Raw genomic sequence first — 72089 nt, forward strand, 5'->3', positions numbered from 1 at the left:
GGGGGGGGGGGGGGGGGGGGGGGGTTGCCCCAGGTTGCCCCACAAGGGTTCTTATCTAAGAGCTACGGGGTGGGGTACGTAAGGTATATTAGGCCCTGGGAGGCAAAGGAGATTTGATCACAAGGGCTGTTGGGGACGTGGTATCGGGAATGTAAATTTCTTTGCTTTTTTGCTGGTGACTCTGCGGCTGCTCTCCACGGGAGCTTGCCAGAGGGGCTGGTGTCAGTGCAAGGTCCCTGCTGGCTGCTTGGCCACACACAATGAATCCGGAGGCCGCGGTACCATGGAGCGGCTTAGCGAACCTTTCAGCAGTGGGTGCTATTGATCTTTGTCCCGAATACAGCTACGCATAAACAGAAATGAAACCAAAGTTTGAGTTACTATCTTAGCATATAAGACTTACTACAGTGAGACCCTACACATTTCCAGCTTTATTTCCTAATATTAACTGACAAACTGAAATCTGAGTAGTGGCTACTCCAACCTCATCAAGCCTTCCAGAGTACTGACCATCCTTCTCCAGATCTGCTGGTCCGCGGGAGTCTTCCCTTCCACCAGTTAAGATTCTATAGTTCATTATTTCCATAATTGCTGCCATTATAGGTCACCCTGTTGCTCTGTCTTCATCACATTGTTCTGGAAGAATCCTGAAATCTTCATCCAGGCATATTCCTGCTGCTGGAGAGCACACAAGAAGTCAGACTGGAACCACTTTTAAATTCATCTCCCACTCACCGTCCAGCAAGCCTGCTACATTGCTATGGTCCGCTTGCTGCCTCGTGCTCCACAATCACTGGTTCTTAATTTTTCTACTCATCTCAGGTTTTAGGCCTTTCTCCTTTGCATTTTCAGCAGATAACCTTGCCTCTTACATTACAAAGAAAAAAGTCATCCAATGGTGTACTTCCCAACACCAAACCCATCTAATCCGCTTCCCACCCTGCTCACTCCCTTTCTCCTCCACCCTCCTGCCGCCATGGAAACAAGGCCATTCTTTCATCTGTGTCATGGGTCCCACCCGTCCCTTCCCACTTTGTCAGGAATCTGCAACCGCCACATAAACATTTTCTTCATTCTCCGTGCTCTCTGGATAATGTATTAACCTAGACGTTTAAACTATGAGAAGAGTGATGCCTAGGGTGGCTCAGTTGGTTCTGCCTTTGGCTCAGGTCTTGATCCCGGGATCAAGTCCTGCATTGGGCTCCCTGCTCAGCGGGTAGTCTGCTTCTCCCTCTACCTGCTGCTCTCCGCTTGTGCTCGTGCGCTCTCACAAAATCCTTAAAAAAAATAAATCAATGCTGATAAGACTACATACTAAACAACACACACACCCATGCACTTCTCAGTAATGCTCTCAAACCAATCTTCTGTACTCCTCATTTCTGATCCACTATTTTCTTTTTTAATATTTTTGTTACATTTAATTCTTTTTTTAAAGTAAACCCTACATTCAACAGGGTGCTCGGACTCACTGTTACAGGATAATTTTTCTCCATCAGTGCTCGTGGTGCGCAGTTCTTAGGCTGCTCCGAAGAATGAAGAGGCAGACCAGACAGAGTGGTGGGCAGCAAAGCAAGGTTTCTTGAGCGATAGGAAAGTGATCGTACGAAAGCTCCCGAGGAGGGTGGGCACCCAAGAGGATTGCCACCAGAATTTCTAAGTCTAAGGGTTTTTATGGGCTTGTTGGCAGGCTGTTTTAATTTGATTAACCCTCCCTGCGCCTGTCATCCAACCAGGTTTTTGTCACATGGGGAAGGGTGGAGGGTTCCTTCCAGGTGGTGTAAAATCCCTTTGAGGGTGGTTTCCTCTTGGGGGGGGGTGGAATCTTTGTCCCTGCGTGTGTGTGTGTTCCAGCTGTGCGTCGTCATCACGTCCCCGAGATCAAGAGTTGCATGCTCTACCGACTGGTCCAACCAGGCACCCTGTCTGATCTGTTACTTTCCATTCGCACCTCATTCCACTCCAGTTTGTCTTGTACCTTCTTTAAAATAGCTATCGGGGCACCTGGGCCGTCAGTCAGTTAAGCAGCTGACTCTTGATTTCTGCTCAGGTCGTGTTCTCAGGATCCCGGGATCGAGCCCCATGTCAGGCTCTGTGCTCAGCACAGTTGCTTGACATTCTCTCTCTCAAATCTTCAGATAAAATAAAATAAAATAGCCATCAGTTACTTTCAGCTTTCTAAATTAAGGTTTTTTATTCTTCCTTTTTATTTCTCAGCAGATTTTAACACCTGACTACTCAGTCTGCAAAAATCCCTTAATCTTACATTTCTGATACTATACTTTGCTTTTCCGCTAAGTTCTCAGCTAACCCTCTGGCTCCTAGGCAGGCTTACTTATACCTAAAATGCTTGCAAGCTGTAGTTTTCCTCTACCCTCTTCTTCGCATTTCAACCATTCCTTTTTTATTGTTTTTTAGATTTCAGCATTTTATTTATTTTACTTTTTAAAAAGATTTTATTTATTTGTTTGAGAGAGAGCACAAGCAGGCAAAGCAGCAGATGGAGAAGGAGAAGCAGGCTCCCCACTGAGCAGGGCGCCTGATGTGGGGCTCGAGGACCCTGGGATCATGACCTGAGCCAAAGGCAGATACTTCACTGGCTGAGCCACCCAGGCGCCTCTATTTTAGTTTTTTATTTTAATTGAAGTGTAGTTAAAACATAATGTGTTTCATCCATTCCTTTGGCCTCAGTCATGTTTTTACACTGATAGTACTGTTGGGGGGAGGGGGCGGGGAAAAGACCATTCAAATGAGAACAAGTAAAGCCTATTATTCAGAGCTTCCTGGAGCAAGGGAGTCAGCCACTGTCATTTGTTTTTGGTTGAGGACAAGAGATAGGGGAGTTGGAAAGTTTTATTGTGAAAAAAGTGAAGGCTTTGAGGTATGATCTGAGTGGAAGTTGTTGGTATGGGGAAGTTGGAGTCAGGCTTCCTATGCAATAGGTTTGGGGTGCATATGTGGCTTACTTTCCTTAGTCCTGAATTGGAATCAGAGGAAAGAAGGGGTAAAATTAGGGAACCTGGTAGTTACTGAGCAAACCTTGACCATTTGAGGCCAATTACTACACAGGTTATGGTTTGGCTGCTTGGACTGGTTGCTATAGGGTTTGTAGGACAGAGTTCTGTTTTAATATATGGTCTGGCCATCGTCCATTTGTATGTTCAGTCTCTCCGTTGCAGACTTATTTCATCTCTAGTTCACATCACCCAAGTCTCACTACTGTCTGCCTTGGATCAGCCACCTCACACCTACTTTTGCTTCTCTTTTATCCATTCTTCATATTATAGCTTCATACCACTCAAGACCCTTTAGTGATTTCTCATTAGTGTTAGGATTAAAATAAAATTCTTTTTTTTTTAATTATATTTTTAAGTAATCTCTACACCCAGCACAGGGCTTGAATTTACAACCCCGAGATGAAGAGTGGCAGGCTCCACCGACTGAGCCAGCGTGGTGCCCCAAAATAAAATTCTTAATGTAACCCACAAAACCATGCATGATCAAGCACTTCTCTCTCTCCAATCCTCCTGACATGACTCATTGGCTCTCTGTGAGTTTGTCAAGTCTATCCTTTTTTCACTGCAGAACTTCCACAAATTTCTCTGGACCTAGGATCTAGGATGTTCTAGCCCTTCTCTTCACCTAGTTTATTCCTCCTCGGTCAAGAAGACTTTGATCCAATGTCACTTCACTTGTGTCTGTGCCCCATATATAACATCTCTCATTACACAGGCCCAAGGAATTATAATTACATTATAGTGCAATTGTAGGGGCTCCTGGCTGGCTCAGTTGGTAGAGCCTACGACTAGATCTCAGGGTTGTGAGTTCAAGCCCCACATTGGGTGTGAAGATTACTTAAAATCTTAAAAAAAGAAGGGGGGTGTGCCCGGGTGGCTCAGTGGGTTAAGCATCTGCCTTCGGCTCAGGTCGTGGTCCCAGGGGGGCTCCCTGCTCAGCAAGCAGCCTGCCTCTCCCTCTTCACCCCCTACCCCCGGCTCATGCTCTCTCTCACTATGTCTCTCAAATAAAAATAATCTTGAAAGAAAAAGAAAAAGAGAAAGAGGAAGAAAAAGAAAGAAACAAAGAAAGAAAACAAAAGAGTAAAGGGAGAAAAAAGGGAAGAAACAGGGAGAGAGGAAGGAAGGATGGAAGGAAGGAAGGGTGTTAGAGATTTCAACTTTGTTTATTCATTTTTTCTCTAACAGTAACATTTTTATATATACAAAAATTATATATATATATATAATACACAACACACACACACACATGATTTAAACACGTGTAATGCTTTTATTACCTTGCCACTTGAGGTTGCTAAACTTAGATGTATTTATTTGTAGATCGAAAGATAGTCATTTTTTTTTAAGATTTTATTTTTTTAAGTAATCTGTACACCCAGCATGGGGCTCAGACTTACAAGCCCAAGATCAAAAGTTGCAAGCTACCAACTGAGCCAGCCAGGCGCCCTGGAAGACAGTCATCTTGAATGACTCTTCAGTTTCATTGTACGGACAGCCTTAATTTATTTAACTTGGCTATTGATGGATATTTATTTATTTATGCTATTTTGAATGGTGCAGTGAACATGTGTGCGCTCATCTTTGAACACTTGTGCATTTACTTACAAAACGTTTCTAAATGTAGAATCGCTAGGAATGCAAATTTTTTAACTTTTTGAGATAGTCATGTAATGTATAATTTACCCATTTAAGTTGTATAGTTTGATGGGTTTTACTATATTTAAGTAGTTGTGCAACATCATGATAATTGATTTTAGAGCATTTTCAGCACCCCATAAAGAAGTATTCATACCCATTAGCAGGTGCTCCCCATTTCCCCCCAGCTCTCTGATTCTAGACAACTACTAAACTACTTTCCCTACAGATTTGCCTGTTCTGGACGTTTTATATAAATATTCTTATTATTTTTTTCTTTTATGATTGGCTTATTTTACTTAGCTTAATGTTTTCAAGACCCATCCAAATAGTAGCAGATAGCAGTACTTCATTCTTTTTTAATAACGAAATAAAATTCTATTGTACAGAAAAACAACTTTGTTTATCCAGTCATTATTATTTTCGCTATTTGGTTATTAAGGATAATTCTGCTCTGAACATTCATTTATAATTTTTTTTAATTTACTTATTTATAATCTCTACACCCAACATGGGGCTTGAACTCATGACCCCAAGATCAAGACTAGCACATTCTACTGACTGAGCCAGCCAGCGCCCCTAGTTGATGAAGTTTTGTTTGAACAGATGTTTTCAGTTCTCTTGGATATATACCTAAGAGTGAAACTGCTGGGTTCTATGGTTATTCTGTATTTAACTTATTGAGGAACTGCCAAACTCTTTTCCATAGTGGTTGCAGCATTTTACATTCCTACCAGCAGTATATAAGAGTTCCAATTTCTCCACATCCTCACCAACACTTTTTACTACAGCCATCCTAGAACTTGGTACAGTAGTAGTCCCCCCCACCCCATCCATGATTTTGTTGTCCATGGTTTCTGTTACCTGCAGTGAACTGTGGTTCAGAAGCAGATGATCCTCCTGACCTTTCTTCAGAAGGTCAGTAGTTGCCTAACCCTACATCACAGTGCCTAGTCACTCCCCTCACTTCATCTCATCATGTAGACATTGAATCATCTCACATTCCCACAAAAAAGGGTGAGGATAGTATAATAAGATACTTTGAAAGAAAGACCACGTTCACATAACTTTTGTTATGGTTTATTGTTAAAATTATTCTATTTTGTTATTAGTTATTGTTAATCTTTTACTGTGCCTAATTTATAAGTTAAATTTTATCATAGATATGTATGAATAGGAAAAAACAGTATATATAGGGCTTGGCACTATGTGGTCTCAGGTATTCATTCACTTGGAATACATCCCTTGGGATACGAGGGGACTACTATATCTCATTGTGATTTTGATTGGCATTTCCCTAATGACTAATGAGGTTGAGCATCTTTTCATGTACTTACTGGCCATTTGTCGTCTTTGGAGAAATGTCTTTTCAAATTCTTTGCCCATTTTTCAATTGGCTTATTTGTCTTTTTATTGTTGAGTTGTAAGAATTCTTATATTTTGAACAAGGACTTTATTTGCAATTATTTTCTTCCATTCTTTGGGTTTGTGTCTTTTCACTTTCTGGGTGTTATTCTTGAGCAAAAAAAATTGTTACTTTTGTTGGAGTCTGATTTGTCTATTTTTCCTTTGGTTGCTTGTGCTTTAGGCATGTTTTAAAACCACTGACTAATAATACAATTTATACCTATGTTTTCTTCTAAGAGTTTTGTAGTTTTATCCACTTACATTTATGGCTATGATCCATTTTTTTTTTAATTCTTATTTTTATTTATTTTTTTAAGTAAACTCTACCCCAACGTGGGGCTCGAACTCACTACTCTCAAGATCAAGAGTCACATAGTCTACTAACTGAGCCAGCCTGGAGCCTCTGGCTATAATCCATTTTGAGTTAAATTTTATATATGGTGTGAGGAGGTGGGGGAGGTCCAACCTCCTATTAGTGTCATTATCCAGCTCTAGCACCATTTGTTTGAAAACACTATTCTTTTCCCCCCATTTAATTATGTGGGCACTGTTGTTGAAAATTAATTGACCATAAATGCAAGGCTTTATTTCTGGACTCTTAGTTCTGTCTTATTGATGTATATGTCATTCCTTGTGCTTTCTTGATTACTGTAGAATTATGGCAAGTTTCTTTTAAAAAATTATTTATTTATTTGACAGAAAGTGCTAGAGAGAGAGAGAGCACACGCAAGCACGAGTGGGGGGCAGAGGGAGAGGGAGAAGCAGGCTCCCCACTGAGCCACAGAGCCTGATACAGGGTTGGATCCCAGGACCCTGGGATCACGACCTGAGCCAAAGACAGACACTTTTTTAAAACTTTTTTATTTATTCATTTGAGAGAAAGACAGGAGAGCACAAGCAGAGGGAGAGGCCGAGAGAGAGAGAGAGAGAGAGAGAGAGAGAGAAGCAGACTCCCCACTGAGCTGGGAGCCCAACATGGGGCTTGATCCCAGGACCTGGAGATCGTCACCCAATCCGAAGGCAGGCACCCAACCATCTAAGCCACCCAGGCACCCCCTATAGCAAGCTTTTAAATAAGAATGTGTGAGTCCTCCAACTTTGTAGTTCTTCAAGTGTTGTGGGGTTTTTGTTGTTGTTGTTGTTGTTGTTATTCTGGTTCTCTTGAATCTCTATATGAATTTTAAGATCTGCTTGTCAGTTTCTGTGAAGAGCCAGCTGAGATTTGGAAAGGATTGTGTTGAATCTATAGATCAACATGGGAATTATTGACATCTTGACAATTAAGTTTTCCAACTCAAGAAATGGGATGTATTTCCGTCTAGTCAGATTTACTTTAATTTTTTTCAACAATGTTTTGTAGTTTTTAGAATACGAGTTTTACACTATTTTATTTCTTAAAGTTTATTTTTTTTTATAATCTCCACACCCGTGGGGCTCCAACTCATAACCCCGAGATCAAGAGTCACACACTCTACTGACTGAGCCAGCCAGACACCCCTCACTTATTTTGTTTAATTTATTCCTAAGTATTTTATTCTTTTGATGCCATTGTAAATGGAATTTTCTTAATATCATTTTTGAATTGTTCATTGCTAACATATAGAAATACAATTTGATATTTGTTTATTGATCCTGTATCTTATAAACTTGATGAAATTTTTGACTCATTCTCATAATTTTTAGTAGGTTCCTTAGGATCTGTTATGTGTAAGCTCATGTCATCAACAAATAGATACTTGTACTTATTCCTCTTTTTTTTTTTTTTTTTTTTAGATTTTATTTTTAAATAATCTCTGCACACAACTTGGGGCTTGAACTCAAACCCCAAGATCAAGAGTGGCATGCTGTACTGACGGAGCCAACCAGGCGCCCCTACTTCTTCCTTTCTAATCTGGATGTCTTTTATTTTCTTTCCTTGCCTAATTGCCCTAATTAGACTCCCTAATACAATGTTGTATAGAAGTGGTGAAAACAGTCATCTTTGTCTTTATTTGATTTTAGATGGAAAGCGTTCAGTCTCTCATCATTAAGTATGTTAACTGTGGGTCTTTGTATATGTCCTTTATCAGCTTGAAGAAGTTCCCTTTAATTCCTAGCTTGTTGAAAGTTTTTATTGTGAAAGAGGAGTATTGAGTTTTAACTGGGTTTTTTTCTCTATATCTGTTGAGATTATCATGCATTTTTGTCTTTTATTCTATTGAAATCATGTGTGACATTAAAATATTAAATGGTTGGGGAAAAAAATTAAATATTTGGTAAATTTCATCAGTGGAGCCATCTGGCCTAGGACTTTTTATTTATTTGTTTTATTTAAGTTCAATTTAATTAACATATACTGTATTATTAGTTTCGAAGGTAGAGTCTAGTATTCATCAGTTGCATATAACACCCAGTGCTCATTACTGCAGGTGCCCTCGTTAATACCCATCACCCAATTACCCCATCCCCCACCCACCTCCACTCCAGCAGCCCTCAGTTTGTTTCCCATAGTTAAAAGTCTCTTATGGTTTTCTTCCCTCTCTGTTTTTGTCTTTTTTTTTTTTTTTTTAATTTTTCCTTCCCTTCCCCTATATTCATCTGTTTTGTTTCTTAAATTCCACATATGAGTTAAATCACACCTAGGGCTTTTCTTTGTGGGAAGTTTTTAAAATTGCTAGTGCAATCATTTTTATTTGTTATAGGCCTATTCAGATTTTTTGTTTCTGGGGCACCTGGCTGGCTCAGTCACTAGAGCACGTGACTCTTGATCTTTCATATTCATCTCAAAGTATTTCTTCCTTCCTTCGTGATTTCTTCTTTGATCTGTTGGTTGTTTAGCAGCATGTGGTTTATACCCACATATTTATGAGTTTTTCAAATTTATTTGCTATTGATTTCTAACTTTATCCTGTTGTTGAATCATCTATTTCTCCTTTTAATTCAGTCAGTTTTTGCTTCCATGTATCTTGGGAGCTCTGTTGTTAGGTGCATATTATCTTCATAATTCTTGGATCTTCCTCAGTTGACCCCTTTTATCATTATAAAATGTCTTTGTCTCTAAATAACTATTTTGTCTTAGCGTTTATTTTATCTGACATTAGTGTATCTGCTGCAGCTGTCTCATGGTTGCTGTTTGCATATCTTTTTCTCCTTTTACTTTCAACCTATTTGTGACTTCTGAATATGTAAGTGTGTCTTCTATACAGTTGGATCATGTTTGTTGTTTTGTTTTACTCAAGTCTAACAAGATCTGCCTTTTGAATGGATTGTTCAGTGATTCACTTTTCTTTTTTAAAGTAGGCTCCACACGCAACATGGGGCTTAACTCATGAGCCTGAGATAAGAATTGCATGCTCTACCAACTGAGCCAGCCAGGCTACCCAAATTCCCATTTACTGTTGTTATTGATATAGTTGGATATACAGTTGACACTTGAACAACATGGAGGTTAGTAGCACTGACACCCTGTGTAGTCAAAAATTCATGTATAACTTTTGACTCCCCCAAAACTTAATAAATCTACTGTTGATGGGAAGCCTTACTGATAATATAAACACAGTTGATTAATGTATATTTTGTGTGTTATATGTATTATATACTGTATTCTTGCAATAAAGTAAGCTAGATAAAAATAAATGTTATTAAGAAAATCATAAGGGGCACCTGGGTGGGTCATTCGGTTGAGCATCTGGCTCTTGGTGTTGGCTTAGGTGATGATCTCATGGGTCGCGAGATTGAGAACCATGTCCGGATCCACACTCAGTGCAGAGTCTGCTTATCCCTCTCCCTCTGCTCTTCCCCCCACCCTGCCCTACTCTCTGTCTCCCTGTCTCTCTCATAATGTAAATAAACATCTTAAAAAAAGAAAGAAAATCATAAGGAAGAGAAAATACATTTATAGTACCATATCAAAAAAGAATCCATGTATAAGTGGACCTGTGTAATTCAAGCTCATGTTGTTCAAGGGTCAGCTGTGTATCTGTTATTCTACTTTCTTAGTAGCTGCTCTAGGACTTAACCAATACACGAATTTATCAGAATCTACTTCAGATTATACTATTTTAAGTCCATGAGATACAGGAACACCTATATAGCAGTATTCTCTTTCTCTTTTTAATTTCACTATAGTTATACATTACATCTATATATGTTACACATACAAGTTTGTTAAAATTATTACTTTCTACGACTTTAGGTCCTTCAAGGCTGAGAGAAGGAAGGAGAAGAAATACATATTTATAGAGTGATTATATTAGCCTTCTTATTTATAATTTCCAGTTCTTGTCACTAGTGGATTTTTCTGATGTCTTAGTCTGTTCAGGGTGCTTTAACAAAGTACCATAGACTAGGTGGCTTATAAACAACAGAAATTTATTTCCTCCAGTTCTGGAGGCTGGTTCATAGATATGCATCTTCTCACATGGTGGAAGAGGCTAAGGAGCTCTCTGGATTCTACTTTATAAGGACACTAATCCCAGCCATGAAGGCTCTACCCTCATGGCTTACTCACTTTCCAAAGGCCCCACCTCCAAATACTATCACATTGCCAATTAGGTTTCAATATATGAATTTTGGAGGCACACAAACATTTCATTTACAGCACTTGAATCAGTGTTTCTCCATTTGCTCTATTCCCTCAGACAATTTCCAGAGACTTTAAAAACCTTTTTTTTTTTTTTAAGTAGGCTCCATGCACAGCGTGGAACCCAATGTGGGGCTTGAACTCATGACCCTACATCAGGACCTGAGCTGAGATCAAGAGTCCAATGTTTAACCAGCCGAACCACCCAGGCACCCCTTTAAATACTTTTTTTAAAGGGGCACCTGGCAGGCTCAGTGGGAAGAGCATGTGACTCTTGATCTCAGGGATGTGAGTTCAAGCCCCACATTGGGTGTAGAGATCATAAATAAATAAATAAATAAACTTAAAAAAAATTTTTTTTTCACCAGCTAAGGTTGTTTCACCAGGAGGAAGGGTCACAGAGCTCCTTGTACCATCATTTAATAACCCTCTAGGCTGTGCATTTTTTGTCTTTCAAGTAAGCTCTACACCCACCATGGGGCTTGAACTCATGACCCCCAAGAGATCAGTTGTTTGCTTTACCAACTGAGCCAGCCAGGTGCCTCTGGGCTGTGCATATTTTAAACATGGATAGCTAGTAGTAAATTAATCTGTAGAAAAGCTACTCCACCTTACATTTCCGATAGCAAGTTGTGAGAATGCTTATTCCACACACTTTTGCCAACACTGGGTGTTATCAATGTTTTTAATCTTTACTAATCTGATAAAAAAGAAACCAATCTCATTTTTATGTTTTAAATTTAAGCAGTCTGAGGTGATTTCTAGAAGAGGCATACCTGCATTTTTTTACTGCTGAATTCGTTATAGTTGACACCTCACCATGACTGTCAGGAAAATGAAATGTTAAGGATGTGGAAGCTTCCAAAAATGAACCAAGAGGCTGCCCTCATGTCTTCAGAAGGGGGCCAAATCAAATTGCCTAGGGAAGCCTTGATACCAGTGATTGTCTTCCTATAAAAGATCCATTTTTCTCTTAAAAATTAGTTATATGTTGCCCTACCATATACTTACAACTTATTGCTGAGTACTAATTATTAAATAGTTTCATACCATTAAAAGCTTTCTAGGGACCATTTGATCTTTTAAAATACCCCAAATTAAGATATTGGTTCTGGGGGTGCCTGGCTGGTTCAGTTAGTAGATCATGTGACTTTTTTTTTTTTTTTAAGATTTTATTTATTTATTTGACAGCACAAGCGGGGCAAGTGGCAGGCAGAGGGAGAAGCAGGCTCTCCACCGAGCAAGGAGCCCGATGCGGGGCTCAATCCCAGGACCCTGGAATTATGACTCAAGCCAAAGGCAGATGCTTAACTGGCGGAGCCACCAGGTGCCCCGAGCATGTGACTCTTCATCTTGGGATTGTGAGTTCAAGCCACAGGTTGGGCATGGAGCCTACTTAAAAAAAGATTCTGGTTCTGATACATTTTTGTTGGCCTACTCCAAATAAATTGTCTTAGCTGGTATAAATATCAAGAATCAAAATCTAAAATATTAAAAATAGCTGAGACTGCTAATGTGGGTCACTGAGCAAATAGAGATTATTAGGTGAAAAATAATTTAATGAAAAAATCTCTTTAATAATATAAATTCAGACTTGAAGAAATAGAGGCGTTTCTATATTGAGAGGTAAGAAAATACAAAGTTGCTCTCAGCACAGAAAAACCTTGGTAAATATTCATAACTCATTATCTATTAAAAAAAATTTAAGCATGGGTAAATTGGTCTGCTGGATAGCATTTCTTACTATGTTTCTTTCTCCTTTTTCTTCCCAATGTAGACCTTCTCTAGATAACCTTATACCTGGTCTGCCAGAAGAGGAGTGAAGGAAAGATACCCACCCACACCATAGCGTGATTGCTTAGAAGTTCCTGTACAAAAAGGAATCATTTGAAAGCACCTGGGATGGTTTATTAGTTTTACAGGATTCTCTTCTTCCTGGTTTCTTTTTAGAGGGGAAAATAACAAATTCAAAAGCAATTCTAGTCTGAAGCACAATTATTCGCTTGCATAACAAAAATCTCTCATCTTTCTCTGCACGTTACTATTCTTAGAGAAGTTAAAAAGAAGAATACTTTTTAATGTCTTAGAACTCTCTAATAACAAAAAATACAAGAATTAAAATTTTTCTCTCATAGTTCTATAATTCTCCAAAAATATTAAAATAAGTATTTATATGTTTGAGTGATTTTTTTCCCCCAAAAAATGCTAAATCTCTAATCAAATGCTTTGACCATTTGACTTTACAGACTAGGGATACATTAATTGGTTCATTGATTATTTATATGGAGAGACTAAGAAAGAAGCTATTACCTGCTACCAGTTTTATATTATAGGCTTTAATGTTTATGAAAGTATTTTTTTATTTTGAATAATATCCATAAAGTCATAAAAGAAAGTTTGAAATACTAACTAAAATGTTTGTTTCTGAATCTCTCTCATCATGTAATTATAAGAAGCCACTTTTTTTGCCAATGTTTTATTTCCTTCTCAATTTGTTAAATACACTCTTAATTTGTATTTATTAAAAGACAGTTTGCTCAGTGCCATAAAGATTTTATTTCACTGTAAGTTAATTCCAGTATGAAATTTACAAATTCTTTTCTTGGTTAGAAATTTTGCCTTGTAAACCTTACAGAGTGGAAGAAACTATAAACCATTAACCCTTCTTTGGTAAAATAAAAGGTTGGGATTGGTATACTATAAAGAATTTGAGAGAGAAATTCTGAAATCACAGAGTTTGTCTCCCTTTTATAGTTTATTCATGGTGTCTTTTGGGATGGAAGGTGTTTCTATAAAGCACTGTAGTTAACTTTAAACACAAAGGATGTTTTATGAAATGTGTTACCTCATTTAAATTGGGCACTTTAGGGAAATTCTAAAAAATTTCCTGGATAAATTGTAATTCCTTTACACAAGTGCATTTCAGTAGAAACAGAAGCTGTTATCAGTTATATTTATGTTTACAACATATACTTGTTTATATATCTTTTACCAAAAAAAGAAAAACAATACTTTATACAGTTCAGGTACATCTCATTGAATACAAGCCAACACTTACTCAAGTTCAGACTCACATTCACAAAGTTAAAAACCAGCCATACTATTGTAAGGTAATTAAATGGTTGATTTCTGCTCATACAACTGCAATAAGTTTTCAATAAACATTCAAGTGTCTAGTTGTCCTTATTTTGTATAAGAAGTGTTCAAAGTATTGAGCACAGCATGGTAGAAATGCTTCTGAGACTTGTCTTTCTTCTTTCCCTTTTTTTTTTTTTGCTTTTAATTGAGGCATTTAAGACTATACATCCTTGATACATACCCCACCACTGCAGATTTTTTACTTAATTCAGGATTATCAGAGTAAGGGCAAAGATTCTCTCAAAATCTATAAAAACTCAACAGCCAGTCACATGTGTGCTAAAAGTGGCATACCAGAACAAATCCATGACAATGGAGCCAAATGTATTCACTGATGAGATGGAGGGGGAGACCAGAGGAGTGTCAGATATGTGTGCTTTAAATTTAACTATCCCTATGAATTGGTGTTTATTATTTTTCTATAAAAGTTTCTATTAAAAGTTCTTTGTAATTTCTTTTTTTTTTTTTTTAAAGATTTTATTTATTTATTTGACAGAGACAGCCAGCAAGAGAGGGAACACAAGCAGGGGGAGTGGGAGAGGAAGAAGCAGGCTCCCAGCGGAGGAGCCTGATGTGGGGCTTGATCCCAGAACGCCGGGACCACGCCCTGAGCCGAAGGCAGACACTTAATGACTGAGCCACCCAGGCGCCCCAGTTTTTTGTAATTTTTACCATTTTCAGAACACAAAGAAAAATAGATTTTACATAGTTTAATCAAGATGGTTAAGGGGATCAGAAGTAATGGTGCCACCCCAATCTGGGCCATGAGGTGAGTCAGTGAAGTGGAGCAGATGATGAGTGGTGGACCAAATAAGAGTTGCAAGTGTTTGTCCTCCTCTCTTGGCTCAGTTCTTTTCCAAACTCTGAAATCAGTGCAGTCTTCAGTTCCATTCCTGCACTATTTTAGTCCTTCTCAGGGCCACAACCAGAACATGTGGACACAAATTTATTTAAGGGTGTGCTCAAAACCTCACTAAACAAGATAAGTCATAGTTTAACACCATTTTTGAGAAAAATAAAAATTTACACTAAAAGCATGATGAACAAAAGACAGGATCAACTGAGTCATGTTAGAGCCTGAAGCAAAGGGAAAAAATGAGCAATTCTAATTCAGTAAGAAGAACCTTATTTTAGTATATTGGAGTCTTGAGTTCCAGGCTTTGTTTCTTCCCTTTGTTCTCACTTCCCAAAATGACCTCACTCCCTAAACTCTAGATCTGTATCCCATTTTCCATTCTTGGCTTCCACTCGGCCAGAATGTTCATGGAAAGAACATTGGATTCTAGCCTTGGCATCTTTTTACATCTAAGCCCTCATCCTACTATAAAATCATAATTGGATTCCAAGGAGTCTTGGTAAGTGGTGGTGAGGTTGATTTGAGGCTCTGATCCCTGTCGACTGCTCTGCAGAAAAGTCCTCAACCTCATCTGGAAGTTTGTTATTTGATTGTCCACTGAGAATCCACGAGAACTACCTATGCCATGTCCTGACTACATATTTCAGAGTACCACAAAACTCAGTTTTTGCAAGTTCTCCTAAACCTTACATCAACTGTTTTGTGTCTCTTGCTATGTAGTAAGTGGTTATAGAATATTCTCAAAAGTTTTTAACTTGGGTAAAAGTAAAGAATATTTTGGTGTGTATCCATTTCTCAATTTTTCTATTTTTAATGTAACATTTCCTGGGAGCATGTGCTAATATGTTAGTTTCCACACTATTTTTTTCTTACAGTGAGGTGATAAAATTTTTGTGTTTCATAACTCAAATAGTTATGCTTAACTAAGTATGACTTATAAACTGAGCTGTGTCATGGAAAGTTCATATACAACAAGTAAACCAAAACAAAGATATTTCTAATTCTTCAGCATTGGTAAGATCTTTTAATATTAGCATTGAAAAATATAAAGGTTCTGAACTTGGCAATATTATTTAAAAAAAAATGTTTTCTGTTAAGATGCCCTTCCCTCTAATGAGATTGTGGGTGATTGTTATTGTCCATGCTGTGATTCTTGGAGTTCCGTTTTTAGAGTGTCTGAGCCTCTTTTTAAAAATTATTATTTAGGGGGGCACCTGGGTGGCTCAGTTAGTTAAGCATCCAACTCTTGACTTCAGCTCAGGGTTCTGGATTGAGGCCTGCATCTGCTTGGTGGGGAATCTTGAGACACGTTCTCCTTCACTCTTCCTCTGCCCCACCCCGCTGCCGCCCGCTTGGGTGTGCTCTCTCTAAAAATCTTTCAAAAATTGAAAAAAAGTGCACTTTTATTTATTTTTATTTTTTAAAGATTTTATTTATTTGTTTGACAGAGATAGAGACAGCCAGCGAGAGAGGGAACACAAGCAGGGGGAGTGGGAGAGGAAGAAGCAGGTTCCCAGCAGAGGAGCCTGATGTGGGGCTCGATCCCATAATGCTGGGATCACGCCCTGAGCCAAAGGCAGATGCTTAACCTCTGTGCCACCCAGGTGCCCCAAAAAGTGCACTTTTAAAAAGGGAAGGGAGTGGTGGGAGGGAGGAAAGAAGGGGCTCAGCCTTTTGCAGAGTAGTTTCCCTGTAACCCTGCTGGATTAAGCATTATTTTGCCCATTTTTAAATGGGCAAAATCACACAGCTAGTAAACTGTTCGAGTCGGAATACAAATCCAAGTGCCTTCCAAAATATGCTCTTAAGTATTAGGATACAGAGTTTTAAATCATCAAAGCCATATATTTTATAAGATATGAGATAAAAAATTGTTTCCTGACCTGCGACTGAAAACTGGAGCAAGTTTTCTGGTGTGTAGATTTTTGCCGCCTCTTGGAGGCAGATGACTGTAGTGATCACCACTTCAGCTTGCTTAGCCCGAGCCCTGTGGGTGTGTATGTGTTTCACACTTAATTCAACAAAGTCTGGATTAATTCCTTCTCAGCTTTCCTTCTCTCCTTTCAAGGAAACTTGGAAATCATTCTGTTTGCTTTAACTATTTTTTTAAAGAGAAAAAGAGCACCTGCATAAAATAAAATTCTTTTTATCTTTAAGGAAGAATATTTCAAACTATTCCAAAAATAATTGTGTCAAAGGGGCTTTGCTTTTTCTCTTTAAAAAATTATTTTCAAAAGGAAGAAGACCCACAGAATTTTAGTTCAGTTTTTTTTTTTTTTTTTTAAGCTTTACAAATGAGACAGCTCTTTCTCAACTCCATCTTTGTGGTAGCAGCTGTGGTGGCCGCGGTTCAGTTGTGGACATGCAGCTGTTTGTCTGCCCCCAGGAGTGACACACCCTGGACGTGACTGGCCAGGAGATGGTCATCCAGATTAAAGCTCATGTAGCCTCGCTGGAGGGTATCATTCCAGAAGATCAAGTCAAGCTCCTGGCAGGCCTGCCCCTGGAGGCTGAGGCTACCCTCAGTCAGTGTGGAGTGGAGGCTCTGACCACCCTGGAAGTAGCCGGCCCCATGCTTGGAGGTGAAAGTTCATGGTTCCCTGGCCCACGCTGGGAAAGTAAGAGGACAGACTCCCAAGGTGGCCAAGCCGGAGAAGAAGAAGACAGGCCGAGCACAGTGGTGGATGCAGTACAATGGCACTTTGTCAATCTTGTGCCCACCTTTGCCAAGAAGAAGGGCCCCAATGCCAACTCTTAAGTCCCTTGTAATCCAGGCTTTCCCCAATAAAGCCACTTAGTTCAGTCCCCCCCCCCCCAAAAAAAAAGCTTTACAAATGATAGAAAACAAAATGGGCCGCTTACACCTGCTGCTTCTAAATCTCATTTCTGCCCTCAGGGAAACAGAAATAGGCATTTTCAGATGAATTTATAGATAGTGTGTGTGGTTTTTTTTAAGATTTTTATTTATTCATTTGAGAGAGAGAGAGGGAGAACAAGCGGAGGGGTAGAGGGAAGCCCGACACAGGATTCAAAGCCGGACCTGAAGCTCATGACCTGAGCCAAAGACAAATGCTTAACCGACTGAGCCACCCAGGCGTGCTGTGTGTGTGTTTTAACACTACATTTGCCATGTCAGACACCAGTGCTTTAGTTCATAAAGTCTCATTACTCCAAGAAGTCAAGTTGTACTGTGTCATGAGCATGCTATGAAGGCGTACACGAGTTGTGTCTTTCCACAATGTCAGCTTTATTCAGTCATAAAGCAAGGTTAACAAAATTATAAAGCAGGTTGAGGATTCCAAACTCAATGACATTTCACCATGCGATTAACTTGTCTACTTACACGGCTCACAAAGCAAACACAAGTCACACAACAAGATAACACAGAGGGTAGGAAGTTAACGAACCAAACAGGAAGTCAGTCTGTGGGCCTGCAGTTGAGCTAAGGCCTGGGTCTGGTCTGGGTCAGCTCTCACCACTTACTGCTTATTATCCTCAAGCAGTGAAGGATCTCAGTTCTGTTCAGAGAGAGTCGGACAGAGCCTTTGGTGGCAGCTGCCTTTTTGAAGTGGTCAGACATAGAGGGGTCAATGTCTGAAGAGTCTGACAGTTTGCCGCCAAAAATCTTCCCCTTTTAAAGGAATTTAATTAGTCTTGGGCCCGGCAGATCTCCTTTGATTCTGCTTATCAGTTCTGGGGTGTCATCAACTGCTGCTGGTTTCAGCGATATCTGGTAGCTGCAGTACCCCTGTTTGTGTCAATGCTTGACAAAGGCCCCTGCTTGACATGAGTGACTCCATCTTATTCTCTACAAATTGTTACTGCCCCACTCCCATTTTCTGTTTACTAGAGGAGAAACAGGAACAAAAAGATAACCTGCCAAAGGTTACACAAGGCAGTGCTTGGTTTTGAATTCCTGGGAGCCTGATTCCAAAGCCAGACCTTAACCATCACTCTTTTTCCTCTCTACATGCAGAAGCAAATAAATACACATATGTGTATATGTATATATGTGTGTGTGTGTGTGTATATATATATATATGTAAATAAATGTTTCATACTACATATTAAAACTTTGTCGTGTGCCCTTGCAGGCCTTTACTTCTGTGCATGAAGGGCAGGGAGAGGAAGAGCAACTTGCTAAAACAAGATGGAGCAGCCAGAGACCAAGACTACAAAGCATCACAGAGAGTAACAAGGCATGAAAAATAATCCTTGGCTGAGAAACTAGATCACTGATAAATTAGGAAGAGTTTCAGGTCTTACACAGGAGGACTAAGGGTGAAGGCCAGATTGCTTCTGAACTAGTCTGGTGGGATGTTAAATGATAATTCTTTTTTAAAAAAATTTATTTATTTTATTTGACAGAGAAAGAGAGAGAGAGAGAGAGACCACAAGCTGGGGAAGCAGCGGACAGAGGGAGAAGCAGGCTCCCTGCTCAGCGGGGACACCAAGGCGGGGCTTGATACCTGGATTCTGGGATCCTAAGCTGAGCAAAAGGCAGATGCTTAACTGATTGAGCCACCCAGGCACCCTTTAAACAGCTTAACAATAACGCACAACCCTCAGACCAACTCAGGCGGCCTTTACATGATAATTCTTAAAAGCAAGGAGTTCAGAAGAAGAATCCGATGCATTACAATCAACTCCTTAATTAGCATATAGAAGGTAGGATGGCCCCTTCTGGTTGAATTATGATGTACCCTACAAAGCATGGCCAGCCTTTCAGGATTCAGTTGTCATGCTGATAGGATTTCCTGTCATAAGTAATTTTTTTGTCATGAACTGTGATAGGAAATGATACAAATTTTGTACCTCACGGTATTTAAATTAAAACCATATACTCACCCCACAACAAAAGAACAAAGGAAAAGAGGGGAAGCTGTTGCCACCAGCAATCAAAAAGTTTAGAAAGCACAACTAACATTATCTGGGGAGGAATCTCTAATTCACATCTGTATTTTACTTACCACCACTCACCACTTCCTGGATCTCTTAGGTCGCTGAATTGTAACCAATCATCGTTTCAAAATTCAAATGTTATTATATCATATTAATGGTTTAAAATGCTTCACTAGCAGGAGCACCTAGGTGGTTCAGTTGGTAGAGCTAGGATCCCTGATCCCTGGGCCATGAGCTCAGGCCCCACAGTGTGTGTAGGGATTACTTTAAAAAAAAAAAAAAAAAAAAAAAAAAGCTTCACTGGCTTTTCTTTGCACTATGAAACCATAGTGGCTTTGTAAAGATCAAAATTCTCAATTTTGCCTGCAAAGTATTACAGCAGCATTCTGACCTAGCTCATTGGCTTCCCAAAAGCCATTTTCCATCTTTTCTACCGCAAACCCCTCCCTACTTCCCCTTGAAGAGCCAGCCAAAGGTACATGATCCTTCATTTACCAAGTTCTTTAGAGTCACCAGCCTCCTCACTGGCTCTTCCTTCAGTCTTAAAGACTTGTCCAAGTATCTCAAATTCATTCTTTAAATTTCACCTTAACTATCACTTCCTCAGGAGGGACCTTGGGTGAGCCAGAGTTGGGGCATAGTTCTACAGGGTGGGACAGCCCCACCCACTAACCCACTGAGATGCAAATTGATCCATGAAGGTGACAACTTCCCTTTCATTTCAAAGCTTCCTATCTCCTCACCTATGATCCCACAGTGACCAGGTCCGCCTCAGAACTCTCCCTTCCCTTAGTGTCTGAGAGAAAGGTGTTCTTTTAAAACGAACCTGCAATCTTACTTTGATCCTCAACTTGCTCATAGAAACAAAAATAGTAAAAATATGTAAAAGTTTGCCACCTCGAAAAGATCAGTTGATGACAACAACGGCTTGATTACTGAAGGAAACGCCCCCATCTATGCTCAAGAGCACTTCCGGTCTCCTGGGCCACTCAGGGTACTGAGCATGCGCAGGCGATTACCTACCCACTTCCGGAGGGACGGCCAATCACCGCAGGGGCCACGGGGTGAGCTTCTCCTGAGAACCTGCCCATTCTCGCGACTTGGGTTCTCTGTTCTACGCTGAGTCGGGCTGCGGGGCCACAGTATCTCTGGCCCGGGAGGGGCTGAGCGAGTCATCGCTTCCAGGTAAGCATAGTGCGGTGTCGTGAGGCTCAGCTGAGCAGAGTCTTCCTCAGCATCTGCTGGGCGCCAGACCTCGGGGTCGCAGCCTGTCCAAGACTGGGTCTCCTCAGCTGTGGCGAAGATTTTGCAAAAACAACAGCTTCTTACTCTCAGACCCGTGGAATCAGAATGGGAGTGATGGGCCTGCTTTAATTAAATTTTCAAGGAGATTTTAGTTTGAACGAGAATTGTGGAATTGGTAGGTTATCTCCAAAGGATTACTGTCTGTGTTTGGTGGGAGGGAGGAGGGAGGAGGGGTGGGAAGTTAAGAGAACGGAGTGGTAGCCATCGTTTGAGAACCCACTACTCAACATTGCCTACACCTCCTGGCCAGTTGAAACATCCTTTAACCCTCAACAAAGATCTTACAATTGGGAATTATCATTACGACTTTGCAGATGAACCAGTTTAGGCCAGGCATGTTAAGAGGCATTCAAGGTGATAGTGGTTGAAACTGAGAGCTTGGAATCCACCACAGGTACTTTTAAATACTTGAATACTTTTTGAGCACCTGTTATATGCCCAAGGACAAGAATAAAGCTGGAGACAAATTCCCACCAAGAAGCTTACAGTCTGGCAGAAGAGTTGGACATACTAGCTAAGGAATTGCAAAAATAATTGTAAAATCAAATCAGAACTATGATGTATGATTTGATGGGGGAGTTAGGCAAACAGGCTAGGGCCACATCTTGATGGGTCTTTAAAGCTTTATTTTTCTTAAAGCAGTGGTTCACAAACTGGTCCCTTGATCAGCGACATCACCTCGGAACTTAGAAATACAACACGCCAACTGAATCAGAAACTGGGAATTTGGCCCAGTAGTCTTTTACCAAGATATATAGGTAAATCATGATGCAATCTAAGGTTTGAGAGCTATTTTCTTAAAGTAATAAAGGACTAGTGGAATGTCTTAAGTGGAAGATAGAAGGATTATGTTTGTATTCGGAAAGATCAATATAGCTGCAGAATTAGGGAATTGATTGGAGACACCATTATGTTTTGGAGTAGAAAAGGGGCTCATACTATAGTGGGAAGGGAGAAATGGATAGTTCAACGAGGGTGGTAGCAGTACTTACAAAGCTCGTTCTGTTAACTTACAGTCTGTTAATAGCTTTATTCTGAAAAGTAGAGAAAACTGACCAGTGTGTGCACTTGGAAAAAGGGGGGCACAATGATAACCTGGAGTGAGTACCTATTTTACGTTTCTTGAACAGTACTGAGCCCTTTTTTTGCACATACTTTTTAAAAAGCTTAATATTTTTTTCTTGATTTTTGTTTTCCCATTATGTTTTGCAATTTACTGTTACATTGGGCAAGATTCTTAAAACTTCCTTCAGCCCCAGTTTTCTAATCTCTGACCCTTCTGTGCGGCCTCACCCCGAACCCTATGCACACCCCATCTTGCTTAGCTTACTCAGAAGTACCCGTTTTGGGGTCTCCCGGCTGGCTCAGACGAACCTGCGATTCTTGATCTTGGGGTTGTGAGTTTGAGGCCCACATGGGGTGTAGAAATTACTTAAATAAATAAAACTTTTTTTTAAAGTACCCATTTTGAAAGTATTTAGCAAGAAGTGAAAGTCATTGAAGCCTTAGTCATTAGCTATAATAACACTTAGTGTGGGCAAGTAGGAAGAGTAGCTTGGAAGAGACTGGAATTTATTACAAGTTGAATGTATTTTAACATAAAATTAAAGGTGTATTTTAAAATTCCGAAACTCCTCTCCTGTGCCTCCAAAATTAGTGTAAGAAAATTTCCTTCATTATTATAGTGTCTGGTGGAAGTTAACGCCTTTGCCATTCATGAAGGACTTAGCAACTATATGAGACATACAATAGCAGCTTTTAGGTTTATTATCAGTACTTTTTATATGTAAGTGCCTTTACACACACACACACAGCTCAGAGATACTGTGGGATCAGTTCCAGACCACTGTCATAAAGTAAGTCAAACAAATTTTGTTTCCCAGTGCATATAAAAGTTAGTTTACCCTATACTTTAGTCTGTTAAGTATGCAATAGCCTTATGTCTAAAAACAATCAATGTACACACTTTAATTAAAAAATAATTTATTGCTAAAAATGCTAACCGTCATTTGAGCTTTCAGTGTGCGTTGTAAATCTTTTTTGCTGGTGGAGGATTTTCTTCTATTTGATGGCTGCTGACTGATGAGGGTGGTGGTTGCTGAAGGTTGGGGTGGCTGTGGCAATTTATTAAAATGAGACAATAGAGATTGCCACTTTGATTGACTCTTCCTTTCATGGATGATTTCTCTGTTGCATGTGATGCTGTTTGATAGCATTTTAGCCATAGTAGAAATTCGTTCAAAATTGGGAGTCTGTCCTCAAACCTTGCTGCCGCCTTGTCTGAGTTTATGGCGTATTCTAAGTCCTTGTTGCCATTTCAACAATCTCCACAGCATCTTTACCGGGAGTAGATTCCATCTCAAGAAACCACTTTTTTCTCCTCGTCCATAAGCAGCAACCAGCTCTTCATCTGTTCAAGTTTGACCATGAGATTGCAACAGTTCACTTCCATCTTCAGGCTCCCCTTCTAATTCCAGTTCTCTTGCTATTTCCACCAAAGCTGCAGTTATTTCCTTCACTGAAGTCTTGAACATACACTTTGTTAAACAAAACACAAAACCAAACTCAGTATCTGAAAAGTACAATCCTGTGAAGCACGATAAAACACGGTATGCCTATACGTGTAATATAAGTATGTGATTTCAGCTAGATTTCTAAGAGCTTTTGAGATCTTATGAGATAGTCTTACAGTACTTTTTATTGTGTTTGTGTTAAATGGCAGGCACTGTGACATGTGCCTTAATTTTATTTTCTTGTTTAATAATTACAATATGAGATAGTATTATTTCTCACTTTGTGAAAAGAAAACTGAAGCTCAGAGAAATTAATTTGACCAAGGACATATAACTAGTTAAGTGGCAGAGTTGAATGAAGACCCAGTTCTATCAGGTATTGCTGCCTCTCAGTTTGTGTTACGTTTTTGCTGTTACGGTGCTAGAATCAATAAATCCCTGTCTTTCCTCCTAAAAATGTTTGGAATATGTTATCAAATGTGAAGAACTGTGAATATATCAAAATGGCTTTGAAATAGATGCAGAGGGATGCGTAGGGTGCTGTGGGTGTATGAAGAAGGGATAGTACAGCTTCGTGATTGAGTAGTAAGCCAATTAATGCAGTGTTGTATAAGGGTACTCAAATTATTGTAGACTCATTTTTTACAGCTCTAATCAAGGATAATAGCTCCTAATTTATAGGGTTGTTTGGAGAGTTTGATTGAATCAGAAACTACAGGGGCGCCTGGGTGGCAGAGCAGTTAAGCGTCTGCCTTCGGCCCAGGGCGTGATCCCGGCATTATGGGATCGAGCCCCACATCAGGCTCCTCTGCTGTGAGCCTGCTTCTTCCTCTCCCAGTATCCCTGCTTGTGTTCCCTCTCTCGCTGGCTGTCTCTATTTCTGTCGAATAAATAAATAATCTTTAAAAAAAAAAAGAAAGAAACTACATGAAAGATCCTTAGCTTAGTGCCTGACACATAATAAACCATCCTAGGGAAAATTTGTCTTGGTTGGAGTGTCCCAAAGGAGCAGAACTAAGTCGCAAAGAGTGAAGGGAGGGAAGGGTAACATAAAGAGTGAGTGGTTTGTGCAGGAAGGAGAACATAACATCTCTGTTTTAAGAAAACAAAGACCAACTGCTTTAGGGGAGCATAGCCAGATGAAGATGAAGACCCTAAGGTATGAGAGGCTCTGAATGGTAAGCTAAGGGGAGCACTTTATCTTGATTTTTGGTGAGTTATTAACAGGTTTAACTGAGAGGAAAGATTCAGTAAGTTTAAAAAGTGAAGGTATGAAGGGTAAGTGAAATTACATATCAAGAAGCGTAGGTAAAATGTAGAACTTAGGATAGTCCACCAGGACAAAGGTAGAGGCAGAAGACACTATTGTAGATTGAAAGGTATCTAGGGGGTGCTATAGGTAAATGTAATACGTGGGCCATATTTGGATCTAGATCCAAATAAGTGTGAAATAGAAAGGTGGGGCACCTGGCTGGCTCAGTTGATGGAGCATGTGACTTAATCTCAGGGTCATAGGTTCAAGCCCCATGTTGGATGTGGAAGTAACTTAAAAAATAAAATCTTGAATAAAATAGCTTATTTGGACACGTTGGCTGCCATTTATGTGATCTCCTTATTTTAAAAGGGGTTATAGGGACACCTGGGTGGCTCAATCGGTTAAGCGTCTGCCTTTGGCTCAGGTCATGATCCCAGGGTCCTGGGATTGAGCCCCGTATCAGGTCAGGATCCCCACTCAATGGGGAGTCGGCTTCTCCCTCTCCCTCTGCCTTGCCCCCACTCCTCTGCTCATGTGTTCTCTCTCTCTCTCTAATAAATAAATAAATAGGGGTAATAATCCCCATTTTACAGGTCAAAGAAATGAGATTCAAAAAAGTTACATGGGTTTTCCTAAAGTATACACAAGTAGCTGAACCAGGATTCAAAACTAATAGACTTTTTTTTTTTTAAGATTTTATTTATTTATTTGTCAGAGAGTGGGAGAAAGAAGAGGGAAAGAGGCAGGCAGAGGGAGATATAATCTCCCTGCTGAGCAGGAAGCCCAACACGGACTCAATCCCAGGACCCCGGGATAATGACCTGAGCTGAAGGCAGACGCTTAATCGACTTGGCCACCCAGGCATTCCCAAACATAATAGACTTTTAATGTTAGTCCTTATATTGTGAAACACTGCCTTCCATAGCATATTGCGCTGTTGCTTCTGCAGACCCAAGACACTGAATCAATCCTTGAGTTTGGGAATAATTTAAAAATGGAAGCTTTTTAGAATTACTACATTTTTCCTATTCTGCTTGTAGGAAGAGTAAGTATGTGTGGTAAAAGACCTTGCTAGGTCATCAGGACAAAGCCACTTTGAAATGTCAAAACCATGCCTATATTTCTATTCTCACTGTCTTTGGATTATGAGGGATGGGAGAGGAAGAACACAAGTTGAGAAAGTGTCTTAGTGTGGGAAGAAAGGAGAGAATACTGTACTGATGGTAAAATGGCTCACAAACTTGGAGGAATTTGATTTGCTTAAAATTGGGTGTGTTGGGTGTCTCACAAACAAGCCAGAAAATTTTCTCCCTAACTTTTTTTTTTTAAGATTTTATTTATTTATTTGAGAGACAGCACAAGCTAGAGAGTACAAGCAGGGAGAGCAGCAGAGGGAGAGGGAGAAACAGACTTCCTGCTGAGCAGGGAGCCCAATGTGGGGCTCAGTCTCAGGACCCTGAGATCAAAGGCAGATGCTTAACCAACTGAGCTACCCAGGCACCCCTCTCCCTAACTTTTTATTTCGAACATTTCAAACAAATTGAAAGGATGTGCAGTATACTTAGATAAACCTTTTGCTTGTATGCACCAATTTTTAACTTTTTGCTACACATCTTAAAATTACTAAACCTTCTGAAAATAAGTTGCAGCCATCAAGATGGTGTCCCCATCCCCCCAAAGTATATATATTGCCTAAGAACAAGGATGTTTTCTCCTTAACTATGATAAATTAATATGATAAACACAATTTACTGATAGAATATATGTAGTCCATAACTAAAGTTCTCCCATTTGTCTCAGAAATGTTCTTTTAGTTGTTTATCTTTTAATTTTAAGATCCCAGATTCAATCAGGTATTCCACATTATATTGGTCTGTCATATTTCTGAAACTTTTTTATGTTTGTTTTTCATGACATTTACATTTTGAAGAACACATACCGATTGTCTTATAGAATGCCCCACAATTAAATTAGACTACTTTCTTACGATTGGATTGAGATGGAATATTTTTTTGCAGGGATATCTTACAGGCTTTGTTGTTGAAATGTGTGAGATGAACGAATCTCTGTAACTATGAATTCCTGTTTTTCCAAGAACTTCTACACAATGATTTTAGCATTTGTTGATGAGTCTTGTGTGAATGTTTTAATACATTGGGGATTGTGGTATCGTATTTTTAACTTAACGTCTTTTCTCACCCATAGGAAATATTCCTAGTCTTGGACCTACAGCTGCTTTCTTAAACAGGAAAGTCATCCAGTCTGACTTTACATCATGAATTGGGAAGAACAGCAGCACAGCTAATACGTTCAAGTATGCAATAGACTGCAGCCTGTGGAGTATTCTTGGCAACAGTCTCTAGAGCTAAGGGGCAAAGGGAAACAGGTTTGTCTAGGCTGTCATCAGCATGCCAGTCCAGTGAAACTGTGGGAGGATATCCACTGGTCGCGGGGTCTTGTGTGGTAGAGAGCCAGGCTTTACTAAGGGACATATTAGCTTACCTATCACCTCTGTTCACAGCTCAATGGAGTTTGTTACAGCCCTGGCAGACCTCCAAACGGGGGCTAGCTGTCCCATCTGTCTGGACTACTTGAAAGAGCCAGTGACCATCAACTGTGGACATAACTTCTGTCTCTCCTGCATCAGTATGTTCTGGAAGAATCTAAATGGGACTTTCCCCTGCCCCTTTTGCCGTTACTGCTCTCCAGAGAGGAAATTCACGAACAATCCCCAACTGGGTAATTTGATTGAAATTGCTAAGCTACTACAGATAAGAAGAAGCAAGAGGAAGAGGAAGGAAGAGAAGCTTATATGTGAAAAACATAATCAGGTTTTGACCTTTTTCTGTCAGAAGGACCTAGAAGTTTTATGTCCACAGTGTAGTTTCTCTGCTGATCACCAGAACCACTATATTTGGCCCATAGAGAAGGCTGCTCCCTATCATAGGAAAAGATTGCAGAATTGCACTGAACTATGGAAGGAGAGAGTAGAACAAGTTGAAAAAGTGATAACTATGCAAAGCAGAAAATCACTGGAACTGAAGAAGAAGGTACAGTGTAGGAGAGAAGAAGTAAAGTCTGAATTTGAGCAAATTTTGTTGTTTCTCAAAAATGAGCAAGAGATTGTTCTTCGGCAATTACAGGATGAAGAAATGGATACTTTAACAAAACTAAATGAAAACCTAACAACATTTTCAAATTATCTTTCCACATTAAAACATCTGTCGAAGGAAATAGAGGGCAAATATATGAAGTCAGAGCTGGAATTACTGACAGGTGTTAAAAGTATCTACCATAAATATAAAACCTTAAAGTCCCCTGAACCTTTTTCGTTCCAATTAAAGGAATATGGTTACCATTTTGCTCCACAATATTCTGGCCTAAATAAAATTACCAAGAGATTTCAGGTGGATCTAATTCTAGATCCTGAAACAGCACATCGTAAGCTTATTGTCTCAGAAGATAGAAAAACTGTGCAATATGGAAATAAAAGGCATAACTTACCTCATAACCCAAGGAGGTTTTATCTCTGCCAGGCTGTTCTGGCTTCTAGGGGTTATAATTCTGGCAGGCAGTATTGGGAGGTGGAAGTGAAAGACAAGCCTGAATGGATTGTGGGTATCTGTAGAGACTCTCTTTCCAGAAGGAGAAAGAATCAGTGTCAACCAGTTTTAGCACAGGATGGATTATGGGGTGTTGGACGATGTAGTCAGAGTAATTATATTGCATTGGGTCCTAAAAAAATTAATCTTCTGCCAAAAGTAATACCTAGAAAGATTGGCATTTTTTTAGACTGTGAGTTGTGTGAGGTTTCCTTTTATAATTTGAGTGATAGATCCCTTCTCTATATTTTTAACTATTGTCTTACAGAAACACTTTGGCCTTATTTCTATACTGGAACTGACTCAAAACCTCTTAAAATCTGTACAGTAACAGATTCTGAATGATGAATTATTGTAAAACTCTTATTTTTGTTGTTGTTTCAGGTAGTGGACAAAACTAAGCCAGTGAATCTAGTCTCAACAATTCTGTTGTGCTTTTTGTTGTTGGCTTTTTGTTTTTGTTTTGTTTTAGTTTTAGTTTTTCCTTTAAACAACCAGAATGATTTATCTTAGTTTCAGCAGCTTCTAAAAAATGGTGGTTATAGGGTATTTGGCTGGCTCAGCCAGTACTGCATGCAACTCTTGATCTCAGGTTGTAAGTTTGAGCCCCACGTTGGGGGTAGAGTTTCCTTTAAAAAAAAAATGTGGTTATAATGAGACAGAAGAAAGAAAAATTAAGGAGTTGATCCCATTTATAATTGCATCCAAAACCATAAGATACCTAGGAATAAATCTAACCAAAGAGGCAAAGGATCTGTACTCAGAAAACTATAGAACACTCATGAAAGAAATTGAGGAACACACAAAGAAATGGAAAAATATTCCATACTCATGGGTTGGAGGAACAAATATTGTTAACGTGTCTATGCTACCTAGGGCAATCTACACATTCAATATAATCCCTATCAAAATACCATCAACTTTTTTCACAGGACTGGAACAAACCCCAAAATTTGTATGGAACCAGAGGAGCCCCAGATATCCAAAGGAATGTTGAAAAAGAAAACCAAAACTGGTGGCATCATAATTCCGGACTCAAGCTCTGTTACAAAGCTGTAGTCATCAAGACAGTACGGTACTGGCACAAAAACAGACACATAGATCAGGGACAGAATAGACAACCCAGAAATGGACTCTCAACTCTATGGTCAACTAATCTTCAACAAAGCAGGAAAGAATATCCAATGGAAAAAAGACAGTCTCTTCAACAAATGGTGTTGGGAAAATTGGACAGCCACAAGCAGAAGAATGAAACTGGACCATTTACTTATTCCATACACAAAAATAACTCAAAATGGATGAAAGACCTAAATGTGAGAGAGGAATCCATCAAAAATCCTTGAGGAGAACACAGGCAGCAACCTCTTCGACCTCGGCCGCAGCAACTTCTTGCTAGACACGTCTCCGAAGGCAAGCAAAGCAAGGACAAAAATGAACCGTTGAGACTTCATTAAGATAAAAACCTTTTGCACAGCAAAGGAAACAGTCGACAAAACCAAAAGACAACCGACAGAATGGGAGAAGATATTTGCAAATAACATCAGATAAAAGGCTAGTATCCAAAATCTATAAAGACCTTAACCAAACTCAACACCCAGAGAACAAATAATCTAATCAAGAAATGGGCAGAAGACATGAACAGTTCTGCAAAGATGACATCCAAATGGCCAAGAGACACATGAAAATGTGCTCAACATGGTTTCGACATCAGGGAACTACAAAACTACAATGAGGTCCACCTCATACCAGTCAGAATGGCTAAAATTAGTAAGTCAGGAAAGGACACATGTTGGTGAGGATGTGGAGAAAGGGGGACCTTCCTACACTGTTGGGAATGCAAGCTGGTGCAGCCACTCTGGAAAACAGTACGGAGATTCCTCAAAAAGTTGAAAATAGAGCTACCCTACAACCCAGCAATTAACTACTGTAGTGATCCAAAGGGGCACCTGCACCTCACATAGCAGCAGTGTCCAATGTCCACAGTAGCTGAATTATGGAAAGAGCCCAGATGTCCATCAGCAGATGAATGGACAAAGATTGGGGGTGGGGTTGTGTGTGTGTGTGTGTGTGTGTGTGTGTGTGCGCGCGCGCGCGCACACGCGCGCGCAGAATATTACTCAGCCATCAAAAATAATGAAATCTTGCCATTTGCAACAATGTGGCTGGAACTAGAGGGTATTATGCTAAGCGAAATAAGTCAATCAGAGGAAGACAATTACATGATCTCACTGATAAGTGGAATTTAACAAGGCAGAGGGTCATAGGGGAAGAAAGGAAAAAATGAAACCAGAGAGGGAGACAAACCATAAGAGAGTGGTAGTCATAGGAAGCAATCTGAGGGTTGCTGGAGGGGAGGAGGTTGGAGGGAGGGGTAACTGGGTGATTGATGTTAAGGAGGGCACGTGATGAGATGAGCACTGGGTATTCTATAGGACTGATGAATCAGGCCTATACCTCTGAAACCAATAATTACATGTTAACTAGTTGAATTTAAGTGTTTAAAAAATGCGGTTGTATTGCCTAGTTTACAGATACATTATGGGATCAATTGGAGAGTAATTATCGATAAAAGTCCATAATTTTTTCTGTATTGTATACATATTTTGCCTTAATTTGTATAGGGCCTTATTAAAGGCAGATGTGACCATTCCAGGACTATGTGCTCTGTAAAGGTAGGCACTTTCATCTGTTTACCTCAGTATTTTTCTGTAACATGTTTTGTTCCTTTTTGAGTGTGTCAGTACTATGGAAAATGAGGTAATACCCCCACCATATACATACTCATTCATCAGACATATATCAGTTGTATATAACACCATTAAGGGGGGCTCATTACATCATGTGTCCTTAATGCCCATCACTGTGTAACTCCATCCCCCCACCCCCTCTCCTATACTTTTTATTACTTAACTTTGATACATCTCAGTCTTTACACAAAATAATTCATTTAATACTGTCAGTTCAGTATTCTCTGATCATTTCCCCACTGATAGATGCTTATTTAGGTCATCTTTTGCAAATAATGTACAATTTATACATAGTTATACTTTTTTTTTAAAAAAAGATTTATTTATGTGACAGCCAGCCAGCGAGAGAGGGAACACAGCAGGGGGAGTGGGAGAGGAAGAAGCAGGGTCCCAGCGGAGGAGCCCGACGTGGGACTCGATCCCATAACGCCGGGACCACACCCTGAGTCGAAGGCAGACGCTTAATGACTGCGCTACCCAGGCGCCCCTATACATAGTTATACTTTTAACAAAATAAGACTACAGAACTTAAAAATAAAACATTCATGTATCCATGGCCCTAATATTAATAGAACTTTAGCATCACATTAGTTTCCTTTGTGTCCCTTCTCAACCCCAACCTCTTCACTTCCTGGTCCTATCTAGTTACCTCCGCTATTTTTAGTTTGATAGTCCATTGTTTTTCTGACCTTTTACTGTGTATGCTTGTATCCCTAAACAATATGTTGTTTTTTTCCACATGTGTTTTTAAATTAACATAGTTAATTATAACACGTATAGTTAACATAGTGTTAATTTCAGGTCTACAATGTAGTTATTCAACACTTCCGTACATTATTCAAAGCTCATCATGATAAGTGTACTCTTTGGTTCCACATGTTTTTGAGTTTTACATAAAGTTGATTAATCATGTCTTGAATATTTTTCATTTAACATTATGTTCATGAGATTGATTGATCATGTTTTTGCTTAAAGTCGTACTTCATTTTCATTCTACTTCTGATAGGTACTCAGTTTGAAACTTTCACAGACAGCTGCTATGAAAATTATGCATCTGGTTTCTTTGGGGAGTGGATTACTAAACCTTCATCTTTGTTAGATAATGGCAAATTGTTTTCCAAAGTGTGCCAATTTATACTTCCACCCACAGTATATAAATGTTTTCATTGCTCTCCCTCAACAGTACTTTATTTAAATTATATATATATATTTTTTAGTAATTGTGCGATGTTAAATGTTATCTCTAGTTTTAATTATTCCCATGATCTCTAATAGAGTGTATTTTTATACTTTAATAATCATTTGTTTTTCTTCTGTAAAAATATCTGTTAACCCCCCACCCTGTTTTTCTATTAGTCAGTCTTACTGATTTATAGGAGCTCTTTATATTTTTGGATTTTAGTCCTGTAGCAATTACATTCACTGCAGGTATTGTCTCCAAAGTTTATCTCACTCTTATTATGGTGTTTTGGACAGAAGTTAAGTTTGATACATTTGATTATATTAGTCTTTCCTTTTGAGATTTGGATTATTTTTAAAGATTTTGTTTATTTATTTGAGAGATTAAGAGTGAGCACAAGCAGGGGCAGAGAGAGAGGGAGAAGCAAACTTACCGCAGAGCGTGGAGCCCAATACAAGGCTCCATCCCAGGACCCTGGGATCATGACCTGAGCCGAAGGCAGATGCCTAACTAACTGAGCCTCCCATGTGCCTCAGGGGTTTGGATTCTTTTTTTTTTTTTTAAAGATTTTTATTTATTTATTTGACAGAGATAGAGACAGCCAGCGAGAGAGGGAACACAAGCAGGGGGAGTGGGAGAGGAAGAAGCAGGCTCATAGCGGAGGAGCCTGATGTGGGGCTCGATCCCATAACGCCGGGATCACGCCCTGAGCCGAAGGCAGACGCTTAACTGCTGTGCCACCCAGGCGCCCCAGAGGTTTGGATTCTTGAAGAAATCTTCCCCTACTCCAGGGCCATTAAATATTCTATATGTCCTTCTAATCATCTACTTGGAAGTTGATTCTGTGTTTGTGAGTGGGCTGGGGCCTGCTTATAAATTTAATTATACATAATGTACAGGTGACTAATGGTTACAACACCATTTATTGAAAGGTCCATCATTTCCCCAGCTGCTCTGCAGTACCACTTACATCTACATTTAATATGTTCTGCTGGTCTATTGGTCTATCCTTGGGCCAATAGCATACTTAACTCTTGCAGCTCTCTCATTCTTGATACTTGGTGACAATTTTCATCTCTTCAGGGTTACCTTGACAACTCTTGGCCTCTTCCATATAAATTTTAGCTAGTTTGCCAAATTAAACATCATAACTTGGAGATTTTATTTTATTTGAAATTGCACTGAAGGTATAAATCAAGCTGGAGAAAACTGACACATTTATTGAATTGCCCAATCCATGTATTCCTTTATGTCTATATCTTTTTTAAAACTTCTACAGCACCCACCAGTGGGATGTCTTAGGTAAAACTAAACACTCCAACTCAAGTGTCTTCCACAGGGAATTCTTGACATCAAGATTACTCAGAAGAACATTGAATATTAAGCAGTTTTGCATCCAGTAGCTTCATTCATTTCCATGGAAACCCTCCTAGTCCACATAGCAGCCCAAGAGCACTTTTGGGTTCCCTGTGAGATGGTTCAGGTGGGAGTAAATGAGACATTGAGCAAATGGGGGACCTGCGCTGACTTAAAAGCTTCATGTTGCAAGAAGCCATTAAGTTTTGTGACTTACCTGACGAGTGGGATTCACGGACTAGAAGAGACCTGAAATTGCACTGAAGAGTTAAGTGGTCTCTGGAGGAAGCACATACACTAGATACAACAAAAGGGTTTTGAAGTTCTTTGAACTTGATAGGTTTTGGAACCAGTTTCCTTATCTTTAAAATTGAAGAATAATCTACCGTATAGGGTTGATTAAGGACAATGTTCCCAGCAGCCACCCTCAATACCAAGACTACAGGCTTAGTCTCCCCTCCTTCTATCAAACTCAGTGCAGCTAAACATTTTGTACGTTAAGAATAGCTCATCTGATCTCCTTTAGGGAAGGGGATTTGACTCACATTTCTTTTTAAATCTAGTTTTAATGTTTCAATTCATAATTATTTACAAAATTGTTTTATAACCACTATTGCCAGCTTCTCAGAGGCAACCACTTCTCAGCTCTTGTTCTGAGGTTGTTTATAATCACTAAATAACAGTCTAATAGTAATACTGTATTTTTCGGGTTTTGGTATTATCATTTAATGTCCTACTTTGGAAGATGAGAATTTAGAGCAGTTTTCACTCTGTGGTCCTCTTCTTTTTTTTTTTTTTTTTTTAAAGATTTTATTTATTTATTCGACAGAGAGAGACAGCCAGCGAGAGAGGGAACACAAGCAGGGGGAGTGGGAGAGGAAGAAGCAGGCTCATAGCAGAAGAGCCTGATGTGGGACTCGATCCCGTAACACCGGGATCACGCCCTGAGCCAAAGGCAGACGATTAACCGCTGTGCCACCCAGGCGCCCCCTGTGGTCCTCTTCTAATAGAATTCTTCGTTTTTGTATAGAATGTTTCCTGATGTTTACAGTATTTTGGCCATGTCAATGCCATTCACCTCTTAGCCATGTATTACGAAATGATTACATTTTGTTTTTCCACAACTTTGCTTGCCTGTAGTTAAAACAGTTCTATTTCTCATTGCCTGTTTCCCATGTCCTTATCCTTAGTTCATTCCCAAACTGTCCCTGCAGTTCTCTAAATTTCTCAATTTTAACATATTTTAGCTTTCTACCACTTTGATTTTGCCAACTACTCTCAAGGAGCCCTGTAACTTCCAATGCAGGCCGGTTGTTCACGAAGTCAGCTGCTCATATAGCATCTTGGGAATGCCAGTGGCATCTCTTGAGTTGTTTTCTGTTTCCATATGGTTTTCCATTTGGAGGTGTTTTTTCATTGGCGAGGATTTCAGTAGCTTCCTAATAGTGGTTCATGGGAAATAAATGTTTTGAGACTTTTTGAAGTATTTTATTTTGGGGGCACCTCGGTGTCTCAGTCAGTTGGGCATCTGCCTTCAGCTCAGGTCATGATCCCAGGGTCCTGGGATCAAGTCCCATGTCAGGCTTCTTGCTCAGTGGGGAGTCTGCTTTTCCCTCTTCCTCTGCCTGCCTATTCCCTCGCTTGTGCTCTCTGTGTCAAATAAAAATCTTTAAAAAAAATTATTTTTAAGTAATCTCTATACCCAACACGGCTTGAACTCACAACCTCAAGATCAGTAGCTGCATGCTCCACCGACTAAGCCAGCCAGGTGCCCCTTTTTGAAACTTTCAAGTCTGAAAGTATCTTTAGTTTATCCTGATATTTAAAAGTTTCTCAGTTTCTGGTTTTGAAATAATTTATTATTATATATTTTTAGCATTTTTTGTTGTGAAATATACTGTTATGATATCTGAAATGTGTTTTAAAATACATCAACAGAGGGTGCCTGAGTGGCTCAGTTAAGTGTCTGCCTCAGTTCAGGTCATGATCCCAGGGTCCTGGGATCGAGCCCCATATTGGGCTCCCTGCTCAGTGGGGAGCCTGCTTCTCCCTCTCCCTCTGCCATTCCCCCTGCTTGTGCTCTCTGGCTCTCTTTCTGTCAAATAAGTAAAATCTTTAAAATGCATCAGCAGAATCATGTGCTAAAGCATGACTTTTAATCAATACTGTATTCAGTTAGTCAGTTTTCCTAATCAGGAATTCGCATACAAGGATGGGTCAGGTGGCATTCTAATGGGAAATTCAAGCTCCTAGTGCTGCAACATTGCTTCAGTTATCTTAATCTCTCATAAACTCTGAGGTTATAATTAAACTTATGGATTATAATGGATATAAAGAATGGGGTGACTTTGATGAAATTAGTGGTATTGTACATAACATGAATTGACTGAAATATTTGAGTTATTCACACACTTGCATGGATGGGACAGTAATGCTAGGGAACCCTGTAGCCTGTACATGACAAAAAATGAGCCTGGAACTCCAAAACTGTCTGGCCATCGATTTTAAGGACACTGGTGGCCTCACAATAAGTATAATGTTGATGAATCCTGCCTTTATGGAATTGTGTTTGCTTCAAGTAAACCTTTGGTGCAAGATCAGAATACCTAAACAGAGTGCTGGAAACACTGGGTTTACCAACAAGGCTATATGAATGCACAGAGTCTGCCTGCTAAGTAAATGACTATCTCAAATGTGTATGTTCTACAGGGCGCCTGGGTGGCTCAGTCAGTTAATTGTCTGCCTTCGGCTCAGGTCATAATCCCAGGATCCTGGGATCAAGCCCCACATTGGGCTTCCTGCTCAGAGGGGAGTCTGCTTCTCCCTCTCCCTCTGCTGCTGCTCCTGCTTGTGCTCTTGCTCTCAAATAAATAAATAAATAAAATCTTTTTAAATTTATTTTATTTTTTAAAAGGGATTCTTTTTTTTTTTTTAAGATTTTATGTATTGATTTGAGAAAGAGATAGAGCACAAGCAGGGGGAGAGGCAGAGGGAAAGGGAGAAACAGACTCCCTGCTGAGCTGGGAGCCCAACATGGGACTTGATCCCAGGACCTGGAGATCATGACCTGTGCCTAAGGCAGACGCTTAACCATCTGAGCCACCCAGGCGCCCCTTAAAATCTTTTTTTTTTTTTTAAGTAAAATATTGATACCTAAATAAAAAAAAAAAAAAAAGATTAAGGTAACTGAAGCAATGTTGTAGCGCTTGGAGCTTGAATTTCCCATTAGAATGCCACCTGACCATCCTTGGATGTGAATTCCTGATTAGGGAAGCTGGCTGACTCTGTATACAGTATTGATTAAAAGTCATGCTTTAGCACATTGTTTCTGTTGATGTATAATTATTTTAAAAATTTTATTTATTTGACAGAGCAGAAGAAACAGCAGGTGCAAAGTCATAAGAAAGATTGTAGCTGGCCTGTAGGAATAACAAGGAATTCAGAGTGGCTAGAGCACAGTAAATAAGTGGGAGAATAATAGGAAATAAGATCAAGAAGCAGCAGGGGCCCAAGTAGAATGTTGTCTGGGACATGATTCTAAGGGCCACTAAATGAGATGGGAAGTCATTGGTGTTTTTTGAGTAGAAAAGTGGCACATTTATGTTTTAAAAGGATCCCTCTGGCTGCTGTGTTGAGGATGGCCTGGAGGGAGCAAATTTAGAACCAAGAAGACAAATTAGGGGGCTATTGGAATAATCCAGGAGAGAGAAAATGGTGCTTGGACCAGTGGTGGAAGTGGTAAGTAGTAGTCATATTCTAGGTTTAGTGTGTGAGTTCTTCATTATGAATAAAACATTGATGTTTTATTCCAAGCAGAAAAGACAAAAAGCCAAAACTGTCTTGCTTTGCGTTTCAGTGATACCACAAGTGGTGGCTTTTGAAATAATATTAAGTCTTTGCCCGTTAACAATAATTGCAGTTAGCAATCCCAGAGCCCCATACCCTGCGGCCAGTCACAGCTCAGCCTTTCCCCCTTTACTCTTCTCTAAAGCCAAACTCAGTGGCTTCCTTAGCCAAGAAAACCAGCCACAGTTCAAAAGCATAGAATCATTTCTGTGAGAAAAGAATTTCTTGATTGAAAAATCAGTAGTGTACTTCCAGCATCCCTGCCCTGCTCTGTCCCTGCTAGTTTCTGGTTCCTTAATAGTCCTCCATCAACATGGTGCCCCAGGAAACCATCTCTATAATATTCTTTTGCCCATTTCCCCTACATCATCAGGCTTGTTCCCAATTGTCCCCTTTCTAAACCTTCCCTGTCACCCAAAGTAAGGCAGTGGAATAGTGGAAAGAGGATGCATTTCAAATCCCAAACTAAGTTTGTCTATTTTTGCCAGTTACCAATTTATTGCCTCTTGGTTTTATCTTTTCAAAAAATCAGCTTTGGGTTTGTTGATGTTCTCCCATTGTTTCTAATTTTCACTTTTATTCAGCTTCATTGCTCTATTATTCAAAAAGTTTTAAAAAATAGTAGTTTTTTTATTATTTTCTTCTGCTTGCTTTAGGTTTAATTTGTTCTGCCTGTGGTTTACAGTACACATTTTAAAATAATCTGGGGTCATCTTCAAATAATAAACCACTTCCTTTTCAGGAAGAGAAAGGGATAGCCCTTACAAAAGTATATTATCAACTTCTCTCATTAATCCTTTGTGCTTTTAGGGTCAAATATTTCACTATTATATATGCTAGAAACATACTAATACATTGTTACTATTGCTGTAAGCAGCAGTGATCTTTTAGAGCCATTACCTTCATTTATTCCATTTTTGATGTACTTAATTTCTTTGTGTAGATACACATTTCTGACTTGACCTGAAGAACTTTGATTACCATTTCTTGTAGTATAAGAATGGCAATGAATTCCCTCAGTTTTACTTTTGTAAGCATTTCATTATCGCTTTTGGGAACTATTTTCATTAATTATGAAATTATGAGTTGACCCATTTTTTCTTTCTACACCTTAAAGATGTCACTTAAAAAAAATCACACACACACAAATCTTTCTTCCACTTGTAAGTGGTAAAGACAGAATTCAGAATCGTAAAGACCATATTCACTGGTTGAGTTATACATCATGTAGTTTCTCTCCTAAATATGTAAAATAAGAAAATAAAGCAGCATGCACAATAGTTTTTAAATAGTTCATTGTTTGTAATCTATTACTTGTATAGATTGTAAGAGGTTATGAATCATACTCAGGTATAAGTATTTTGGTAAAATATCACTTGAATATATATGAGACCAGATACAATTCATATATAGATATAATTCAAATTACAAAATTAAACTGCCAATTTCATAGTTCAGAAAAATGGTGGTCCTACTGGGATTTATTTATTTATTTATTTTAAGATTTATTTATTTGACAGAGAACACGAGCACAAGCAGGGGGAAAGGCAGGCAGAGAGAGGGAGAAGCAGGCTCTTCACTGAGCAGGGAGCTGGATGTGGGACTCAATCCCAGGACCCTGGGATCACAACCCGAGCAGAGGGCAGATGCCCAACTGACTGAGCCACCCAGGCACCCCTACTGGGTTTTACATTTAGCAGAAAAAGAATTTTCCACTGTAACTACTGCAGCAAAGCTATCCCAGTTCTGTAGCTGAATTCTATAGCCTGAATCCTGTTGTGATGGTATCTTCCTCCTTTTCCTGGGATTCTTAGCAGCTCTTATACCCTATTTGGTTTTGTCTTCCATCTCTTCCTGCCTAGTAATGCTAGCCTGACAGGATCTATTTTGGTTTGTAATTCTGTGGTATCTTTTGAAATCTCAATGTCCCATTAAAGATAATAAGATCAGTGCTTTAGAATCAGATTTATCTTGAATTGATAATGTTTTCTGAGCTATAATGTGACAAAAGTCTATAATCATCGTTCTTTAAAATGAAAAAGTGCTGGAGTTTATATCATTTAATATCTGTTGTGGATGCTTTGTGTGTGTGTGTGTGTGCGCGCATACACGTGCGCGCTACTCCTCAAAAGAGTGGCAGGATGCTAGGCAACCCAGGGAACTACACAAGATAAAGAATGCTTCATGAATTTACCTGCCATCTTTGCACGGGGGCACCACTTTGTGGTGCTAAGCCATTAAGATGTCAGAGTTTACATATTATAGCATCATAGCCTAGTCAAATTTGACAAATGGTATCTTTACCCTGTATTTTGCTTTCTATTTCATTCTTTTTCAGTATCATTTTGGCAATATATTAGGGGGCTCTTGCAACACCATATATATTCCAAGATTTTCCATTTCTGCAAAAAGGCCATTGGGGTTTTGACAAGAATTGCATTGAATCCATATATTGCTTTGGGTAGTATTACTATCTTAACGATATTCAGGCTTCTGATCCATGAACATCAGATCTACTTCCATTTATTTAGGTCTTTGGTAATTTCTTTCAGCAGTATTTTATAGCTTTCACTGTATAAATTTTGAAACTCTTTGGATAAATTTATTCCTGAGTACTTTAAAGTATTTTTAAAGATTTATTTATTTGAGAGAGAGAGAGAGCACAAATATTTATTTATTTGAGAGAGAGAGCAAGTGGGAGAAGGGGCAGAGGGAGAGAATCCCCAGGCAGACTCTGCTGAGCTGGAGCCTGACAAAGGGCTAGATCTCGTGACCCATGAGATCATGACCTAAGCAGAAACCTAGAGTCAGAAGCTTAACTGAGCCACCCAGGCACCTCTATTCTTTTTAAGGCTACTCTAACTGGAATTATTTAATTTCTCTGTAGAATTGTTCATTGCTAGTGTATAGAAATATAGCTGACTTCTAAGCATTGAGCACTGACTTTTGTAACCTGCAGTTTGGTCTCAGACTGCACCTTCTCAGTCTGTTTAACAGGTTACTTTTCCCCTCTCAACCCTCTCAGAAGTGGGTGAATCCCAAGTTTCTTTCCTGGCTCTTTCTCATTTGACATCTTTGGTTCTTCATCTCAAGGCTTTCAGGAAGAACAGGGCCCACCAGACACTTACATCCTCTATCACACTGCACTGATATTCAGAAGAGCAGCATGGAGATGAAAGCAGATCCAGGCTTCCCTATGTGCTTAGTATTAAGTGAAATGTTTTGGTTTGAGCAAACAGAAAACTCTTGGTATGTTCTCTCCATTGCTCCTGGTGACTTTATTCACACAAAGACTGAAAACTGTCAGATCTGCATTTCTAACCCTGATCTCATAAATCCCAGTTAGGCAGCTCATTTAATAACTCATGCATGAGACTTTTTATGAGCTCTCACTACATGTGAGGCACTAAACCAGAAGCCTGGAATGCAAAGATCCCATCTGGAGTCCCCACCATCAGAGAATGGACTGTCCAGAGAATGGGAGAGGTGTAAGTTGTATGTTTTGTGGGTTTCTTCAATATGGATGGCTGTCTATTCAAGGAGTAAGAAAGGTTTTTCTTTAAGCAGAAAAACTAAAGCTAGCAATTTTCCAAAGAACATCATATAGGTTTATTTGTTGTGAACTTTTAAAAATGAAAAATACAGATGAATTCAGTAAAGTTCTACTTGTTAAGTAGCGTGCACTAAAAAGCCAATTGCTCTCTCATCCCAGGCCACCAGGGCTCCTGGCACCCCTCAAATATTACCATTCTTATTTCTCCTGTGTCTTTGTGAAACATCCATTTATATCCACATATGAGAGAGCAGAAAATCTTTTTTATTTTTACAATATGAATAAGCTATGTGTAGTGTTCTGTACATGGGTTTTTTAATGCTTAAATATATCTAGAGACATTTCGTATTCACCTACATAGACTAGGTTACTTTTTTTATTTTTTAAGCATTTACTGCTTCTTCAATGTAAAGTCAAATGTGATTATATTTATGGTAGATTTCGTAGGTAGATTTTGTAGAACCAGTAGTGTACTTTTTTATTCTTATAAAAGGTTTTTATTTAGAATTTCACAGGATTTATCATAGATACCCTCATGTTCCCCATGAGAAATGGGGAATGACAAAATGTTATAGATTGCTATGGACAGAATTATGTGAGAAAATAAAGAACTGTAAGAAAATAAGCTTTTGTTGTTTCAGCCACCCAGTCTATAGTACTTTGTACAGTAGCCCAAGCAGACTAATACATAGATAACTATAGAAACAGAGGGACAAAAACCAATTGTCTTGCACCATGAACTTACATGTCCCTCCTTCACACCATTGCATATGGCAAGGGACTGAGAACAGGGAAGGCAGAGGGATATGCCAGAGGGCCTAAGTGTGGCTCCACTCTATAGCAAGGCCTCAGTAGCTATGCTGAGTGAGCTGAGTGCTGTACCCATGATCCAAGGCATACTGGGCAGATGAGTACTGAAGGTTTAGACTTAGGGCCTATGAGAGCCTCTATTTCCAGGAGGTCTCAGGACAGATCTTCCATGACTTACAATGGGGTCATTTTTCAATAAACTCATCAAAAATTGAAAATATAATAATATTGTAAAATAACCACCAAACACCAAAGCTTAGCCTAGTCTACCTGAAATATACTCAGAACACTTATATTAGCCTACAGTTGGGCAAAATCATCTAGCACAAAGCCTATTTCATACTGAAGTGTTGAATATCCATTGCATACTGTACTGAAGGTGAAAAACAATGGTTCTAAAGGTATTGGTGGTTTACCCTCATGATCACGTGGCTGATTGTGACTGCAGCTTGCCGCCATGGCCCAGCATCATGAGAGTATCATACCACATGTTGTTAGCCCAGGAAAAGATCAAAATTCAAAGTACAGGTTTCTTTTTTCTTTTTTTTTTTTTTTAAGTATTTATGTATAGAGAGAGAATGAGGGGGAGGGGCAGAGGAAGAGGAGGAGAGAGTCCCGACTGGACTCCACGCTAAGCATGGAGCCCCATGCAGGGCTCAATCTCATGACTCTTGAGATCATGACCTGAGCTGAAATCAAGATTTGATCACTTAACCAACTGCGCCACCCATGTGCTCTCAAAGTACAAGTTTCTATTGAATGTGTACCACTTTCACACCACCATAAAGTTGAAAAATTGTAAGCTGAATTGTCTATATGTGCTTAACAATGGCTTACAGCATAGAGCTAAGGATCTTGCATTGAGAGCCCAGGGGCAACTTATGGCCATCATCCTGGTCCAGAGTCCCAGGAAGCATGAGAGGAAGTTGCTGAAGCCTCTACAATGATGTCTCTGGGGGCACTAATACGAATGCCTGATATATTCCTATTTAGACAGATTCTAGAGCCCTTCCTTGGAAGTAGCCTCCTTAAAGGTGGGCTGATTTGCAAATAACAGTAAAAATAGCCTTGAGCAAAATTTATAAATGAGGAATAAGTTGCCTCCAGAACCCAAAAAGGCCTAAAAGATGTTGGGCTTGTTTTTATGTTGCGGGTTTTTGAGAGGGTCAATAGCTATTTATTTATTTTAAGCTTTTATTATTTTAGAGAGAGAGAGAGCATGAGCAGGAGAGACACAGGGAAAGGAGAGAATCTCGAGCTGACTTGGGCTGAGCACAGAGCCCAATGCAGGGTTGGATCCCATGACCCTGAGACCAGGACCTCAGCCAAAACCAACAGTTGGATGCCCAACCATCTGCTGTCAATAGCTATTTCTTGACAGTGTTAGAGATAGAGGTACCCTCAGGTTACCAAGTAACTTTCAGGAAATTAACTAAGATCGTAGTCAGAGATCTCTGGAGGAGTATGTCATAATGTAAATCATTTATGATTTAGAGAGAGTTGAATGTAGTAAAAATCTTGCCTCAAAGATTATATGCCAAGACAAAACTGTTGAGGTAGCTAGAATTGCTGGGTAGAGGTGTGTGATATCCCTGTGGAGGCGAAGGAAAGTTATTGCTGGGACGCTGTTGAAATAAACCCTGAATCTAATATACCGGCCAAATCTATAATAGCCAGATATTTACCAGTTGTTGATTGGATGGAATTAGCAATTATGACAACACTGGGTGGGACCACAGCATTAAGGCTGTAGTAATTCACTGTAAGATGCTATCCATTCTTTTCAAGTTAAAGATAGGCAAAATTTTCCTGTTAAACAGAGAAGCAGTAGGGATAACCTCTACGCAGATCTTCAATAATATATTTCAATTCTTGAATGCCCTGTTTTAACTAAATTTTATTCATATTACTTTGGGGGGGTGGGGCATTCATTGGGGTCCATTTTGTGAAGCCAATTTGTGTCAATGATTTAATTTTAATTTATTACTCATCGGGTCAGCTCATCCATGCCTTCTCTTGGGCATTTTAGGAGAATGTGTGGTGTGACCACGGGGAATTTAGGCAAGGCAACTATTCTGATAGCTAACATGAGGCATACCTCTTTGATGTCTATTTTATGTTCAGTAGCAACATTAACATTATAGGGGGTACTATCTTTGAATTTAGTGGGATCCCGCTAAACCAGCATCTAGGTTATGGAGGCACAAAATAGAATTTCATCCTTTTATCTTGTTTGTTCTATAGGTTCTTTTTTTTTTTATGATTTTATTCATTTATTTCAGACAGAGAGAGCACGGAGGGGTGGGGAGGGACAGAGGGAGAAGCAGACTCCAGAGTCTGATGTGGGCTCCATCCCAGGACCTTGGGATCATGACACTAGCTGAAGGCAGACACTTAACTGACTGAGCCACCAGGCACCTGTTCTATAGATTCTTTCAGTAAATTTTGACTTGACAATTAGGTCAAATTGTGGACCTCTGTTCTACTGTTTTGGTTCCTTCCCCTGATTCCAGTGTTTCCTTCCTTCTTTCTGACTTGGATTCTAGAGCCTTTTCTGGGAGGACACCCCATTAAAGGTGGGCTGATTTGCAAGTAAAGGCATAAATGCTCAAAAGTGCATAATTGGTTTGGGCAGCAGAGGCAAAGAAAGAAAGAAAGGAAAAATCCCCCTGAAGATGTTAGTCAACATTTCCATAAGCCTGCTCAGAACACCAATGTTAAGACCAGGTTGTATAGCCAGGGTGGACCCTCACCCAGAATTTTTTCACTGTAAGGAATGATGACACCACACACACCAGAAGGATATAAAGGGATTTATTACTCATATAGTCGGATGGAGACACCATCTGTCTTCCAAGGCTGTTCCCCACAAAAACATCCTTGAACACATAATGTGGAGCAATCAGTGCCTTATTCCCATGCATAAACAGGACGGACCCACTGAGATTCATCTCCCTACAATTATGCCTTCTCTCCTACCTGGAGTATAAAAGGTACTTACGGATAGGCCTACATCATAAATGTACAAAACTTGTAATATCTGTAATATATGTAAATGTAAATATGTAAATTTACCAAAAAATCTATTGGAGCCGTAAATTTATAACACACTCTGATCTTAGAATTCCAGAAACAGTTAATCTCCACATCTCTGTTACTTCCCACATCTCTTCTGCTATTGAAACAAAATCAAAAAAGAGAGAAAACAAAATTCCCTGAGAAAATGTGTTTAAGTCATAGAAGTGTTAAAATTGGTGCTAGATGCACTGATAGTTGTACAATATTCTACCCACCGTCCATAAACTGCAGCTAGAAAATGCAGCCACGTCACAGCTCATCCTTCCTCGTCTCTGGCCGCGCAGATGGTGAGAGGTTTGGAGTCGCGCCCCACCCAGAAGTAAGGCCTCAGGACTTCCGAAAACGCGTCGGTGAAGGAATGGATGTGAGCCCGGTCATTCAAACGGTAGAAGGAAATCTCCCCCAGCTCGTAGTCCAGGTACACGCCGAGCCCTGTGGGCTTCTCCGTGGGCGCCAGAGCCACACGAGCAGCCCCGTGCGCGACGCAGCCGCCCGCCCGCCGCTGAATGGTCCAGCGCCTGCGCCGTCCTGCCGGGGGCCGCCCGCCCTGCCCGGAAGGGCCGTCCGCGCACAGCCCCACGGCCCACGCCCGCTTGTCGCCCACCAGCACTTCCCAGTAATGGCGGCCACCGTCGAAGCCCTCGGAGCCCAGGACCACCGGATCCGTCCGAAAGCTCTTCGCATTCTGAGGAACGCCCGGCCTTTTCCGCACGAATGTCACAGACTTTCTATCCTCGGACACGAGCAGATGAGGATGCGCGGTCTCGGGATCCAGAGTAACTTCTTGTCGGAACTTCTGTATGATTTTCCGCAGCGCCGAGTGCTGCGGGGGAAGCCTGCACGCTTCCAGCCTCAACCGGAAAGAGTAGAGCGCCGGCGGCCGCAGGCCTTCACACCTGCCCCGGCTGCTCCTGACGCCCGCCAGCAGCTGCACGTCCGACAGCACACTCCTGGCCGCCACCTCGCTCAGCCGGCGGCGCAGAGTGGACACGTGCTCCGAGAACGCGGTGATGTTGGCGCAGAGCCTCCGCTGAATGTCTCTCTCCTCCTCAGCGAGCCTGGAGAGGACGGCCCCTTGCTCCCGGTCCACGCACGCGCTCAGCTGCTCAAACTCTGAGGTTAGTTTCTGTCTCTGGTCCTGCAGCTTCTCTCTCAGTTCTAGGAGTTTTCTCTCCTGGGTGCCGACTAGTCTCTGAACGTCGGCCACCTGCTTCTTCAGCGGCTCAATGTAGCGGCTGAGCCTTTGCCTGTGATGAGAGGCGGCCTCCTGCGTGGGCCTCACCTGGTGGCCCTGGTGGTCAGGGGGCCGTGTGCACTCGGGACACAACACCTCGAGGTCCTCCTCGCAGAAGAGGGTCAGGACCTGGTGATGCTTCTCACACAAGTGTTTCTCTTCCCGCCTCCTCTTCTTGCTCCTGGCGACGTGGAGGAGCCTGGCAACGTCAATCATCCTTCCCAGCTGGGTGTTGCTCCTCAAGTGCCTCTCTTGGCACGAGTGACGGCAGACAGGGCACGGGAACCTGTCCTTCAGATCGGCCCAGGACTGCTGGATGCAGCAGCGACAGAAGTTGTGCCCACATTCAGTGGTGACGGGGTCTCTCAGGTAATCCAGACAGACGGGACAGTTGGCTTCTGCCTGGAGTCCTGCCAGGGCTGCTGGGACCGCCATTGGGCTGTGAATGAAGGACTGCACTGAGGTGGGTTTTCTTCAGGAGCTGAGGCTCTGAAGGCTCTTTCCACTGAGAAGCCTCAGACACACCCTCAGATCTCACTGTTCTTCCTATCTTGAACGTTTCATTCCTATGAGGCAAATGGCCTCAAGGACAAAGATAGGTGCCTGGTGAAGCTGCATCAATCACAGGTTAGTTGGGCAACCAGCTGCCCTTGGCAGCTCAGAGGATGTGAAGTCAAGTGATGCAATCTCTTGGTCAGAATGCAGACACAACTTTAAAGTGCCTCTTCATCCCTGGAGAGGAGAAAATATTGTTTTATGTAAAAAAAATTTACCATTTGTTTTGTGGCCCTGCTCACCGCCACATTTGAGACAGCCACCAATTCTTCTCTCCACCCCCCAGGATTCTACCTACACCCACATCAACCACAGGGGGCCTCATGATACTGCAGAAAGTTAAAGGCTTTGCAAATTGAGCCTCCACCCTGGGTAGGATTTCCCTTAACTCATTTCTGGGGGATCTGGGGGAAGTACATAGCATCCTCATCTCTAAGAGAATCAAGTAAATAAGGATAGAAATCCCGACTTCAATCATTTCAATCTTGTCAAAGAGCCAATAAAAGAACCTGGTATTTTTTGGTTTAAACCACAGATATTTCTTAAACCACAGCACTGAATTAATAGTATGTCAAAATTTACTTTTCACTTAAGCATCTCAACTGCAGGATACATCCAACTGTGTACATAAGTGGTTTGGACTAGATTAGATTTACCCTGAGGATCCCGCCAAGTCAGAAAGCTGTGATTTTGACAAGATGGATAGAATGAAATTGGAGATCAGGAGTTCGATGTGAGAAAATACTAAGAAACACACACATATATACATAATTACTCTCCAAAGTCACTGATGAGATACCAACTGGTGAGGATAGGTGGGGACAAGATCCCCAGAAGACAGCACAGAGTTTTCCCTTAGTAGCAGTTATTGATTCTGAAAGACAGGCTGAAAGGCTGAGGCCAACTCTCAGGGTTGAGGAGACAAACATGGACTTAAGGGCACCCAGTAGAGGGTGTGTCCTGGTGAATACTCCACACTTTAAATTGGTACCAGTGAAGTATTAGATACTAGAAGAGTCATGAATGGGATACCCCTTAAAAAGTCCATTGATTTAGTCACCTCAAACCCTGATGGATTTAAGACAATCTCTGCTTGATTGCCAGAGACCCCAAAACGAATTTCAAAGTATTAAGATATAAAGTCTTGGTGATCTGTGCTGTCATTGAAACACCCATACACAGGTGGTGAGTGTATAAATTGGTACAACCACTTTAGAAAACTGTTTTTGCATTATCAACCAACTAGGAACAGTTGCAACCAACCATCTTAGGACCCAGTTATTCTACTCAGGCTGTATAACCACCAGAAATATGAACCAGAAGGGCTTCAAAATATGTGCACCAAAAGACATACATGGAGGTTCAAGACAACATTTTTCACAAGTCCAAACTTGAAATAATTCCAGTGTCTGACATTAGAATGCATGAAATGAATTGTGGTGTATTCATACCATGGAACATTAATCAGCAATGGAAAGGTGCTAACTACTCTTCACCCCAAAACTTGGATGAATCTCAGAGATATGTTGTATGAAGAAAAGCCAGGCACAAAATAATACAGAATATGTGTAGGAAAAATGACTTCTTGATGTTAGACCTCGGCACAATGCACATATTTGGGGAGGAGGAACAGACTAGCAATTAGGAAAAACATTAGAAATGTTTCTGGGGGTGCTGGTAATAATCTTTTTTTTTTCCAAACATATAAATAGCTCTTATACCAAGTAATCTAAACATGAGTAATCTGGATATAAAAAATGGGTAAAGGAGATAATAAATGGCCAATCAGGAAATTGAAGCAGATCATTTTAATAATGCAGAGAAATGAGGTTGAAAAACAAGAGAGATTCTTCTTTACATCTCATGAGATTGGCAGAGATTTGAAAGACTGCAAATAGAGGGTGGTGGAGCCAGAAGACCATGAAACCTTTTACAAGTCAGAGAGCATTTATAGAGAAGGAGAAAATGTTCCTAGCAGCAGGCCTGGCACATAGAAGGTGCCCAATGGTAACTAATAATACCTCAGACTTTCCATACTCGGGACCCTGAAAACCTCTGTGTCTGACTGCTGAGTCCATTAGCACCCATTTGGGCCTCCACCCATCTGCTCTCCACGCCCTCGGATCTAATCATGACCCTCTCCTACAGGACTGCTGCTCCCACCTGGAGGGCCACATCCTTCCCTCAGCTCCAGCTTCTCCTACCACCAAGCTCTCCACAGCTGTCACCCGCCTTCCCTTTTCTAGCAGGTTGAACTCCCTCTGGCCCCAGCACCTTTGTACACACATATCCCTTAGTTGTCTCCTGTGCTGCCACCCTGCCACCAGTTCTCCATTCATTTGTCACTTCCTCCTGATCCAACCTTCCTGACTCTGTGATGGGTCACTCTTCTAACACAATGTCACAGAACAGTAAGGACAGTATCATGAATTTACCCTTTAACTCCATGACTACTATAAATTTACATAGGTTCTGGAGATTTGCATTCCATATGGAACCATAACGTCCATGTTATGCCCACTGTGACTGTATTACCAAGTATCTCCTCAGTCCTTGGCTAAAGCTGTTGAAAGACTAAACTTGGCCAGGTTTCTGGGTCTCCCTTAAAAACTGAGTGACTTTGGGCAACCTGCTTATACTCTCTGAGCATCTGTAAGCAGGCAGATGGTTAGATTAAGGAAGATCAAGTTTACACAGGACCTGAGCACCAGAGATCCTGGCCTCATAGCTCAAATCCCTCCACTCCCCACCTATACATAAACTACCCCTCACTGAGACATCCAGGAAGGGGATTCTATATGCGACTTCAGATCAGCACCTCTGGGAGCTTTGTCACACACAGAGATTCGTCTCCCCGTTTTCTGACCCGCAGGATAGGACAGAACAAGAACTGCCTATTTGTATTTTTAGGTGACTTAGGACAAAGCTCATTAAGGACTGGTAACCATAAGAACCGGCATGTCTTTTAAAAGAAAGATGAGACTGCCTTGCAGGATGCGATTTTCGGCCCTGCAGGGAGCAGGAGCTCAGGAGACCACAGCTGGTACCACTCTCCAGCCGCCTCTCCCCATCCCCACATCGTCCCAACTCCCTGCTTACCTGGGGCAGGAGACTCTGGACGGGTCTGTGAGGCCCGTCTGTGAGGCTTGCCGCTAACACAGGTCTCACTGCGGGGTGCCTGAAGCCACTGCGCAGATCAGAGTGTGACCACTGCATATATGCCACTTGGAGGGTGGAGCTATCAGGACCCCGCCCACCAGGCTGGTGGCTCCTCCCTCGCAGAGGGAAGGCAGAGCCGGGCTACCCATGAGGAAGTTCGAATTTGATGTTTGGTGGGGAGGGATCTCCTGTGATTCAATCAGATCAGGTGGAGAGGGCTTAATACGCATAATCTCACTTGTGCCTTTGCAGTCCTCCCTAATCCCATTTTTGCTGATGAGGAGACTGAAACCTGAAAGGCTAAATGAGGCCAGTTCATTCCCTCCCCAGGGATGTAGCTTAGGTCCCGAGTGACACCCTGTCCTCGCAGTTTGTCCCGTCCAGCACTATGCAGCACAAGGATTGTGGAGCGTTCTGCAGGCAGGAGGTTTCAGGTCTGCAGCTCCTGAGAACCCTCAGAGGCTGAGCCTGGGCCATGGACGCTCATGTCGCCGAAACTGCCTTTTTCTTAAGTGGAGCCAAGGTGAGAAACCCAGGCCCATTAGTCCCTCTGTCCGTAATTCCTTAACGTTGTTGGAGTCAACAACCAAGTCCTACTTTTGCCACATGCGCATGCCTATTCCGAGGCCAGCACTTCCACTCAGCACTTCCCACTCGGCGCTCAGCCCCACTGCGTCTTTCAGAGCTGCCTGGGGGAGGAACTCCTGAAGGTCATGGGTCTTCGCTGGGTGGTGGGTGACTGGCCCTCACCTGAAGTAGATGGAATCTTAGGGCCTTCATCCACACAGTGACTGTGGTTCCCCATAGTGGACCATCAGGCAAAGGCAGGGAAAGAACCTGCTCCAGAAATACTGGGTGCTGGAGGAGGCTCAGCCTGTGGCCTGAAATAAATGACATGTGTCCTTGCTCAACTAAATACGTTTCTTCATCTCACATAACCCTCACGGCGATTATGGTTCCCAATTCAGAGATGGGAAAATTGAGGACCTGAGAGGTTAAGAGATGGAGAGGGGTTATAGCGCGGGTAAATCTTACTCAGAATCCAAAAGTACCGCTACCACGTATCCTGCCGCCCACTCCCACCCACAGGGGCAATGAAGAGCCCTTCCGGTGGAGCCCCCTGGGGGCACTTCTTTCCTAAGGAGCGTAAGCATGAGGTTACAGCCTGTACCCTCCCCCTGCCTCCTGCTTCCAGAGACCTGTGTCCTTTCTTTTCTTTTCCTTTTTTCAAAGATTTTATTTATTTGAAAGAGAGAGAAAGAGCACACGCAGGGGGAGGGGCAGAGGGAGAGGGAGAAGCAGGCTCCCCACTGAGCAGGGAGCCTGATGCGGGGCTCCAGGCGGGGTTCCATCCCAGGACTTTGGGACCATTTCTTGAGCTGAAGGCAGATATTCAACCAACTGAGCCACGCAGTTGCCCCTGACCTATGTCCTTTCTTAACACTCACTCCATCACTACCCATACAAGCATTCCACATTTGACTATATCTCTCATGTATGGAAAATTAAAAGAAAGTGCTTTTAAAATAATTTTGTAGGGAAAATAGATCATTTTCTTCATGTGAACACAGGATTCTGTACATTAGAAATCAGCAGGAATTCATTGCTTGTGGTTTAACAGTATTATGCTGCTAACCCAGGAAAATGATTAAATCAGTCACTTAAAATGAAACATACTGTTATTGGTGAATACTGATATATCGTAGACAACCAAATATATTTTATGTTTTGTACTAGAAAAACAAATAACAGGCCTCGGGTGGCCTGGCTGACTCAGTTGGTGGAGCATGCAACACTTGATCTCAGGGTTGTGGGTTCAAGCCCCACCTTGGGTGTAGAGACTACTTAAAAATAAAATCTCTAAAAAAATAATCATTAACAGACCTGTATTTCAGTAATTTTAAAAAAAGGTCCTCCCCACAATATACTTGGATGACTCCTAAATGATATGTATAGATAAACCAAGCATAGCAGTAAAAATCAGTAGCCACCAAGCAGCCATAGTGACAAGAAGTAACACTTCATATTTTGCCAGGATGCGTGCATATTAAAATAGTTTATCATGTATATTGATGTGAGCACCTGGGTGGGAGAGATTGGGAGTAGAGAATGAAGATAAAGGGGAAAACTAAAAGTTAAGAGATCAGCCTTCCATGAATTACATTATATAATGAGCTGTCAAGGTCCCCCCCAAAACCAACCAAATAAAAATAAACAAGCAAGAAAATTAAATGAGTATCAGGAACTTCCCCCTGAGCAGCAAAAACTATGGAAATGATATCCTATACATACAGAGTAGTAAGTTAGTTTGTTAACCTCATATCTTTAAAAAAATTTTTTTCATTTACCATGGATTGAAGTATGCATATTTTAAAAATCAAATGATATAGAAATGTATTAGATCAAAACACTATTGTGTCATCTTCTCCAGTGTTAGCTCCTGTTACTGTTTCATGTATCTTCATCATTTTTTTTTACTTATATTATTTTTTTTTTAGTAAACTCTAAACCCAAAGTGCGGATGGAATTCACAATTTCAAGATCAAGAGTCCCATGCTCCTCTGTCTGAGCCAGCCAGGCCCCCTATTTTTTGTTTTTATACATTAAAATATGTAGCTATATTTCTATATTATATATGTTTTATACATATTTCTATTTTATATTTCTATATTATTTCTATATTATACATATAGAAATATATATATGTATATATGAGATGGGATGACCTTATATACATTATTTCATGGGTTTGCTTTCTTTTTTTTTTACAACTTAACTTAGGCTTGTCCTTTTTATGTTTATTTTTTATAGAGATATAATTGGTATATCATTGTACTCGTTTTAGGTGTACAATGTAATTTGATATATTTATATATTGCAAAGTGATTACCACAGTAACTTTTAGTCAACATCCATCAGTACACGCAGTTACAAATGTGTGTGTGTGAAATGAGAACTTTTAAGATTTACTGCTTTAGTAACCTTCAAATATACAATACAGCTAACTATTGTCATCATACTGTATATTACATTCCCAGGACTTATTTATCCTATAACTGGAAGTTTGTACCTTTTGATCACATTTATCTGTTTTGCCCATTCCCTCCCTCCCACCTCTGACAACTGCCAATCTATTCTCTGTATGTAGAGGGTTTTTGTTTTTTGTTTTGTTTTGCTTTGCTTAGATTCCACAAATAAGTGAGATCATACAGTATTTGTCTTTGCCCAACATATTTCATTTTTTATTTATTTGACAGAGAGAGAAAGCACAATTGGGGGGCGGGAGGGGTAGAGGGATAGGGAGAAGCAGGCTCCCCCGCTGAGCAGGGAGCTGATGTGGGGCTCTATCCCAGGACCCTGGGATCATGACCTGAGCCAAAGGCAGACGCTTAACCTACTGAGCCACCCAGGTGCCCCCGTCTGAAATATTTCATTAAGCATAACACCCTCAAAATCTATCCATATTGTTGCAAATGGCAGGATTTCCTTCCTCTTTTTTTGGCTGAATATTTCATTGTGTGTGTGTGTGTATTTATATGTATATATGTGTGTATATATATATATATATACACACATACATATCACATTTTCTTTATCCATTTACCTGTTGATGGACAATTAGGTTGTTTCCATGTGTTGGCTATTGTAAATCATGCTACAATGAAAGTGGGAGTGCAGACATCTCCTCAAGATTGTGATTTCATTTCTTTCAGTTAAATAAATACCCAGAAGTATAATTACTAGATCACATGGAAGATCTATTTTTAATTTGGGGAGGAACCTCCATAGTGTTTTCCATGGTGGCTGCAGCAATTTACATGCCCACCAGTAGTGCACATGGTTCTCTTTACTCCACATCCTCACCAACATTTGTTACCTCTTGTCTTTTTGATAACCATGCTAACAAGTGTGAGGTAATACCTCATTGTGGTTTATTTGGTGTATTTTTAAAGATTTATTTATTTATTTGAGAGTGGGGAGGGGGGAGGGAGGAGAGGGAGAGAAAGTCTTAAGCAGACTCTGCACCGAGTGTGGAGCCTATCTCAGGGCTCAATCTCACTACCCTAAGATCTCGATCCGAGCGGAAACCAAGAGTTGGACACTAACCAACTGAGCTACCCAGGTGCCCCCATCTCATTGTGGTTTCAATTTGCATTTCCCTGATGATTACTGATGTTGAGCATTTTTTCATGTACCTGTTGGCCATTTGTATATCTTCTTCGAAAAATGTCTATTCTGTTCCTCTGCCCATTTTTTAAATCAGATTGAGTTGTGTGACTTCATTATGTATTTTAGATATTAACCCTTATCAGATACATGATTTGCAAATGTTTTCTCTCATTCAGAAGCTTTTTTTTTAGTTTGATGTAGTCCCACTTGTTTATTTTTGCTTTTGTAAAGTATTAAATATTATGCATGCTTATTTATGGCACTCATGCATAACTGGCATAGCCAAAAACTATTTCATGGAAATTTTCTAAATTACTACCAATTTTGCACACCAACAGAATATTCAAAACCATAAGCAAGAAATGGAAAACCGGGGCACCTGGGTGGCACAGCGGTTAAGCGTCTGCCTTCGGCTCAGGGCGTGATCCCGGCGTTATGGGATCGAGCCCCACATCAGGCTCCTCCACTATAAGCCTGCTTCTTCCTCTCCCACTCCCCCTGCTTGTGTTCCCTCTCTCGCTGGCTGTCTCTATCTCTAAAAAAAAAAAAAAAAAAAAGGAAAACCAACCATTTTAGGTATTATGGAAACCAACTTGTTACTTGTCATTAAGGCAGAAATCTCAGCATGAACACAGAAGAAATAAGAAGGCATATGGCATATTGTTTTCAAGAAGATCTAGCAATGCACAGGTATTATATATGCCACAAGGCTAATTCCTAATATCCTGTCTTTTACAATTGTCTTTGAAAAGAAAGTACTTCCCATGTTAAAGGAAAGATTGGGATTTTTTCACTCCTCCTAAAATATTTTTTGTTTTGTCTTTGTTGTTTTTTAAGATTTTATTTATTTATTTGTCAGAGGGAGAGAGAGAGAGTACAAGCAGAGGGAGGGGCCGTCAGAGGCAGAAGCAGCCTTCCCGCTGAGCAAGGAGCCTAGTGCTGGACTCGATCCCAGGACCCTGGCATCCCAATATTTTTCACTTTGGATGATTTCCACCCACAGAAATGTTACAGGAGGAGTCTAGTGAGCATAGTATATTCTTCATTTAGATGGGCCTGCTTTTGTTTTGCCCCATTTTTTAATCACTCTGTTTATACAGAGCTTTATTTTTCTTTCGTGAACCACTAGAGAGGATAAATGCTTCAATAGATATCATCACGTGCTCCTGCCTAACCACAATGCAGTTACCATATGAGGAAATTTAGCCTTGATACAATATATTATAATTGAATATAGAGTCCCTGTTCACATTTCCTGAGTTGTCCCAATAATGCTCTGTATAGATTTTTTTTTCCTGATCCAGGATCCAATATAGGATCACAAGTTGTATTTAGTTGCCCTTTTTTTCTCCTTTAATTGAGAAGAGTTCTTCAGCCTTTCTTTATCTTCTGTAACATTGACATTTTTAAAGAATTCAAGCTACTTATTTTGCAAACTGTCCCGCAATTAGAACTGTCTAATGAAATCTTCTTTAGATGCAGGGTAAGCATTTTAGGCAGGAATACTAAATATGTGATGTCAGTTCTCCTCAGTGCATCATCTAGAGTTTACATATTACTCCCAAGAATTATGTTTTTATATGGGTTTATGAATGCAGTTTGTTGGTTTTTTTTTTTTCCTCACATGGTAAATACATTCTTCTTTGGATCAATAAGATCTACACTGGAGATGGGACGTGGCAGTGATTGGCAGAGAAGTGATGATTTTACTGTTTCTTTGCTGTAAAGACAGCTGAGAGCTTAGTCAACCCTTATAGTAAAGAGGAGGGAGTGTCGGACTAATAAGCCATACCAGGAAGAAAAAATCAATTAGCAAGGTCTGCAATGTACCATGATTTTGGTGTGTAAGATTTGTATATTCATAATTAACTCATTACTTAACAAATACCACAAATAGGGGCTCCTGCTCAGTTGGTAGAGCATGTGAGTCTTGATCTCAGGTCACGAGTTTGAGCTCCGCATTGGCCATAGAGATCATTCGAAATCAAAACAAATACCACAAATATTTATCGAGCAATTACTAGTAACCAGGCACCATCATAGGAGCTAAAATACAAGACTGAAGAGCAGCAATTCTCCACTGCCTTGGCTCCAACCATTCACATTCTGTCCTGCCTCAGGGTCTTTGAGAATATTTTCCCTCAAACATGAAAAAAATGTCCCTCAAACATGAAAAAAATGGTAAAAAAATTTACCACCAACCTCCTCTGCCACATCAGAAAATTATTCATCTCCACATAATAGTCATGGACCCTCCATTTGACTAATAGCAAATGTAGAAATCCCTGGAAGCATGTTTGAATTCTCTAATTCCTTAACCGCAACCAATCAAGCCAACAGCAAGTCCTGTGGGCATTAGCTTGAAACTGTGTCACTGCCTTCCCACCTCCCTTGCTTAGGGCCCCTGCTTTTATGCCTTCCTCCTCCTTCCCGCCCCTTTTTAAAACCATAGAATTTTAATGGGGGACTGTCCCTGTTCATGAGTCCCAGCAAGCAGAAAACTGGTGTAGAGTCACAGTTGATTCTTGTCAATCTCAATGCCAAGAACAGAGTGAATAAGCAAAGAAAAGTAAATAAACACAGACTAGAATTCAAGTGACTTTGCTGCCAGATCACTTATGAAATCACTGAAAAAGTGTCAACCAAGTAATAAATCCTGGTGGCAGTTTGCTTTGAGTTGCAGTTTGAAGAGGAGACAAAGATATCAATTCTTCAAATCACCTATTCTAGGAAATTCAATGTGGAACAATTGTCTAAGTCAATTTCGTCAGGTTTGTTTTTCACTGGGGTATAAATCTGTACAGTAACTCATATTACAGACAATGGGATTAGCCTACCCAACAGGGAGCCCATGACAAGTAAATATATATATTTAGAGAATATATATATATATATATATGGTCATAAAGGGAATATTAGTGGGAATACAAGAGTTAAAGAAGCTTCAGTGAGAGTTCAGAAGTATTTGAGGAGGGGCACCTGGATGGCTCAGTCGGTAGAGCATGGGACTCTTGATCTTGGGGTTGTAAGTTTGAGCCCCATGCTGGGTGTGGAGATTACTTAAAAATAAAATTTAAAAAGGGGCACTTGGGTTTAGCATCCAACTCTTGACCTCGCTCAGGTCTTGATCTCAGGGCTCTGAGTTCAAACCCATGTTGGGCTCCATGCTGAGTGTGGAGTTTATTTTAAAAAAATAATAATAATAAAATAAAAATTAAGTTAAAGTTTTTTAAAAAAGGATTTGAGGAACATGTTATTTGAAACTGGAGGAAAGTTAATTCTTGTCATACAGCAGAAGAAAACGTGGCTGAACGTGTCCTACAGTTGTGTGGAAAGCAGAACTTGGAAGTGATGAGCTTAGATACTTAGCTGAGATTTCCAAGCAATGTATTGAAGGTACAACATGGTTCCTTAAACTGCTTACAGAAAAATGGAGCGGAAAAAAATAAATTGAGGGAGGAAAAAAAGGAACCAGGATTTGATGATTTGGGAGGGCCTCGGCCTATCCCGACTGCAAAAACAGTTACATTAGGCTCTTCACTGCTGAGAGGATGTGCTGGACAGAAGACCAGGGTTGTGGCTGCACACATTTGTGCTGAAGTTATTACGAGTCACCAGCCCCAGGCAATTCTGAAACCCAGTGAGCAAATTCCTTTCAGTTTCAAGGCTTGAGAGTAATCCTCTGTGGCTGGAGACTCTGCCCTCTGGGTCCATATAGTTTGAACTTTACAGAATTACAGTTAATATATTGTGCTGTGGGGACGCCTGGATAGGTCAGTCCTTTAAGCAACTGCCTTTGGCTCAGGTCATGATCTCAGGGTCCTGGGACCCAGCCCCACATGGGTCTCCCTGCTCAGCAGGGAGTCTGCTTGTCCAGCTCCTTTTCCCCCCCCCCCCCCGCTCATGCTCTCTCTCTCTCAAAATCATTAAAAAATACATACACTGTGGTAACTTTATATTGTGTTATTTAACTAACCATGGTGAATGAATTTTGTGCTTATCAAAATGAGGCAAAGAACTATCTCTGTATTTTTGCTCTAACTTTACTTCAACCTTACCCCTGGCCTTCATCATCTCACTTCTGTAGCTTCTGGGCTTCTTATCTACAGAAGCCTTGCCCAATTAAGAGATTTTTTTTTCCCCCTTTCATTCCAATCTGTTTGGACATTACTCTCAATAACTCTTCTAATGACTCACCAGGATTTCATAATAATAATGCTTTATTATTCTCCCACTGAAGAGCGTTTTAATGCTTATTTTACTTAAAAGGAAATATCTCTGATGTGGGTGAAGTTATTGAATAACTGCTGTCAAATTGAGCCAAAACTGTTATCAAGTTCTATGTCAATCTATTTACAAGTTCTAATTGGAGAGTTTTAATTCTAGCAAATTCTAGCACTCACTATTAATGTGAATTTCACTAATGTCTAATTGGATTAAAAAATTGTGGCAAACGATAGCTTTTCACCTCATATTAATGTATTCTTTCCAGCCACCTTGCAGAGAAGTGGAGCCTTGCAATTATTTTTAGAAAATGGAATAAATGAAAATGTGTGTCACTTCCTGCTCTTGGTTTTTCAGCCTCAGTGTGCCATTTTTATGCTCCCTTTCTAGTTGCAATGACCCAGCACCTAGATATCCCATGTATAATGGAGTTAGGTTGCTGGGTGGAGTAATGGAGGGGTGCCCTGCTGACCCCCACTGCACTTGACAAGAAAAAGTACTAGGTTTGTGTTTAGCAGCTGAAATAACCACTGCAGGCTGTCCTGATCAATGAAGGGGTTCCTCCGACCTCAATAAAAGGGGTTCTCAAAAACTCTCCTGAGCATCTTCCTCACATTGTAGACAAAATTTACAGATATACAAAAGGAAATTCCCCATGAAGATTTTATTTATTTATTTTAGAGACAGAGAGCATGGGGGGGGAGTGGCGAGGGACAAGCAGGGCAAGCAGACTCCATGCTGAGAGCAGAGCCAGAAAGGGGGCTCGATTCCACGACCTGAGATTACTACCCAAGCCTAAATCGAGTCCCACGGCCAACGGACTGAGCCACCCGGGCACCCCACAAAATAAAACTCTTTATTACCAAGAATTGTAAACAATACACATATAGGCTTCCAAATACAAAAATTTTCTAAAATGACAGTTTAACATAATGTAATATAACAAAAGTATGTGGTGTTTTGAGGTTATGTATGAACATGGTTTTCAAAAATGAAAGACAAAAGCAAAACAAATAGAATTCTGTAAATACCTTGTATAAACAAAGACAAAATGAAAAATCTATTGTGGTACTTTCTGTACCTTAGAGTATTATAAATTTGCTTAGGCTGTAATCCTAGCCACTAGTTAATAAGATAGGGTCTGTACACACTGGTTTCTGCACACGTGCTCTAAAATTTTCTGGCATTAAATGGGTTTCTCAAAAAACATGAAATGAAATGAAATGAAATGAAATGAAATGAAATGAAATAAATAAAATAAAATGGCTTTTCCAAATCTAACAATTTGGAAAGTAAAAGACCATTTTCTTCAATATATTATAAAGCATAGAATTTACAACTGATTTTATCAACTGGTAAATTTCTAGAAATGGAGAATACATAGGAAAATTATAAATGTTGCAAATGCATTTATGAAAATTTGAAAAGATGTAAGGAAAAGACTTGTAATTAAAACAAAATTTTTTTTTATTACATAAACTCTACCCTCAATGTGAGCCTCAAACTCACAACCCCGAGATCAAGTCACATGCTCTCCAGACTGAGCCAGCCAGGCACCCCAAGACCTGTAATTTTTATATGTTTTATTTTGGAATTACAAAAGCACTTTGCATTTGTTTCTTGCACCATTTCTGTGAAGTAGTCCTGCTAAGTGATATGTTATAGTTAGTGAAAGAGAGGCACTATCTCTCAGTGAGATGACTGTCTTCTAGGTGTTAACACAACACATTGCACTGTCTTCACAATTTCCTGTGAATATAGAATCACTAAAAAAGGTAAAAACCACCACACACAACCAAAGCCCAAATTACCATATTTCTTGAGATCGTACCATCCCAACAATTAATTATATAGTTAACATTCCAAGTGGCATGCATGAATAACAGAGAGAAAAACATCAACCTGCAAAAGTCTCCAGGTAGTTCTCTTTTCATGAGTTACTATATTGTAAGGTCTGAAGTAGGTCCAATATAGAAATAAGCCCTAAATTAAAAAGAAAAAAAAAGAAATGAGCCCTAAGTCTTTCTCTAAATATATCAGTGTAAGTATAGATAGGAGACCTGTTATTCAAATGAAACCTTCCCCAACTCATAGTCCAGAAAAATGTCAATCCACCTGCACTTTATTAGACCAGACAGAACTGGATTTGCTGACATCCATCTTTTGGGATGGGGGAGTCACTGCATTTCTGGGAAAATATTCCTTACAAACAGCTATGGCCCGTTGACCATTGCCTCTTACTTCCACCTGCCAATAATGCCTGCCAGAAACAACCCTCTGGAGACTCAGGACCACTGCTAAAAAATTAAAGTTGCTGAGATTGTATGAAAAGTTTGTTCTCACCTTTCCAAATATTGCCCTTTTTCTGTCTTCTGAGATAATAAGACTGGGGTGAGCAGTTTCAATATCTAGTGTCAAATTGACCTTAAATAGATCAATTATTTTCTGTAGGTTAAAATACTGTTCAGGAGAACCAATATATTTTTTCTTGAATTTATATGAAAAGAAGGCTGGGGTGTTTTAGGTTTTCATGCCTGTTATAGGTACTTTTTTTCTTTCTTTCTTTCTTTCTTTCTTTAGAGATTATTTATTTGAGAGAGAGAGGGCGGGAGCTCAAGGGAGGGGAGGAGGAGGGGCAGAGGGAGCAGCAGACTTTCCGCTGAGCAGGAGCCCAATGCTGGGCTCGATCCCAGGACCCTGAGATCATGACCTGAGCTGAAGGTAGATTTAGCCGACTGAGCCACCCAGACGCCCCAATTATAGATACTTTCAATACCTGTGAGCAACTCTTGTTCTGACTGTACACACCTTTCTGCTATTTCAAATAAGAGCCTTTTTAGTGTGGTTACATGCTCTGAGAATTTTTGTTCTCATTCAATTTCTCTTGAATGGCTTTCTCTTCAATTGGTAATTTGAAAAGAATTCCTTCTCTTTAAGAAAACTCTTAGACTGTTTTAAAATCATAGTGTAATTCCCCCCTTTGAATTTTTATATTCATTCGAAATTCAAATAAATTTGAGACTAGCATTTCTAACCCCCTTTCAGTGTCTTCAACCTGCTTCTGCGGGGGCTCGATGTATCTTTGGAGCTTTTTCCCGTGGCCAGCGCAGCTTGCTCAATGGGCGTCAGGGGGTGGCCCCTGGAGGAGGAGGAGGCCGGGGGAGACATTGCACTGGGGACATAGCAGCTCCAGGTCCTTCTCACAGAACAGGGCCAGAGCCTGACTGTGCTGCTCACACAGGGCTTTCTCTTCCTGCAGCCTTCTCTTGCTCCTCCTGGCGGGAAGCTGCTTGAGGATACCAGTCATGTGACCTAATGCATGTTCCTCTTCAAGTTCCTGTCGGGACAGTGGTGGAGGCAGACGGGACGGGCGAGGATGTCCTGTAGGTCTTCCCAGCACTGGTGGATGCAGGAGCCACAGAAGTTGTGCCCACAGTCAGTGGTCACTGGGTCTCTCAGGTAATCCAGGCAGGTGGGACAGCTGGCCCCTACCTGGAGCTCGGCCAGGGAGGCTGCAAAGGGCATTTTACAGTCAGGGTTTCTGTGTGGGGAAACTCCCGTAGTAATCTTTGGTCCCCCTGGAAGTAGGAAGAGTGAGAGGCTGATGGCTCCCTCACCCTCTTTCCTGGCAGACAGCATCTAGCAAGCCACAGCCGCTGGTGTAACTACTGCTTCATTCCCTTCAGTCCCAGGGGGAGCTACCATGAGAAGTCACAGCACACAGTAAGCAGAGATGACCCGGCACATCCTCCTCTCGCCTCTGGTGCCCAGCCCAACTGAAGCAGAGCTATGGAATTCTACCGGCTGGGAAAGAACCATAATCCATGTCACCAAGTCCTTCCTACGGGCAAGAAGATACTCTCATTTGAAACTGAAGTTCACCGAACACAAACGCCATCCTCCCAGTACACTCCTTCATCAAGTATAATTGAAATGTTGATGAGGTGGAATTTCCCCCATAGGTATATTCTAGTTAAGAAATGCAGTAGGATGGCCACTGCAGTACACTGAGCTCCACAGAGCGCCGGGGCAAGTGAGAGGCAGATGGGCACGGGGCAACTCTGGGCTTCGCTGAGGAAAATAAACACGGGCAGAGGAGGTCCTAAGAAGCCGAGAGACAACATGTCATCATATGCATTCTTTTGTGCAAACTTGCAGAGAGGAGCATGAGAACAAGCACCCAGATGCTTCAGTCAGCCTCTCAGAGTTTTCTAAGAGGTGGAAGACCATGTCTGCGAAAAAGAAAGGAAAATTTGAAGATGTGGCAAAAGGAGACAAGGCCCGTTAAGAAAGAGAAATGAAAACTTATATGCTCCCTATAACAGGAGAAACAAAAAAGAAGTTCAAGGATCCCAATGCACTCAAAAGGCCTCCTACCACCTTTTCCTTGTTTGGTTCTGAGTATTGGTCAAAACTCAAAGGAGAACATCCTGCCTTATTAACTGGCAGTGTTGCAAAGAGACCGGGAGAGATGTGGAACAACACTGCTGCAGATGACAAGCAGCCTCATGAAAGGAAGTCCACTCAGCTGAGAGGAAAATGAAAAGGATATCGCTGCACACCCTGCTCAAGGGAAGTCTGATGCAGCAAAAAAGGGAGTCATCCAGGCGGAAAAAAACAAGACAAAGGAAGACCAGGGAAATGAGGAAGACAAAGAAGATGAGGAGGAAGATGAAGATGATGAGGATGAGTAAGTTGGTTCTAGTGCAGTTTTTTTATTGTCTATCAAGCATTTAATCCCCTGTACACAACTCGCTCCTTTTAAAGAAAAAAACTGAAATGTAAGGCTGTGTAAGATTGGTTTGCTATACTGTGTCTTTTTGTATAGTTAACACACTACCAAGTGTCTTTAGATAGCCCTGTCCTGATGGCATTTTCAACAACCACTAACCTTGCCTGGTGCACTGTAGGGGTGGTAAATTCTGAATGCGTCTAAGTAATTACAATTTTTTAATTGAGAAAAAAAAAGAAATGCAGTAGGAAATATAGAAGTACGTATTGATATTATTTGCCTTTTGCTTCAAGCAATTCATGGTATGATCAAACAGTAACAACAATAAAAGTAACAGCCACAATTAAAAATAACTCAGATGGCCAACAAATGGGTGAATGGTTCAAAAATTGTGGTATATCCTCAAAATGGAATAGTATTGATCAATGAAAAGGAATGACCTATTAATTGTCACACACAGAGGATTTCTGATTATGCTGAGTGAGACCCTCCATCTGGACCCTCCTCTTCCCTCCAAAACAGTATATATTGTATTATTTTATATGAATTGTAGAAAATGCAAGCTAATCTATGGTAGTACAAGTGGGCGGTTGTTTGGGGATGGGTGGAGTGGTTGTATAGTGTTTGCTCTCTCAAATAAATAATCCTTAAAAATTTTTTTAAATTGCCTGATGTGACAAGAAAACCATGCAAATATGAAAACACTGACTGAATATGTGATTAAAATAAAGAATTAATTAATTTTGTATGTGTGTAAAGACGATGATGATGATGTAATTTTTTTTAAAAAGACAGTTCCTGTCCTTTAAAGATAAAGCTCAAATATATACATGTGAAGTGACATATGGGGAATGCTGTCTAGAATTTGTTTAATATAATTTGGAGGAAAAGGAGGAAAGAGGATGGGATATAGATGACAGAAGATCACCCAAGAGTTGGCAATTATTGAAACTAAATGATGGGTACATGGGGGTTCATTTACTAATCCATGTATTTTTTTTTAAAAGATTTTTTTTAATTTATTTATTCGACAGAGACAGAGACAGCCAGCGAGAGAGGGAACACAAGCAGGGGGAGTGGGAAAGGAAGAAGCAGGCTCATAGCAGAGGAGCCTGATGTGGGGCTCGATCCCACAACGCCGGGATCACGCCCTGAGCCTAAGGCAGATGCCCAACCGCTGTGCCATGCAGGCGCCCCTAATCCATGTATTTTTGAATATGTTTGAAATTTTTTGTTCTAACTCTTCCACTGAGAATGTGGATAGAATACAGAAAACTACCGATGGAATGCACTGGAGAGCAAACAAGTCTGTCAGGACCTGAGAGGCCAAAATCCTACAGCAAAAGTAGCCCATATTGGCCTTCTCTCAAGGAATGAGGGCACTGTCTGCATGGGGAGTAGGTTTCTATTTTTATACATAATGTGTATACGTAGTATGTAAAACATTCTCATCTGTGCATCCCCTCTCTATTCACTCACTACCTTCAGTTGTTCCCTCTCCTCTTGTATCAAATTCTGTCTCTGCTACAACATCCTATCAGCATACAAATGAGGGGTCATTGCTCCCATCCCCAAATGAAATCCTCTCTAGATTTCACTCCTCCCAGTCCCATCTCATTCCTCTGGTCTTTGACAATAAAACTCCTTGTGTGGGGTGCCTGAGTGGCTCAGTTGGTTAAGTGTCTAACTCTTGACCTCACCTCAGGTCTTGATCTCACAGTCATGAGTCTGAGCCCCATGTTGGGGTCCACACCCAGCGTGGAGCCTACTAAAAAAAAAAAAAAAAAAAAAAAAAAAAAAAAAAAACCTTGTGAAAGTTTTCTCTATTTTCCATTTCTCTATTGAACCCACTAGAAAGTAGAAAGCAATTTTACCTAGTCCCAATTCCATGAATACCCCTTTTTAAAAATTGACCAATGATATCTACTTGGCTCAAATCAATTGTCATTTTCTGTCCTTAACACACTTGATCTATCAGCACCATTTGACATAGCTGGTGACTGTCTTCCTGAAACTCTTTCTTGTCCTGGTTTTCAGACCACCAACTGTCTTTCCTTTCTGGCCATTTCTTCGGGTTTCTTTTGCTAGAGACACCTAATCACTACCTCTCAAGTATACAACAACTAGGGTCGTCAGATTTAGCAAATGAAAATGCAGGACAAACTGTTACATTAGAAATATTGCATAGGATATACTTATCCTAAAAAGTCATTTGTTATTTTACCTCTAGCTTGGATCTCTTCCCTAGCTTTAGATCCATGTACCCAACCATTCCTTGACTCACTCATCACTCCACTCACACATCAAATAGGCATTGCCACCTTAAATCCGTTCAACAGAGCTCCTGGTATTCCTATGCAACCCATCTCCTGATGCAGCCTTCCTTTCTGTTAATGCTTCCTCCATTTTAGCAGTTACTCAGGCTAAACACATTTATGCTATCCGTGATCCTTCTTTTATGTCCCAGGATCACCAAGTCATGTGGACTTTCTTGCCAAAATGGACCCAGAAGTCACCCACTTCTCATCACTCGCATAACCACCCACATGCTCTGAGCCACCATCATCATTTCTTGCCCGAATTATTGAAGTAACTTCTTACGATTCCCCTGCTTCTTCCATTTTTCCTTTCTTTTCTTTCTTTTTTTTTTTTTAAGATTTTTTATTTATTTACTTGAGAGAGAGAGAGCATGAGCAAGGGCAGAGGCAGAAGGAGAGGGAGAAGCAGACTCCCCTCTGAGCAGGGAGCCTGACCCGGGGCTTGGTCTCAGGACCCTGGGATCATGACCTAAGCTGAAGGCAGACAACCGACTGAGCCACCCACGCGCCCCTTCCATTTTTCTATTTTCCATCTATTTTCAACACAGTAGCTGATGCTCCTGGTAAACTATTAATGGATCATGTCATCCCTCTGCTCCAAACCCTCCAGTAGTTTTCCACTTGACTCAGGAAAGTTGACCTGTGGGACCCAACATGTATTCTCCCTCCCCATTTTTGTCTTCACCTCCTAAATTCTCTATCTCTGGTTCTCTCTGCTCCTACATTCTGGCCTCCTTGCCATTCCCTGAACATTTCCCATGCATTCTTATCAAATACTTAATTCACTGATTAAGTATTTGATAGTTCACTACTATATGGTACCTACTTAGGAGATAAAATGATCTAGGAAGTAGGACTATTATTGTCTCTGTTGTAAAGAAGAGAAAACAAGATTCTAGGTGGTTATAATTTTCCCACGGTCTCACAACATGATTGAAATACTGTAAAGTAATAAAAAGGATGTTTACATAATAATACATTTTTCTCTATAGCTATCTTCAGGTACAGTATTTAGCAACAAGGAAAAGAGCCCAAAGTGGGGGAGTCACCATTCAGGAGCAGCTCACACTACCCCCCCTTCCTCATATCCCCCTCACTCCTAGCCCAGTCTAGCAGGGGACACAGAGATGTGGGGTCGTGGCCACACCCACAGATGGAATAACCCTTCCCTGCTTTTCCAGAACTGCATCCCCTCTGGATCAGACCAAAGTATCTACCCTGCAAGCCAAGTGGTTTTTTAAAGGTCAGTCTAGTCCATATCTCCCCAAACCCTCAATATGCACATAAAGCCTCCCAGATCCCCCTGATTAGGTCGCTTCAATCATCAGAGGCTGTCAGAGCCGAGTTCCTTCCTTCCTAGAAAGAATGCAGCGGAATGAGGCATTTCTATCTGAGTCTTCGGATGACGTCTGGATCCCCGTGACCCCAGCTCCCACCCAGGGTGAGGCTGAGTCGGGTCTGGCCTATGAGGTCCCAGCACAGCATTTCTGGTCCATGGAGGAGGAATCCCAGAACCCGCGGAGGGTGGGGGCCCGGGGACCTGCACTCCCTGTTCCTCAGGTGACTGAGGTACGCTCCGCTGCACCCTGAGACTGTGGTGAAGTGCCCTTGCCAGGACACCCCACTTCCAGCCCTGCGGCTGGCACAGCCCTCCCCGCCGGCATCTGTGCAGGGCCGGAAACCTTCCTGAGGCCCTGCTCCCCTGTGGCCGCCGTGCTCACCTGGCAGGTTCTCCTCCAGTTTCAGCTCTGCTCACGAAGAGCGACTCTTACATCTTTGTGACCCGCCCCGGTGCTGCCGCGCGACAACCCGCCCAGGATGGAGGACCCCTCACTTCCCTGCAGCGCTGACCTGTTTTCTCTTGCTCGTGAGAAGAACCAACCTCCAGTCACTGTAAAGGTTGGAGTCCGTCCAATTCCCCTTCAAAATGCTGTAGGGAGTGTCCTTTCCTGGGGCATTGGTAGGGGGTCGGAGGAAGGAGGGAAGCCCTGGCAGGAATGGAAAAGGAGGGGTATAACCCGATTTGTTTGGGGAATATATACCAGTTTTGTACTGGGGGAAGCACGGCGTGTGGTTTTCAAAAACATTCAGATGTGTTGAGATGGGGTAATCTCAAACAAAAACTACTCCTTTTAGTTGACACCTGACTGGTAACCGCGGAGTAGTTGACCTTCAGGCCCGTGCTTTGCTTCCATCTTCTTAATAGACCCAAGTCATCCCTTTATCCGCCCATTCATTTGGCCCTCTATGAACTGCTGCTTTGCTTAATCATTACAATTCTAGAACATGGAGACAATAGCCAGTGTGGAAACCAGACATCTGACCATCCCGGGAGAAGAAAAGCAATGCAGATTTTGCCCTGTTTCTGTGTGGATCACCATTCATTCAGGAGCCAGGATAAGGCTTTTCTTTTCACCTGGAACCCGAATCCGGCCCTTCAGAACTGTGCACTGAATGGCTCTACCACCATCTGCTGGAAAGCTTGAACAATCACACCGACATACAGTTCTTAAACATCACATACATCAAAAACAACGTGGGATATTCAGTCCTCTAGTGGCCACTGCAGCAGGTGCCCAAGATCGTAGAGCTGTGAAGCTTCCAGCCCTCGGTCTTTCCTGGAAGTGGCCTGGGCACATTTAGGTATATGTGCATTCCTTCTTTTAAACCACCAAGGAGAGCACGAGCGTTCTGTAACTTCCCCCCGCCTCTTTTGTTCACTTAACATACGGTCTTAAAAATGTTCCCGTACTGGGGCACCTGGGTGGCTCACTTGGTTAAGCCTCCTACGACTCTTGATTTCGCCTCAGGTCATGATGTCAGGGTCCTGGAATCTATCCCCAAGTCAGGCTCCCTGCTCAGCTGGGGGAGTCCACTAGTCCCTCTCCCTCTGCCCACCCACCAATCCCCAGTTCTTCACATGTGTGCTCTCTCTCTATCTCTCTCAAATAAATACATAAATAAATCAAAAAAAAAAAAAAGAAACTTTCCCATATCAGTACTGATATTTCACTCTTTTGAGTCGACTTTGAGCAAAAGCCTAAATGAAAAATGTATTCATAGTTTTTTGGAGAAAGGATATCCTTCCTGCTAGATCCGTATTTCTTCCACTCTTTTTCTACCTTTTCGTTTTCAAGTAAAAACCACCATGTACTGGACACTTTACTATATTAGGGACCCTGTGCTCTATGCTTTACTCAGACATACCATGGAAGCTTCACAAGAATTCTGTACTGTAGAAAGAACTGTGTCTCATAAACAAAAGGGGAAAGGGAGACTCAATATGGCCACTTGGGGCCACAGGGATGCACCTCACTTCTCTGTGCTGCCACCACAGTCTCTGTCTTTCAAAATGCTTACAAATCTGTAACTTTTTTTTACCCCTTGACCTGGCAATTCCTGATTTGAGAATACTTTCCCCAAAGAAAGTCAAAGAAGAAGAAAATCATGATTGATAAGATTTCCATGCAAGCAGTATTTATCAAATGGAAGGAAAGATTAGAAATAAGCCACAGACAGGAGAAACAGAGTGAGCTTGAGCCTTGGTGTTGGGACAGGGAAACTACAGGGACCCCATGAAAAATTGTCTTTTTTGCTCCTTTTCCTGCTTCAGTTTTTGCTAGGACCCACACCCCAGGCCTTACACGCACCTTAGAGAACAGATAGTGTATGTCCTTCTTGTAAAGGTGAAGGACTTAATGATTCTGTGGCATCTTCTAGCACAAGAGATAACATCTAAGGGGTGGCCCAGCAGGGCCGTCATGAATGTTTTCCCAGACCCCTGACTCATCGAGACCGCAGGCTCCAGGGCATAAGTGATTTATAGAGGGCACCTAAACAATTGTTTTGGTTCCTGGGTTACTGAGAGGACGCGTGCACCAGACCACTGCCCTCAATAAAAACCCCAGGTTCCAAGCAAAAAATGACTCTCTCTTTCCAAGTCTCTCGGAAACTCTGTCGGTATCTACACTCTATGTCTTTTTTTTTTTTTTAAGATTTTATTTATATATTTGAGAGAGAGGGAGCATGGCAAAGGGAGAGGGAGAAGAAGACTCCCCTCTGAGCAAGAAGCCCAATGCGGGACTTGATCCCAGGACCCGGGGATCATGACCTGAGCCGAAGGCAGACGCTCAACCAGCTGAGCCCCCCTCTATGTCTTTCATAAACTCTGCTCTCACTTCCTCTCTGCTTGCCTTTGATTTCTCGCCTGTGTGAAGCTAAGGATCCTCTTGGCTGGTCCTACCAGACAGCCTTCCGGCTCCTCGGACCCAGACAGCCTGCATCTATGTGATCTTGACTCTGTTAGTTACCAACCAGGTGTCTCAGGAGAAGTTACTTAATTTCTCTGAACCTCAGTTTCCTCTTTCACCAACTAAATGTAAGACAAAAGTCGCAGTGATGTTCACAACAAAAGAGCGTATATATTACTCTGGTAATCGGTGCAATATAGTTACAGCGTAAATGGTATCAGCATTAGATCAGTGTCCCACAACAAGCAAATAGGTTAGGAAAGTAGATTATAAACAAACTCAAAAGCATAAAGAGAACTTAGCAATTATGGACCCCAAAATCATACTTCCTTTTTTTTTTTAAGTATGTTATCCTTTATAGACTGATGGAAGTGCCTAGAACTTAGGCATATTTTTACTCAATCCACAGACATGACATGATGTAAACACTTTTCTGATACTCTGATTTTGAGAAGAGTGCAAGCGAATATAGGAAGGAGATTGTTCTATGTAATTTAAAAAGATTTCTTCATTAGTTTTTTGTAGAAGGTAATTTATATACAATACGAAAGGGTGTCATTGTTTTTAAGTGGCTGTCTCTGAGCCTGTTCCAACTCACTATTTCACTTAATTCCACCAATCCGTCTCTCTAAGTGCAGACACATTTTTCTACACTCTCCTTTTTTTTAAATTTCAAACCTACAGAAAAATTAAAAGAATAGTGCAATTAATACCAATATACCTATCCCAGATCGTCCAATGAACATGTTTGCCGCATTGCTTTATTTCTCTCTATATAACTATTGCATCTGTTAATTTGTTTTGCTAAAGCAAAGGGGCTGAGGGAGAGAGTAAGAATCTTAAGCAGACTCCATGCCCAGCGCTGAGCTGGACACGGGGCTTGAGCTCATGACCCTGAGATCATGACCTGAGCTGAAATCAAGGGTCAGACACTTAACAGACTGAGCCATCCAGGCGCCTCCTTTTCTCATGACTTTTATGAAGACTCAGGCCAGTTGTCCTGTTGAGTGTTCCACATTCCAGATTAGCCTAGTTGTTGCCTCATGATTAGATTCAGGGTTGAACAGAATATAACATAGCTTGTGTGGTATTCTTGCCACTTCATCTCACTAGTGGACACATAAGGTCAGTTTGATCACTTGGTTCAGGTGGTGTCTGCAAATGTCTCCATGATGAAGGTCCCTTTCCCTTCGTAATTAAAGGTAGTTTGTGGAGTGGATACCCTGTTCCCTAATAGAGTTTCCTCAAAGGCTTTAACCAGTGATGATTCTTGCTTGGATCAGTGATCACACTGTGCACAGCAAAATGGTTGTCCTCTAATTTCTGTGCCTCTACATTTACTTGCCGGCATTCTTCTCTAAAGAAGAGTTTTACCTCCCTCCCCCTACCTCTTTAAAGTCACCCTTTGGACTCATGAATTCTTTTTCTATCTAATGTGTTATAATCCATTACTTTTCTTCCTGAAGCTCAAAGTCTTTCACATTTGGCCAGTGGAGCCCCTTTACACTGCCTTCTGTGTCCTTATAACGAGTCCTCACTAGCCTTTGAGCACGGTCTTGCTCTGCCACAAGAGATTTCAGTCTCATTTGCCCTCACCTGATACCCATCTAGAATTAGCTGTTTCTCCATGACACCGTGACTCCTTTGATTGGTGAAGGACATTTAAAAATCAAGAGCCAGAGGAGTAAACTGCCCAGTGTGAGGCTCGAACTCATGATCCCAATATCAAGAGTTGCACTCTCTACTGACTAAGCCAGCCAGGAGCCCTGGGAGTAAACCCTTTTAAATGTTTGATGTAGGGGCATCTGGGTGGCACAGCGGTTAAGCATCTGCCTTCGGCTCAGGGCGTGATCCCGGCGTTCTGGGATCGAGCCCCACATCAGGCTCCTCTGCTATGAGCCTGCTTCTTCCTCTCCCGCTCCCCCTGCTTGTGTTCCCTCTCTCGCTGGCTGTCTCTATCTCTGTCGAATAAATAAATAAAATCTTTTTTAAAAAATGTTTGATGTAAAGCCTTTGAGGGTGTACATTTTAAGATCTATGAGGAAAGAAAGAAAGAAAGAAAGAAAGAAAGAAAGAAAGAAAGAAAGAAGAAAGAAAGAACTCTGAAGGATCTGAGATTTCACCTTATTTTTGAGCTAACAAGTTAGCTTGCCCCTCTTTCATGGATGCCCACAGAAGACACATCACCTTGGATCAGACACAAAGAACATTCTTACTCATGCTAAGCTTTACATTAGCATTGGTGCTCCTTAGCCCCTTATTCCCCCATCCCATGGGGCAGACCTGGATGAATGATGTCCACACAGTGAATTTGCATGCAGTCAAGGAACCTCAAGTTCAACCTCAAGAAACCTCCCAGTCTTCTCTAATAGGCTGCAAGCAAACATGCCCAAACTTTGCCCCACAGGAAAGCATCATCTTTATTATACTGTACAGCAATCATACCTCCCTCTCTGAAGGGTGATTCTATATCTATCTTCCTAAGCACTTTCTCCTGCACACACCCTTGAAAAGATAGTCCAGAACCAAAAAGCAGTCAGTGCCTCTGCTCACAAGATGTGCAGAAACCCAAGAGATGCCCAGAGAATTATCTCCTAACATTAAGCAGACCAAGAAGAAGCAGTAAAACAGGAATTAAGATTCTTCTGTTGGCTTGGACACCTGGATCTTTGATGAAAGTATT

General features: G+C 41.0%; 2 protein-coding genes and 2 pseudogenes across 2 annotated transcripts; 3 read left to right on the forward strand and 1 right to left on the reverse strand.

The window, feature by feature from the left end:
* The first annotated feature begins 16899 nt into the window (after positions 1-16899).
* On the forward strand, positions 16900-17404 carry LOC103658120 (annotated as a pseudogene).
* A 9665-nt stretch (positions 17405-27069) lies between these two features.
* Positions 27070-28539, forward strand: LOC103658122 (tripartite motif-containing protein 60-like). Its single transcript, XM_008685600.1, has one exon. It carries the CDS (start codon positions 27118-27120, stop codon positions 28537-28539), a length of 1422 nt encoding a protein of 473 aa, XP_008683822.1. The 5' UTR covers positions 27070-27117.
* Positions 28540-45020: 16481 nt separating this feature from the next.
* LOC103658131 (putative tripartite motif-containing protein 75) lies at positions 45021-46433 on the reverse strand. Its single transcript, XM_008685609.2, has one exon. It carries the CDS (start codon positions 46431-46433, stop codon positions 45021-45023), a length of 1413 nt encoding a protein of 470 aa, XP_008683831.2.
* A 14767-nt stretch (positions 46434-61200) lies between these two features.
* Positions 61201-62800, forward strand: LOC103658123 (annotated as a pseudogene).
* The last annotated feature ends 9289 nt before the right edge of the window (positions 62801-72089 follow it).

The sequence above is a fragment of the Ursus maritimus genome, unplaced genomic scaffold (assembly GCF_017311325.1).
Source record: "Ursus maritimus isolate PB19 unplaced genomic scaffold, ASM1731132v1 scaffold_11, whole genome shotgun sequence".
Taxonomy (NCBI): domain Eukaryota; kingdom Metazoa; phylum Chordata; class Mammalia; order Carnivora; family Ursidae; genus Ursus; species Ursus maritimus.

What these genes read in the sequence shown, in the direction of transcription:
- LOC103658122 (XM_008685600.1), top strand. Translation starts at nt 27,118, where the DNA reads ATGGAGTTTGTTACAGCCCTGGCAGACCTCCAAACGGGGGCTAGCTGT.
- LOC103658131 (XM_008685609.2), bottom strand. Translation starts at nt 46,433, where the DNA reads ATGGCGGTCCCAGCAGCCCTGGCAGGACTCCAGGCAGAAGCCAACTGT.